This window comes from Ylistrum balloti, unplaced genomic scaffold (genome assembly GCF_031769215.1).
Source record: "Ylistrum balloti isolate Yb309-2 unplaced genomic scaffold, AGI_CSIRO_Ybal_v1 Utg370066, whole genome shotgun sequence".
Classification (NCBI taxonomy): Eukaryota; Metazoa; Mollusca; class Bivalvia; order Pectinida; family Pectinidae; genus Ylistrum; species Ylistrum balloti.
The window spans coordinates 363,460-435,548 of NW_026782111.1; the positions used below are offsets into that span (position 1 = coordinate 363,460).

Consider the following 72,089-nt stretch of genomic DNA (forward strand, 5'->3'; position numbering starts at 1 on the left):
TGAGCTAGATCTGAGTGTGTAAGATTACTATTGCAGTAAAAAGGAAATAGGCATAACATAGCCATAATGCTATTTTTAAAATTCTACATTATTGCAAGGTTTGGTCAAGGAGAAGCCATTTGATACAAAGTCGAAACCAAATATTCAAATAAAAAATCATATCACTAGTTTTATTTTTGAAAGAAACATATGAACACATTACTTCTTCTTTAAAAGAGAAATATAATTAATGCGTTATCAACGAGGGACTAATATACATGTAATTTTCATGCTACATACATTCTTTGCTTATACAAGATGTGCTGTTTCATAAATAGTGGTAGCGCGAGTATACAATAACAGTCACTTCCACCCATCTGATCAAGGTCACAGAAATGCTTAGCTGTGTTCCAAGCGAGGGTGATGAGCAGACGATAACTATACACTGAATGACAAATATGAAGGTGTATTATGTATATGCAAGGACTGCAAAGCATCAGACGCCGTAAATGATGATGACGTCATTTTTACATTTTTACGTCACAGTTTTCACTATGAAGGCGGGTTTTACCCTTTGTGTGTATCTCTTATAGAGAACGATATACTATATGCCCTTTGTCTCTTGCATGTTCGACATATCAATAATATATCAAATATGCAAGCGACTCGGACTAAATATGGGACGAACAATATCACATTAAATACACTTTCCATCCTAGCTATGACGTCACTGCGTCATGTTCTGTGTCTGAGTTGTTATTCTCCCTGTCCGACAAACAGGTGTTTTCCTTCTCGGAACTTTCCTGATCACTTTCTAAACAGCTCTTAGATAATTTGGCTGGAGATGGTTCAGACTCACTGTCCATATCGCTATCATGATGAGTTTCTTCATCTGTTTCAAGCTTTGAATGGACTACGTCATTTTTCAGCTCTTCGAGATCACGTTTAAGTTTTGCACGCCTGTTCTGAAACCATGTTATAACTTGTGCATTTGTCAAACCAAGCGTTTGAGCGATTTCGTCTCTATCAGCCGGTGTTAAATACTTCTGGTATAAAAATCTTTTTTCGAGTTCATATATTTGTTGGTTTGTAAATGCTGTTCTTGATTTTCTTCGCTTCTTTGGTGGTTGGTGTTTCCCAAACAATGCGGCTTGTTCACGTCTTTTGGCGTCTGAAATAGTAAATAAAACAAATGGGTTACACATAATTGATAGAAAAGTATGACATGCATATTTGCGTGTTGCAATATCATATATCATCTTAATAACATCAATTAATTTCAAATAAATGACTGTATAGAATGCCACAAATCAATGCCGAAATGCCTCATTAATCACGAAATCATATATGAATATTTCCAACTTAAAGCCAATACAATAATAGTCGAGAGCACTTTTAAGGTTCGGCAAAACAAGTAAGAAATACCATTCTGATTGCCAGCAGTATTATTTTTATATCAGTTATTTGAACATAAAAAAGACATATATGGATGCAGTTTTAATGCGTTGATGAATATTAATGTATGTATTATACCAAGCGTAAAGGTGGATTTTTGTGGTCTCTGTTGTTTGATGGTAAATGTTTTATGAAAGCAAAAATGCACAAAGAGATAAATTGATCGATATATTTTAATACATTTGACTTTAAGAGTACACATGTATACTAGCCTTGCTGCCAGTTATCTTAGTGAAAATGACATTCAATACTGCCATGTACCCTATACTGTATATCTTTACTTGTATGGCTTCCCATCATCATTGCTAGTCATCAAAAACAGTTTCATGATAGAACTAAAAATTGACACGAAAAAAGGAAATTGTTATATTTACTGGTATCAAGAACGTATTAAACTATTAAAATGTATTACCAAGTTCCAGGTTACTGTATCGTTGGGTATTTTAGTGGGGTAATATTTCCGCTTTTTCGCGGTACATTAACGTGATCGCGAAAATTTAATTCATTGTGAATGAAAATCACAAAAATTACTAGCTATACGGTATCATGTAAGTATTCAACTGATTCGTCTTAAATGTTAAACACAATCGGCAGTATAGGGAATACCAGTACAACTCTTGCCATGTCTTTTTTAACATAAGAAGTGCAGTGGTTGTATTTGTAAGCTATGTTGACTTTGCAATCTATGACACTGTTGTTTGGATTTTTCCTAAAATAATATTTACTTCAGCGTAATTAAATGAGAAATTTTCGTTCATCGTTCACCTACGTTATCCATCAGTTAACTTGATATAATATATATATGTATATCTAAGATGAATCTCATTTACAGAGAAGTCACGTGCCAGAGTAACATACACCCTTAAAACAACATTAAAGGTTGTAACCATGGCCTTATATCAAGTTTTCTTTGTATAATCTATCTTATTTTCTGATTAAAGAAGAAAAACATTTCCTGAATAACTAAATGTCTTTAATCTTTAAGGGGAAAAAATGACCTTTTTAGGTTTTTTTGTCTGTTCCTTTTGTTAAAGAAAGATCTCATTCTAATTGTGTTAGTCTGATATAAGATCGATTTTGTCAATTACCACAGTAACGAAAATGATTGTGTGTTCGAGCAAATACCATCGATGTGTCTAGAAAACCTAAGTGGCGCTATAGGATTACGTTAGAAAGACTATTGTAGACAATGGAAGATATATATATTGGGTTTAGTTAAGCATTAGGTATTAAATACCTAAGCGCTGTCGTCTTGCGATCGTGTTTTGAAGCCAAAACGATATATTTACACTGACAGTGGTAAGATAAGCTTTCAACGAAGCCCTTGAAGATGTATACATGTTTTTGTCGTGTTTGTTGCCGACTATACCGACCAACCCAATTACAGAAGCATATCATTTGTATTGAAAACGGTTAATAGAGAATTACTGTTGCTTCAAATTTGTGGTTGAACATTGCAATGTCCCAATTGGCGGCATCTTCGGGGATTTTTTTAGTATTTTAATAATGTTAGAGTTAGCTTGTTACGGTCTTGACGACAGCTAACAGTCAAGCTGCCAAAGAAAATTAGATGTTTAAATTCGCAAATGAAAGAGTACATAGGGCTTGTAGCCATTTCAACAATCCATTTGTTCTCCGAATAAATCAAGTGCGCGAGATGGTTTAATATGCACATAAAATACGACTTATTGAATATCGGCTATCAAGGAATGCCAGCACTAGGATGGCGTGCTTTATTGCTACTGTTACTAACACCACAGATGTATGAGGAAACATTGTTTTCAATGTTTAATGTCTGAACCTCTAATAGGAGGTGAAGAGGTCCCGTGCTTGTGTGAGGTCCACGTGTGTCGTTGCTGGCCTGTCAGCATTATACTGAGCCTAGTGTGTTTTTAACAGAGTATCAAGCCTGTCGCCTAGACGTATACAGTGTACCATATGGCTCTTAATTTTCACTTACATTTTCCATTAAACTATCATCATTACCATTTTTATTAGTTTAAGGTACATTGCTTCGGTCAGACATCAGATAAAAAAAATGTTCTTTTTCTTAAAGGGGTGGGGGGGATGGGGTTTGGTGGTGGTTTGGGGGTATGGTTATGGAAATGTAATTTTCATGACTTTATTACATCAGTTGTTAAAATTTAAGTTTAAAGGAACCTTATATTCAATATACGAAGATAAATATTTCTATTTAATCTGAATATATGGACACTGAGAGAAAAAGCATCCTCAAAAACAGTGTAAATGGTTAAAGTATGAAGCTTAAAACGTTGTGAAAAGAAGAACTCTTTCAAATACAGCATGTACCTGTTCTTTATCGGTTCTCTGTATGTGTTTTTTTCGTTTGTTCATATGTTGTCCTACTTTTTTAAAATTTGACGTTGGATAATGATTATGTTGACATGTTAATATTTTCTTGTTGTATCTTTATTCCCATGCTCTTTACACATAACCAGCAAATATACGATTGTGATATAAATTGAGTTATTGAAAGTATTGTCACTTTTGCATCTCATCGACGTTTACCGTACATTTAACGTGTCTTATAAAAACATTTTCAGAAACACCTAACCTGAAGGCCGAGGTACACTTAGTAAACTTTCCAGTTATTGCCCCAAAAAAGTCGGCAGGTGTTAACATACGTTCATGTTAATTAAAGTCATCAATTTAATTAAAATTGGAAGTTTTTGTTTAAAGATATGTTAATAAAAGTTTTAAAAATGCGTATTTCACGTGAATAAAGACATATTTTCATATGTCGGTATGCAGTTTTTTTCATTTTGTAACTAATTAAATTACGGGCTCCCTTGAGAGTGTTCAAAATGCACACATGTATATTATTTGTAAATGAAATCAGTTAATGTAGAGGAAAAGCCGAGACTTTTAGTTGGCCTTAGCTGGGGTTAAATATGATGGTAAATTATAACAATGTTTATGATAAATACGTTAGATGCTAATTTTGTCATTTGTTTGTTTCATTTTCCTTCATCTGACAGTTTCATGAAGAAGAAGACATATGTACGAATATTTCATTAAATTATTCTAAGGTCGGCTTCGTCAACGTAAGACTTAAACAAACAGCATGTACTTTTCTAGTTTAAATCAATTTTGAGAATTAATGTACAGAAAATGCAAAGTGTGTCTTTGTTTATACTGACAGAAGGTAGATTTAGGAAAAATTAATGAATGCTATTTAACATAAAAGACTTTTTATTTTGTTAAACAACTACAGCGTGGAAAAAGAGAATGTATCACAGTGGAATATAGACATGACAACTGCGCTATGAACTTGTCATCCATGCCCGCTTCTGCTCAGCTGACAGAAACAAAATGGCGATAGCTGGACACCTTGAGAGTTCATGGTAGTGCAACTAGATTATACTTGCCGTTGCTGTCACGGATAATACTTTATATTTTCATTAGCTTCATTCAGGGCATTAGCATTAAAATATCTTTAGGAAACAGCTTCACAACTCTAACATCCTAACAACTTATGACAGCTGCGGTGCCATCAGTATCCAATATGGATGTTAAATGACTAAAGAGCAAAAGTCTTACATACTAATATCGTTATCTCGAAGTCGTGCAACTCAGGAGACCCCTTTTAATTCGAAGTAATTAGTCGTTACCAGCAAAACTTCTCGAAATCTCTCAAAATACTCTGATAACTCGAAGTTTCCTCATAGTTCCGTCGACCTCGAGGCAATACGGTTCGACTTTACTTGCTTAAAAAGGCAGGAAAGTGAATATCGCATATCTCTGGGTTTTTTTAATTTCAGAATTTGACACAAATACTGAAAGTGAAAAATACAGTCGTTTGGTGATAGGTTGATGCCTGGGTTCTGGGTGTAAGATCGTTTTATAAACGTTATTGCAAGGATTTGAAATTTCAAAAGTTTAAATCATCGCAATAACAGATGTTATCTAAAAAAGGAAAGTCCTAAATATTTTAATAATAATAGCAATAAGGTTATTTAATATATATCTAAATATGACATTTCTTCACACTATTCATATGAGCTTGTCCTGTGTTTGCTAATTTCATGTCATGTTTTTTGATGTTGTATTCACATTTTAGAAACATATATGTGTTTCCTCTTTCTAATTAGAAAAATTTAACTCCTTGTCCTTAACAACAGAAACCCAGGTGACAAGTCACAGGTGTTGATTATAAGTTGATGAACTTGTGTATTTATTAAACAACCTTGTGACCTTTTATGATAAATGGGAGTCCAATTTGACAGGTATGGTCAGGTATATTTGAAACTGATCCAGAGTTTACGAATATAATTGTATTTAGTTGTTTGTCGTGGATCACGTTAACGAGATCTACCTTTCTAAATGTGACAAGTTATTTATGCATAGGGATATCTAGCTTAACAATTCATATCTTGTAGAACACCACGCCTATCATGGAACGAGATATTGCATACCATTAAAACTAATTTAATCTGAAACAGATCTATTTCAACCTCCTCCAACATATTTATGACCAAAGCTAACTATTAACAATGTAATTTGACTTTAATTGCGTTACCAAATATTATATAAGCCTCAGAAGGCCAAACAGAAAAGGTAACTGACACTTACTCGCTCTATCTCTGACCCGCGTGCATTCAATTTACAATGATTTAACTAATATGATTATTTCTAAAGATATTTCAAGTGATCTTTTGTATATCTGACACGAAATAGAATTTATGCAACTTGCATAGAAACTTATTTACGACTAATCCCTATAACGTTGTATTTTTCTGCTTTGTCACAGTGACCATGTGTGTGCCGTATGTTCGTTGCAGAGGTTTTTTCTGTTTTGAGATTGCAGAACAACCTATAATGGATGGCGTTATAATGAACGATGAAAACACTACAAAGTAGTCTAGGGTAAACTGTATGGATGTAAAATGCACACTTTGTAACACAGAAACATATGTCAGTTGACTTAAAGGGAATCTCTTTCATTGATCTTCAACGCAATGAGTTTCTTTTTGTTCTTCTCCCAGTTTTAGATTTTGAATAATTTCTTAATCTGGTCACTTCCTGTTTTGCATTCGGATGTCATTCTATATGACCTTATCTGAGTCCTTTCGTCCTTGTCTTTGTCCTTCCCTCTTTAAACTTATCTAGTTCCATTTTTTGTCCACCGCTTTATCGGCATATTGTATGTGTAACTGTTTGGATGTCACGTTATTTTTTAAACGTCCATCTCATAGTCTATGTTAGTCTTTCTATCACTCTTGGTCTCTAGTTTTAAGTTGACCTTTCTGTCTACATAACCTGACAATGTATGTTATATCCTTTCAACGATCCATCCATCTTTTATTCATTCTGGCTATCTACATTTTCCATTAACTTCCTCTGTCTTTCAATTATCCCAAATATCACCCTCTGTTACTATCAACTTCCTCTGTCCATCTATCTGTCTGTCGTTCGGTCCAATTATCACCGTCTATTGCTATGAACTTACTTTGTCTATTTCAGCTTCCTCTGTCCTGCTATCTCTCTATCCCTTTACCCAATTATCACCCTCTATTGCTATCAAATTTCTTTGTCTATTTCAGCTTTCTCCGTCCTTATATCTGTCTATCCCTTAGCCCGATTATCACCCGCGGTTTTAAGAGTCGTAGATACATCAGCTATAGGTATTTGACAGCCTGACAGGTACTAATCATCAGATTAATGGAAAATTCTACGATCAGAGATACACTGATCTATCACTTTGTGTCACCTCTACCTAACTAGTATGGATCACCTTGGTGACCCGTATGTACATCATTCCATGCTTACCTAGTCAGTCTATATGATAGCAACATCCATCAGGTGATATCATGTTTACCTACATGTAACGCTTACATGCATCAGCTGTATGCTTGCGATTCAGAAATATACGTGTTTCCAACGTTACCCTTCCTTTATCATACATAACATTACAGACTGCTAGTTCGATATCTTGCCAATTTGACTGAATAACTTTAGATGATTTAAAATTGTAAGCATTCCTACCAAGTTAGCAACTTTTCTGAGCTATTTATGAGTAACTTTGAAATATCATGGAATTTTACAGCGGCCCAGTTTACACTTTTTTTTCATTATTATTGTTTGTTTGTTTGTTTTTAACCTTATAGTTAATTAATCTATCCTTATTATGTTGAGAAGTGTTCTATCAATACATGTTACAGTATATTTGGCTATTTGTGTAAACAAAAACACAATCTTTTTTATGTATGTATAACACTCCGTTATCGAAGTCTCTTTACACACCGTGAATGTGTTTGGGAAAGTTTGCATGAAACGTTTATTCTAAAATAATCACACTACTTGTAAATGCATTTCTTTCATACAAAAGGATTTCAAATCTTTATAATAGTAATAAATACATTATATTTATATTGCTGTTGTATTCCTTCATATAAATAAGATATTTAAAGATATATCCAAAATCCAAAGCGATCGAAAAGAAAGTCACAATTTAGACGGGGAGGCGCAGCAGCCATTATTGAAACAGCGAAAATATCATATCTCGTAAATAAGAGTATTTACAGTTGAAGACCTGTATACAAGCTGGTATTGACTTACTGATATCCTTAGTAGGTGATATACGTGTCATCATTTAATGTAAGTACAGATTTACATCACCTGAGTACTACCTATATGGGTGAGGATGGTTGTTAGTCAGTAGATAGAACGAGCCTTAAGTGACAACCCTCTGCCGATATCTCTGATTGATAGGTCAAGTGATGGACACTAAACGTCTACGATGAGTTTGCACCTTTAGTGACGACTTAAGGAACGAGAATAATACGTCTTCATCTCAATAATGATGACCGCCATGTGGGGCGTAGGGGTTAATGTGTCCAGTCAAACATATACCGTATAGGTCATATATGCAATGGAGCGAAGCAACGGAACGATTGGAAACGATTTATAGGCCTTCTCTATTGAGGCTTGAAGTATATTTATCGTCTGAGTACATATATTTCATGGTACATAGTAGAATGAAAACGAATTCCAATAATCATCATTTGCATTAAAAACAGATGATTTTCCTGTTAAGAATTTGCGTATTTTTTACCACGATATGCATAGTTTAAAGAAAATTTACAACAAAACAACGAACTAATAACGACATTTTGCCGTTTCTAAGAACTTACTTTGTGTCTTTTTTGTAATATCTTTAACCAAGAACTGGCAGCATATTTTACTTCAATGCAATATTCATCGCATTTAATTCATAATTCATTTCTTAAATTGGAAATTGATTTCTTGAGTAATGTGTGTTACCATTTGCATGACAGCAGACGTGCTTGATTTCATTTAAAAATAATACGGAACTATTATACCATAATTAATTTCAAAACGCTCCCATATTCTATCGCTTTCAGATTCTTTAAGAATAATTATCTCAATAGTTCAAATTATGATTAATGTCCAAAATATAATGAGTGGTAAATGCGAACTGTTCGATCTTGAAATTACGACAATTCGGCCTTGCCTCGTAATCATCCCTTTGTCATACTCAATTATCACGTGACCACATCTCGCAATCGTTAATTAACCCGGGACCTCAGAGTTTTCCACAAAACCTCAATTTCTGACCACACGAGATTTCCTGTAGTGTAGTACTAGACCACGGGATGGCCAATTATTAAACTTCATTATGAACGGGTTGGGAACGAAAATATGGACATATTTAAATCAAATTCCTTATTGAAAATCAATCGATAAATCTATCAAGGAGAATGGAATTGATATGAGCCAACACAACATTTCTACAACTCATCACAACTAACAGATCTCTGTTGCTTCATCATTTCTCCTTCATCCAAAATCCCTCCAGGATTTGATAAATCCCTAACTACTTATTTGTAACTCATCTCGCGTTTCCTTGCTGAAAATAGCTCACTTTATGCTTCCTTATTTTCCTGTCTAACTATCCCGTCCTAGTTACAATATCCTGTCCGATCCCCTGACTAAGGCTCACGCTCTGTACTATTCTGTCTCCAAACCGCAATAAAGTTAGTGGTTCTTTGTTGTGACTACTAAAGAAATATCTCTATTTTCGTCACACAGTTTCGGTTCCAAACATTTTTATTCTAACTCTAAGCATTTTTACCAACAAACCTTTTCTCTCCCCCTCCTCCCCCTTCCTACCCCCTCTCACATCATTACGACCACACGTACTACTTCGAATCATCTCCTAAAATGTATATATAGAATGTGTGTATTGTCAATCATTAATTTGTCATGAAACAGTCAACAGTTAGTATAAATATCGATATCTTGTTTACAGCTGATATTCGCGACATAAATCCATCACGTACCTGTCAGCTCGACATCTCAATGACGACCCGCCAGTTTTTGAATACTAAGTGGACAGATCGGTTAATCATAAGAAATTCCAAACGTCATTGGTACAATGAAAGATTAGATGCGATCGAAGGTCAGTTTGTGAACTCGGCTACTTAACTCCCTGTGCGTATGTTCGGGGCAACAGGTGATGGGCTGTTTTAATCGGATCCGTTTTAATACCAACTTAACAATTCGACTAATTAGGATGATGGTACCTTCGACACGTCCTGAGAGAATAAATTTTGTCAGTGAAATTTCACTAAACATTTCATTTAAAATGTCATGATCTTTGAACATTTACAATTCGGTCGGTTCAAAGTTTTTCTTAAATGTTAAGAGTAGGTATTTAACCTATAAATATATATTAAAAGTACAGTTATGATATACTTATCATGATGAATTTATTTTCTATGTTTCCAGGTGTTAAGGACAAAAACTAATTATCATAATACGAAGTTTCCTAATACAATAAACCATCGAAGAGAGACTTTGAGAGGAGAGAATTTGAGAGGAGAGAATTTGAAATTTGATGAGTTGACAGTCATAATTCATTTGGGAAATAATTAAACAATATGAAGTTCATTTATAATGAAAATACCGTTATACAAATAGTGTTAAAACATCTAAAGTACATTTTCGATTGGTAGCAAAAATATCTATCAGGTTTGTTTTAACTTTGAATAAAACAAATTTAAACACAATATTGATTAAAACTGCATTCAAAAGAGATACAAACTTTTCTGTTTCATTTAAGTCCCTAATAGTTTAATGTTTGATCGTCGGACTCTCTGTATTGCACATGGACCACTCTTTAAGCAACTGAGCTGAGACAATGATAAATACACAAGATCATTTCACAAAATATTTGTATTCTACAGTTCTGAGAACACATTTCAGTCAATATTGTATTTCTATACTTCAATGTTCAATGCGCTCTTCACAATTATTTGATTCACAAATACTACAAAAATTATATTGTTTTGAAAAATAAATCATTTAAAGTTGTGCTTTCAGACATTTTAAAGCCGTTTTCTTTCATAAAACATTTCAACAAATAGCCAATCCTCAACTGTATAAAAAGAATCGACGGAGCAAGTCAATAGAACCGTGTATCCAATGTAACAGAAAATTAGCAATCGCAATGATTTTGTTCTCAAGAGCCTATATGGGCTACCGGGTACAAAATAGTTTTCACGTAGGAGAAAAAATAAAACTTAAAAACGATTCACAGGTGTTGCAGAGTGATCTCTGTGTGACGTAAATATATGAACTACATAACCCGTGAAACAAAGAATGAAATGTAGACTAACCCGCTCGATAAATGATTCAAGCTGAAAGCTATGTGACGCGGATGACGGGATGCGCCACCTTAAAGATTAATACTAATTACCGGTTAGGTTTTCGGACATGATTCATTCCGGAATCCGTATCTTATAACTTAGATCGCTATCGACGAATGCACTATGTATATATACTAGTCTTGTTCTAAGTCATTCGCTGTTGGTTTGATCATCCCTCTGGGCAAATGTTTACGGCCTGACACCAACCGTGCGGTTTTTGATACCAAGGAAAATAATTAATCTATAAAAAATAAAAAAGTGATTGCTCCACCAGTGGAAAAAAATACAGCCATTTGTAAACGATCATAGCAAACCTTCTTATTCATCGCTTCTCGTACCATCAAAATAGAAGGCTTATTTTGAGTCCGAATTTATCAGTCAAGGAAAAGAGTATTATACATATTCATAATATATATACATGTGTGTAGTAAATAAGTAAAAAAAATAGTTATTTCTTCTCCTGTCAGTTATTTTCCTAAGCTATACAACTTTATCACAATTAAACATTTCAGAAATAAAACTAGGAATTTTTACCGAAAAATATGTACATAAATGTGCTATGTCTAGAAAACACAAGTACAAACAGTTTAGAGATATTGATGAGACAATATGTCGACTTCAATTCAAATATGGCAATTTTCGTTTACACACGATAACTGCCGTTATACATGACAACTACAGTTCATAAATGATAACTACAGTTCAAATATGACAACTAAGACAACTATAGTTTTTAAATGACAAATATTTTTAAGAGAAGGTTTAACATTTATAGCACTTGGTTCTTACAAGCTTATCAGCTGATCTGTTATTTAATTATTTGATTATTTGTCTATGTGTTTATTTTCATTTCATTTAAAATGCATGTTTATTTATTTGTATCAGCACTAGACACGTTTCATCGAAAAAAAATAGTATTTTTGTTGTTTGTATTCTCATGGTATTGTTGTATTGTAAATATCTTATATCTAAATGTAGAAAAAAATAAATAGTTTTTTCTTTCACGGATGAATATGACGTTAATTGATAAATAAACAATGACAGTATCATGATAAACCAGGAAATAGCTGTGTGTGGTTTACGATCTGATCCTAACACTATGCAGTCATACCTAAAATATATCATATCATGTAAATCCTGAAGCCTTGCATATCAACATCAGTGAAAAAAATCTGTCAGTATAGTTATTTATCAAATGACCTGACTACAGTTTATTGCCAAAACAAAAACAATAGGATGAAACGTGATTCACGAAAGAATAAAAAACATATTTCAGCCATCATTGATGTGTTATTATAATGTAACACTATTATAAAAATCACCAGAGATGTCTCATATTAAAAAATGAGATATTTTTTTTTATTTTCTTCGTCAGGGTGTTATTACAAGCATTAATGGACTTGTAACAATCGATCAGCCCTGTCGCATGCCTTGACTGTGGTGTTAAGCCACCATCACTGTTCGTATATAGAATGACACGAACTCGTCAATCAGCTGAAGACCTTACCACATGACCAATAGATCGACGGATGATTGATAGATTTGATGTCCATATCAATCCATAGTGAAGGTATTGACTTTAAGTCAACCATCACTCACAACATGGTACAGGTAGTATGACTGTACAACACAGCAACTACATCGAGCATTTCAAAAACCCAGGAAGTCAGTGTTTATTTATTTCATTGCAATTGTTTCTAATGTTATTTTCTCAGTGTTATCATTGTTCATTTCTGATCAATTGTCCCTTATTGAATAATGTTTGCTAGTTTGAAATCAAAGTATCATATTGTTACTTTGAGGGGGCGTGGTTGAGAGGGGGATTGGGTTGTGTTCTTGTCCTTATGTGTTTTAGGCTATTAAATCCTTGAGCGATAAGAAAAATAACAAATATTCCCTCCCGAAAAGCAAGCAAACAAACAAACAAAACAAGCAACCAGATATGTTAAAAAAATATTCAAAGTTCATATTTCTTAATAGTATGCATACTTATGAAATCAACAAAGCTCGTATAAAAATTGAAATCTTACAATATTTACAAACGCCAGTTGATCTATTGATAACTGGTATTCCCGATCTCGCCCTCAAACCCATTATACAGCGATACAATACCTCGACTACTTTCACTCCAAGCGGAGAGATAGGGTAATATATATTGTACCTTTAATGAAGCTATATCTTTCTCTCTGAATACCGTAAATATTTGCCAAATTTGAAAATCCAGTGTAAATTCATACGTGTCATTTTACACGTGTTTCTGACACGCGTGTTTTCGTTTACACAGAGCGTATCAGGCGTATGTTTGATTACAGAGCTGTTGTGACTTGTCTTATTAAGTGACATACAGTATAACAACTATATTAGGGTTGTCACTCCCACAAGCCTACCATCACCTGCCACGTTATCGTACGATTTAATAGGGAAAAAATGAAATACGGTTAAATTGATTAATCCGCGAGGAATTGAAGTCAATTTCATCAACGTGTTATGTAATCAAGAGATCGATACATTCTATTCATCAAGCACTATTTAAATACAGAAAAATATTGATTTATATGATAAAAATATTATATCACATCCTTGATATAAAATCTTTATTTGACAGGCCACGTATTCCATTTAATCTCGATATACATTCTCAGCTCTCTCGTGCGCCTACGTTCATCTAACACCGATCCCATATTAGTTGTGTTGATAGCAACCAATTTATTGACAAATGACATTGCTACAGATTCGAAAGAATAAATGTCAATTAAATATTTTATCAAGACAACCTACTTTGCCCTGATTGATGATGATATATTGATCAATCTTTATTTATTATTATTTATCTTTCTTTTATTTTCTTTTTTGCTTTTTGGGTTTTTTATTTATAGTTATTATTGTAACAGATTGTAGTTTAATTTTAACAGTAAAAGCAAAAACAAAAAGCATTTTAAATTAATTGTTGTAAAAGAGAATCACTTTAAACCCAGAGGGAACTGTTAAGCAATGTTTTATATCTTTTGTTATAATACCCGTACGTATCAATTCCTTGTTTTGAAAACGCCGATATCTAGACAAATATTTGATCTGACCTGATCATTTAGCAGATTATTTTTCTGTTTTGTTGTTTTCTTATTTCATAGAAAGTATGGTATTTACAATGCCACATCTAAGGAAGATGACAATTTAGCATGTTTTTATTAAAGTACAATAAAAGTCAAAATGTCATAAATTCGTTTTAAGAAAATGATTATTTATCAAAGATCAAACAAAATATTTGTATTTTCCTTAATCAATAAATACTAAAATTTGACATCATTTTCCCGCAGGTGAAGTCATATACACCTTTTAAACATAATATACCCTTTCAAAAGTGACGCCGAACGTGTGAACTCTAACGCGTGGTTAGACTTGCTGAGCCTAAGGCTTATCTGGACACTTCTACCGTAGGCTTGTACAATATACCACCGACCCCACAACAAGTTGTAAAAGCAATACGTTTTGACAATAAAGCCAAGATGACCGTTCGTCATGGTTGAACTGTCGTACTTTGATCAACGTCTTAAAGCGCCTCGTGTTAAACGTGATGCTACCCGCGGGCTGCCGTAGAGTATAATTAAATTGGTGACAAATGATATGTCCATTTACTATAGAGCCATTAGCAATTGTAATGTGATTGACGGAGAATATGTTTCAAACAAAAGATAAAAATCTTCTTTTGTATCGTATTTTGAAAAGAAACGTGTCAAATTGATTTATTATACGGAAAGATTGAAATTATATTATGAAAATGAAAATATCATTATATATGTATATCATAGAAAAGATTGTTATTTACGTCTTATAATTAAGATAAACATATTAACAGATAAGTAATTTTACACCTAGAAAAGATGAAATGTATCTTTAAAAATACATTTCAAATACGTATTTCCATAAAACACGTGGACGGAGATTTCTTACTACATTACCTCCCAATAACACTTTTTAAGTAATGCTCTATTTGCAGACAGATGTATTACAATGATATTAAAACTCTGTGTAATTGGCACTAAATGTATAAAACAGAGACATATTACACATTTAAACCCCTACGAGGTAAAATTTACAGAGAGCTGAGAATTTCACCAAGGGACATGTTCAATCTGTAATATCCCATATCACAGCTTAGGAACATCGTAGACCAACATTTAAAGCCAATTAAATAGAGACGATATTTATCAACCGGAATGGTTCATAAAGATCTGATTCCTCCCTGTACATCCATAGCATTAACTCATTGACATTTGAATGGAAATGGCTCCCCCAAGAATCGCCATTTAATGCCGCTTTGATCGTAATGCAAGTTATAAGGACGTTGCTGGCTCCAAATATTTCCCGCAGTCTCTGCGCCTCGAACTATTATTTCTCATTTAAGTAGTTTTACAATAGCAATCACTATATATCTAGAGTAAGGACGATGAAGTACGAGTAATTAGGATTAATTAAAAGAAAGTTTGAATCATTATCTTTGCACGAGTCTTGAGAAGAAGCTATATTTCATTTTCAATTTTTTTTTGTAAAGTGCTAAAGAGTTAAAATATCAATAGCCTTTCCCTACATGAACTTACAACATTATCATGAACAGATATTATAAAAAAAGATATTAAATATATATAGACACAGTTTGTTCCGGATCTGCACAACACAAATAGTTTATGAGGTAACAGATGCGAAGGATTGATTTAATAATAAACACTAGACGCTTTTCCGCACAACATGTAAATTGTTGCATATTTTGTGCATTGTCATGTAGTTTCCACCCCTCCCGAACATGCTTCTTAAATCCCTTCATATCGGCCCTCCTCCCCTCCATACACACCCTCTCAACTCACAAACTTTATTAACATGTCAAAATCTATTGCTGCGCTGAATATCGATATTATGAATAAAGAACAGTGTTAAAACTCCATAAAACAATCAAGCTTGTAATAAAACCCAGAAGTGATATCAAAATTAGAACGAAATGAACACGCATGCCAGTCACAAAAGCCAAATCTTTGATTTATTTTCAACGAGTCTCCTTCCCTTACCGTCTGTCTTCATATTAAATTAATTGAGCTCGTTCCCCTTTCATCACAAAACTGCACATGGTGCTGTTGCATTTTATTGTAAGGATGAAATATTAAATGCTTGAAAGAGTGCAAAAGTTGAAATACTTAATCATGAATTTTATTTTGATGCAATAATATATTTATTCTTAATTGAACGCTTTCCTTTTTACAGTTGACATGTTTTACCAAAGGAATATATTCAAAGAGGTGCGAATTTGGTGAGTAAGCCTTTTATAGAGTTCATGTCAAGTAAACTCTCTATGCCCCCCTTTATTCTTGTAATCAAAAAGGAATTCCATCTTGCATAATTAAAACATCATCGTATGGTTAACGATGTAGACGAAGTGTAATCACATTTCAATCTTAATAACAACACCAGGCAACAGAGATTTGACTCGAGTTTGAAATTGCGACCCAGTAAATTATGTAAGAACATGTGAAGGATATAGACACCCAGTTCTCTGAAACGTCAATCATCTTGGTAATCAATGAAGCTCCCGCTCAGCAGTATGCAAATCATCTCGTGGATTCAGGAAAATTAAGACTCCTTTCTATTCCTCAGAGAACAATTACAAGAGTTTACTAATGAGCTCTTCACAATCAAGCCTAACATGTCAAATTTTGAAACAAATGCCTATTAGTTTGAAATATATTACACGCAAGTGGGTTTCAATCTTGTAATGATATTTCCAGTTGCAGCAACAAACAGCTACACGAGCGATGATCATAACAGGTTCTCGCCTCCCGGGTTTTTATCTTTGGCCATCTTGCCTGTCTCGGACTGGCAAAGAGGTCGACCGCTAATTGCTTGGGATGAATGGTCGTACTAACTAGAGCTAGGGCGAAAATTGGCTGTCTAGTTTCGTGTTGGATCACATGTTCGACACGGGCCGAAGCAGTGTGCGACATTCGTCACTATTTTGCAGACAGAATACATTTGCCTCTACAAGTCTCTTGCTGGGCCGGAAGAGCTCGCCTTTCACACAGTATAGTTTTGCGGTCATTCCTAATTATTCCTCAACTAAGATTTATAACACAAAAAAAGAACTAGAAGAAAGTTGATGGGCAAAATCTTGTTGTCTCCACGGGGGACGAGGCAGTTGTTTTTTAACTCGCTTTCGTGAGAAAATCGTTCTCGTCTTTTATTGGTCTTACTGAGGTTATAATGAAAAAAGCCGAGAGACATTCTGTGCTTTAAAAACAAAAGGGTAAAGCTCGTAAATTGTTTTTATCGTGCTTACGATCGTATATCAGAGAGATTTTATTCCACCATAGTCAACAGATCTGATACAGACACTGATACTGAAGAAGAGGAGATATTTTCATTTTTTGCCTTAAATTATTGAAATAGATTTTATACAGTGTTAAAATGCAATAAAGATTCGTAAATGTCTATCTCTATATGTAAGGAATATGTCACTTCAATTAAGGTGTTAACCCACATATTCAGACTTATAAAGAAATACACAGGAAAAACCTGATAACACAGGGAAAGAACAAAATTACATTCTCCATACTTCTTATTATTTTCTATGATTTATATTTTCATCGAAATTTGCAATTCTTCGTGTAATGAAAATCAATGAAAGGATCCATGCATATGATTCGTGTATAAAAATCACCAAGAGTTTTATCCATGGTAAATTTAGAAACAACATAACTTCATGTAAATCCTTCCCCATGTTTTCATTTAACATTCTTTCCAATTGATGTTTTTCCATTTAAACGTCTTTTGTAAATGTGTGCCCAATTATATTTATATGACAACAGAAATTGTTGAGATTCGTCATTTATTATTTACGGTTTCAGTTAGTTGTTATCAAACAGTTTGGAAACTATAAAGTTCCAGATCTTATATATATATATATATATAAGAAAAAGAATCAATTCACGTCCGTATCAAGTTTCTGTGCAAGTCTCTTTAAGATCTGCGAGGAAGGACATCGGTACTAAATTTAATTTAAATTTCGAATTCTTTGTCACTTTTATCATTGATGACTAAGATAGCAGACGTGTCGTGTATGTAATTACATAACATGGATACTAAATGCTAATTAGCAATCGAGATGCAATAAAAACCTTGATGGTATACATCCATTAGTATGTGCCATTCGCTCATTAGGAGAACTTTAAAGTGTTTTATACGAACGCGCCTCAATACCACTCAGTGTTGCCATACGAACGCGACCTATAACGATTGGCATCACTCTGAACATCATTCATTATTTACAAACATTCGATACACACCCTGCCAGTGATGTTAAGATCAGTGCTTGTGAAAACGAGAGAAGCGATGCATAAGATGATTTGCTTGCCTTGTCGCATCGAATAGACCAAGTCAATAGTCATCTCTTCCAGTCTAATGTACAAATGTCTTTCTGGGACAGACAGCAGAGATGATTTTGAAATAAAAGAACAATTCTCTAGTGCTTCGTAGAACTTTTTTTCGGGACATCTATTTTGATTTTTAAGTGCCTTACTGGAAAGAAATTCTATCGCAATTGTTGGATTATATAATAAACAATTTAATGTTCTGGTATTGCCTATAGTCAATAGAATACAATAATATGGATAGTTGATGTGTGCATGTTCTATTTGTTAAACAGTTACCAAAATTATGCATTATTATACAGAAACAACCGTTTCTTAAAGTAATAACACCAATAAAATCTAGCCTAGTTAACTAGTATGGTTTATATGGATTTGATACTCAATGAGAAAAACTCATATAGGCAATCCGATTCGATCAGTAACCCTTAAAACAGATCTGAGATTTTTGAACATATTGAGTAATGGGCAGTTCAGGTTACTTACTGATGTCCTAGTGAAATCTAATTTCATCTTTTTTATGATGTTAACAAAACATTACGTTCGAATCTGTCAGGATTTCCGATCAAATGGTTCTTCCATTAACTAACCTCACGTGTTATACGAAACTACAATTTTGCTAGCTTTATATATATTATTTTGAAGGATATAGTTATCTTCCAAATCATAAATATTGTTTACACATAATATACACTATAGTCTTTGTCTGTTGGTACGTTGAGTGCTGAACAACGCTCAGGACGCTGTTCCTATAATGTCAGAACCCAAACCTAATAACACACTAGAAATGAAAAACCAACACCATAATAACATGCATAGGTATCAACTTCAAACGATACTCAGGGACGCAATTTTCCGCCGCTCGATGATCACTTAAACACACCAACCGAGGGTAAGGCAACCCCAATAACAGTAACATTGAAAATCCCATAGGTTTTAAAGCAAGAACTTTCCCGTGGGTCCATAAAGAGAGTCTTAAAACGTTCTTCCATGTAAATTTCTGGTAGGTCTAGAAATGTATTCTGTAATATATATATATATATATACTATATATTTAATGGATCTGTTATAGTACATATAAAGATAGGTCTTGTGGGTCTTCATCTTGAGCGTTTGTTTGAAAGTATTTTTTTTTTGCACTTTTTTAACGAGCGATGTATTTGATACCAATTCCCTAAAGTTGTTTTGTGCCACTTTCATGTAGGTAAAATGATATTTTTTCTGTAGATGTAATCATAAGCAAGATGTATTATCAAATTTTACTTATCCCAAAGGACTTTATTCACATATATACATTTGTAGTGTACTGGCATCTTTTCCCAGAAGATATTGAAGGGTACATATATATTTTGAATTTATACGAGCTATGTTATTGTTTTGTCCGTTACCTGGACTGTAAACTGATTCAGCACTATATAACCCTAGTCATGCAATATTTTGCAAACGACAAGAATCGTTAAGTCTAATATTTATATACACTTATTTGTATGCCGAAATTAAAAGAGAATCCAAGTTAAACAGTATCAAAAATCATTTTGTAAAGTTTACATATTCAATGAAAATGTTATATTACCAAGAAATCTTTTTTTCCCGAAGAGAAAATGTAAAATGTCACGTTTTTAACTTCAGCTTGATGTTTTCTATATTCAAAATTAATTCGAAACGGTTGTATGTCTCATTTTCAAAGAAAATAGATTTATTTCGCTCGTAACATGGTAAGCATTACATGACGTTTTAAATTAAGCTCAAAACCTCTCGTCTGACACCTACTAGATTTGGTTTCCTGCGTTCAACCAATGTTTAGAGGTTAAGGAATGTTTGCACAACGGATATTGTTAAGGAACTCAGAGCTTTAAATACACCTATTTCAGGTCATTCTGTGTATTTAGAGTGGCTGTATTATTGGTGTGATCTCAGTTGCAGATTATCTATATTATGTGTCCTTGCTATCCATTGTATATCTAAGTAGGATTATTTGTTTCTAATCTACCAATAGTAATCTGCTATCTGGTCAGAAATGATAAACGAGAATTTAATCAACACGTTTTTGTTATAAGTTACGACGTGAAAATGTTGGTGTTCATATCACTAATTTGATTCAATCAAAAAAATTACCGTTTTCTATGAGAAATTATATTTAGCCTTGCTTAAATTCAACAACCGGGGGAATAGATATTTGTGACGTCACGAATTCCACTCCCTTCAAGGCCCTAACGAGGCTTGAAAGAATGAAATCACGAGACACAGACAAATATTATACATAATTTCTGATTGGTTATGTTAACCTCGTCATTAAAATTGACAAGTTATATATTTTGTATGATAACAAACGTCACCGTTTATACACAGGTATTAAATAAACCAGGATCAATTATTATTAGAGACAATACATGAGGAACAAAATGAAAGTCTTTGTCAACCAATACAACAAACCGGAAGTGCAACCTGGATGTTGAGAAGAAATATAACTTCCGTTACAAAATCTGCGTCTAAAAAGGTTGAATCCAAGAGAGACAGTAACGTATCCAAATAGACACACAGAAATATCATAGTTTTGAATAAATTATAAGATAGAATTTAATATAGTTCACACGGTTTGAATACCTAAATGGTCAACTCATATATCGGAAATTTATAACATCAAACCATATTGACATAGATTTATTTAATAGCCTTAGATATAACTTTGTTTAGACTTTGTGTTTGAAATGTTTCGATAATCGTAATATGACATATTGGAAAAGTTCATCTTTTTATGCACTTAAGAGATTTTTACTGACCGATATGAAGAAGAATAGATAACATGTTTAGGCTTTACTGATCTAACTAATACGGCGATGTGTGGTAGTTTTGACCGCGTGATTGAAGGGCACATATCAAAGTTAATAAATACACTCTATTTGTCGGTTTATGGTCTTGGTAATTGATCATAAAATATATTTCATATGCCGGTGGTCCATATCGGGACAAAACAAGAGAAACTGTATAGTCCTACACCAACGAGTAGCCGCCATTGTTGTCTGTGACGTCACTACTCAATATCAAAGAACTTGAAGATCACAATCACATCCGGGTGACATTTACGAGCTACAAGTATGAGTTTATGATGTCTGTCCTTTCAAAAAATGAATAAAGAATATATCGTACATCTACAAAAATTTATGCTTTTGAGATATGATATTTACTCTCTCGTTTTGAAGGTTTATGTGTGACTTCGGGTTAGTACGAAAATTGACGACAGAGGTGATTGGGTTTCGGTACGTCTAATGCTTTTTGGACTGTAAAACAATTTCTGATTTTTCAGGTTTTATGAGTATATATAAATAAAAGAAACATAAATAGCACAATAAAATTAGGAATGTTGACATCCGCATTTTCGTTTTATTTCTTCAAGTGTGGTTTTAACTGGAATATAAAGGAAGTAACAGGTGAGGTGAAAACTACTCTAATTTATGCAAACCTTGTAACTTTATACACGCAGGGTTGAGATTTCCATCTAGACATCCATAAAGTTTGTTTCAAGAAAATACAGTATTTGCTTGCCGATGAAACATAAAAGATACCCATTTCACATTTGGTGTCTCGAAGTACCATACTACAATTAATATATAATTATGACACATTTCAATGTGATATCCATCACTTTCAGAAATTTGTCTAAAATCTCCTAAGATTTTGTGTTTTTTGATAAACAAGATACATATGGAAACCTCCTGAATCTGGGTGCATCTATTTACATTAGTATACGAACATTTTTTCTGTTTATGTTATTTTGGTTACGTTTTAGATTAAGTTTAAATTAAAAATTATATTAATCCATCTTATCATCCCTACATTTCTAAAATCACTTCGCCCATTGTAAAGAATGACGAGCCGAAAATTTGACTGTAGGGGGTTCATGAACATCATATTTAATATAGTGCTAATAGTATTTGGAACGTTAATGGTATATCATATACTGGTTGGTAACAAGATAATGGTGATGTTGATGAGCATATAAATAGTAAACAATATACATAACTGTCATGTACAAAGTTAAAGTAAACATACACGCCTTTTACTTATAATGAAAGAAGACTGCAATGAGAAAACAAAGCTATCTTTTATTCACAAACATCATATCATATTTGACATGTCATATATTTATACATCTTTTATATTTAAACTTCTGTTGATACAAGGGAATTAGGATTCGAATCTCTGACCCTGAAAGGTCATATTTGTGCCATAAATTCTGTTTGTAATATACAGGTAGGTCGAAGATCACGAGACACTGAAGGAATTAAACATAGCCACGTATTATCCGGAATTCCTGTGGTCCTACTGATGTTTCTATATTTTATGATAGCCTCATAAAACAATGCTGTTCACGCCGGCATCATACCCCCAGTGTGCTAAAAATGGCGGTTGAACAGGGGAGCTTTAATTTGATTAGCATTATTTTTGAAGGAAATGTGTCCATTTCAAAACATATAGATGAATATTCTCTTTCATATTTCTGCGAGACACCATTGAGTGCGGTTTTCATTGTCGCATTTTCGGGATGACTTTTATCAGTAGAAGTCCCTGTTTGAACATTCTCTCAACAATATATTGTTTCGGTTCGGTTGTTAATCAACTTTTTCCCTTTACGATATGTGTAATGTTAGATATAACATTAATGATATTCTTTACTTTCATTTCGATAGAGGTATATTTCGTCCCTCTCTCGTATTACTTACTATAGTAACATGGAAGAGTTAAGATTTTATATATGTAAATTAAACCCAAAAAACTCACAATAAGTGTCGCTAGCGTTAAAACCATCCATCCAATTTTCGATGTAGCTATATAGTATTCACTGCCTCTACGAATTTCACCTTTTATTTCTTTTCTGTACCTGAGATTTTGAGTTTAGATATATAAGCTGTTCATGGGAATAGATTTCATTGACACATTGGAACTGAAATTGACGACCACTTCTAGATAACTTTTCATATTTCACTCCACATCTACGAATACCTTTTCAATAAAAAAACATTTTTGTTTCTACCAATATGATATCTGCTCGAGATGTGTTATTCTTATTAGTCATAAAGTTTCAACCCTTTAGGTATCATAACAAATCTTATTGAAGTTTATTGCACTAATGAAAATGCGAGTCTACTTGATTTATGAAGGAGACAGATCATTAAGCACAAGTTGTGTTACAACACAACATAACAGTTTCATTTGGTTTAATTTATGAACGAGTTGAGCTTATACTGGCCTATCATTTCCTATCGCGACCATATAAAACTCGACAAAAACGGCATAATAAACGCCAGCAGACCGATTATGTGTTTTATTCTAGATGGCTTCTTGGACAATTAATTCAGGATTTTAGATTCAAAGCGATTTACAAGCTGTACAGGTATTCATTGCATGTGCCTAATGTCTCTCTACGGAAAACGAGCTGTACTTCTAGTAACCTGACATATAAAACATATATGTTAAAGAATATTTCTGTTGGTGTTTGAAATTTTATTCCAGAAAATATATTTGCAAATGAGTATGCGTTGACATGTTTTTATTTACTAAAACATATTCTATATGTATCAATTTTATATGTGGAGAATGGGCACAAGTTCTCCAACATACATTAAGTACTTACCCAGTTTTATAATATACATTGAAAATTTTCGAGACATATTCTTAGAAAATAAATTCGGTTTACCCAACAATCTGTACTAAAAGGTGTATTCTGAACAGCTTAACACACCGACACAGAGCATTAGATATTTCAAACACCAGCAGACTAGGTTGTCGTTTTCCCAAAGGAAGCAAACTTAATAATTTATGAACGCAAGGAATATAATAGGTTTTAGAATATTTAAAATCAAACTGTTCAATTGTACAGGAATGTGAGATCGATTAATGATTTTGTAATTTTATGATAAAACTCCAGTCAATTTACGAAGTACTGACATAAATATGAAAACCAGATTCTATTTGCTGCAAAATTTTCAGCAGTACTTGTGTGAGGAAGTGTGGCGAATCGATCTGAGTATCTAATCTGTGAGAAACGAAGCGTTCCTTTAGTGATAATATCCCCTCCCTTTCTAACCATATATCATTGTATGTTTTCAGCTTGTTACCAGTAAGGAATGAACATGGATGTCTTTGAGGTTATGATATATGTTCGGAAAAAGCATTTCTTTCTCGAAGGGAATGCAATTGTAGACGGCGTGTGTATGTACAGTGCATCTTAATCGGATCTTCAAACACTTAAAGAGACAGCTTTACGTCATCGAGTACAAGAACACCATTTGTATCTATTGGGAAAACCGTAAATCGGATTCCAAGCTTCTTTATCCCTTATTTTTTCAGTCTTTGTATTGAGTTGAGGCTTCCCTCCCACTCTTCACCTTCCATTTCCGTCTGTCGATCCTTCAAGTCTAAAATATCCGTCCTGATTCAGAATTAGCAGCAATACAACAGGTCAGAAAAGCTTACTTTATGTATAATCCGCTTTTTTAGATCTAACTGTTCATATACACTTTAAAGTTTTATGACAAGTATTCATTTGCCCCAAAAGGAATGTTTGCTTCGATGTATTATTTAAAATATGTATTGTATTTTTTTTAAATCAAATTCGATATTTAAGTATTTAAATTGTTTTCCTCATATAAACATTTTGACGGTAACAGTGAGTAGTTTAAAGTATACAAGTAAGATGGATATTATGTAGTGAAAACCCAGCGTTGAACTAAACGAGCAAAAAAAGCTGTCGAACACTTGATGCTAGTACTGTGCATTTTCAGATCTATTGAATTAAACTCCTGTTACGTCACGACATTGTGTACCTATAATTCTAGGTCGATGTGATACGATGCTTGTGACACTTAGGTGAGACAGATTGGACAGTGTGATAACATTAACCAGGTCTGCTTCTGACATACTGATTTTTGTTCCATTCTTCTAAACAAGGTGTGTGTTTTACGAGTGTAAAGATTAAGAAGAAATTAATCTGAAAAAAAGTTGAATAACTGCATGATGAATTTTATAACTGACAAAGACACATTTGTCATATAGCACGTTCTTTTGTGCTTGTACCGACATGATGCATGTTTTTTTCCCGAAATATGAATATTATTTGTAAGAGAAAAAAATATTTCCAAATTGTCGATTCAGAGGTAAACAAAGACATTTTTGTCCTAATGCATTTTGCATTGTAATTGAAGTAAGTTTTTCAACTGTGTCTATATTTAATATACATTAAAAATAGAATGATGTGTTTACCTGCATACAAAGGTAGAGCTGTCATATTTAAATCTGTTTTTACATTTCATATATCAACTAGGTGCATGTTTTACGATTGTAAACCTGGGCGATGAAAGCTGTTGTAAACATGATTGATGTATTTAGCGAAAGACAAAAATTACCTGTCATGTTTCTCTGCCTTACCGTGATACCTCAGGTGTGGTTTAAGTAATTAGCATAAAGTAAACATCTAAACGAGAAATCAATAGATATAAACAAGAAAAAGTGGTCGATTACCTTTTTATGATTTGCTGGCATTTTATAGATATACCTTGTTATGCATAATAGTTTTGACATCATATACCTGTACATGTGCAATTGATTAGAAATTTCATGAAGGTAGTCAATTAATATGAATTGTTTAGTCACATTTTGCCTCATAAATCAAATAAGCACTATTCAATCTTTAATAAGTTCAAAAGTGCTTATACAATGCGCCTTAGTAAGGTAAAAGTGTTTCACCCGCATCCTGGTATAATGAAAACAATTAATAATTTAATACACTTGCTTGATTGAAGAATGAAAACCTTCAAAGCCTTATGAAATCAAGCTGTAAACCATCAACAGTACTTCCATTTAAAAACTTCATAACTGCAGCAATCAAAAGTTTCATTCAAGAATAACTACATAAGATATATCTGGAATACAAGTTTAATATATGAATATTTTCTCTTTATTTGTTATGAGATTCCAAGACAGATAAAGAAATAGACAGTCCTGTATTGCTGTTTGAATTTTTGTTCAATTTTGTCTTTTTTCCTATCCTCAATAAAGTCTAATATTGATTGTAAAATTGAAAAGCCAACTTGTTACGTACTTTAATTGACTGCAACAGAAGTGTTATACATTAGCTCCAATTGGTATGAATTTATAATTTGAATATTTCTTTTATCGGTGTTAAAACGCGTCATATTGTGGCGTTGTTGTTTCACGGGAGCTTTTCAGAATCTGGCTTGCAGCGTCCTCATTTATTGCCGTTCGACTGAAGTGTGTCTGACAGTTTATTGATTTTTGTCTTGATTTCAAAGTTTATAAAATAACACTTTAGCTATATACTTAAATCCATCTCGATTAAGAACGATTTCATTGAAGCACAAACTATATGATTACATTTCATAATCACATTAAACGGTAACTGATGAAACTCTCCTCTTACTTTTTTTTTCAAATTACAGAAAGTCTATCAAATATATTTAAAAATTTGACATCACAATACCTGTTTATGAAAGTGTACTGTTTTACCCTCATAGAAAAGAAATTTTTTGACAAGGTTATACATCGACTTAGGACAAAATTGTGATTATTTCTGTCTAATACGTTATACAAATAATAAAAAAAAATTCTATCTTATGACAAGGTACAAAAGCTGTGTGTGAAATATTATCTTATTTCCTATTGAATAAATGACATTGTCATTAGTTTGGATTATGATTATGTTCACATGTTGGTATTTTCTTGTGTTTTTGTTTGTTTTTTATCGAACAAAATACTTTTTAGGTATGTCAAACACTAGCCTCGTAATTATAACCGCTTAGCTAATTAATACTTAAGATATTGGTTAATATTGATTAATTACGAGTCCTCTGCTACTGGCATACGAGGTAATTAAACTTGTCCCAAGCGTCTCTGAATCAACTCTATGAACTTTCAGAAATTTACTCTTTCACAGAAATTCAACAGTGAATATTTTTTGTGGATTCTTGATAAATAGTACTTGAATATCACGATTATTTATCACATACAGTTTCAGTCACAATATTACGTTTTATAAGATCTCAAATTAATGTTGTTTTGAAATTATATTACAATTTGAAAAAGAAAATAAAAAAATATTCGATATATACGTATTCTCTTCAAATTAATGTAGACATAGAGAAACAGGGTAAAGTTTTTGTTCTGAAATATATGTGATGTCAGTATACATGATAACAACAATTGGATCTTGAAACAAAAAAAAAGCAAATTTTGTGCATGCAACGCTTATTCATACAGCATATTGTTCATTATATTATAAATGTTCTTTCGTTCTAATTTTATCAATTATTTCACCCGAGAATTTAAATATAACTTCGAAATAAACTAATACATGATGGGACTATTTATCGAACCAAATATTCTTAAATGATTTATCTCTCGTTTCATTAATATCTGATAATTTTGTATTGTTATGATGAAATTTTGTTTAACTGTGCAACATTTAAGAATATGCGGGTTAAGAAACGACATGTGCGTGATGAATGATACACTTTAAATTATTACAACCCTCCGAGGAGCATTGTGATTGAAATGGAGTTAGAGAACACATGGCTTTCTATCTAAGCTTTGTGACTGATAGTTGGTGGTGTCAGAACGTCAATGGAAGGTTATAGCTGGCGTATTATTGGATAAACGACCATTAAGACCATGAAAATGACCATCGTTACATTCAAGTCTTAAATTAACCATTTTTGTCATCTAGAAAAGCTGTAGGTGTATAGCAAAGTGCTAATAATGTACAGCCAAACTAGTAATTGTATCACCTTCTGTTCGTTTGAAAACATATCGCTTTGTGAATGTGCTAAAGGACAGCGACGTGAAAAAAACCGAACCTAGTTTATGGTAAAAGATGAGTTGAATTAGCAGATAAAAAGAAGAAAATTGTTTGTAAATTATAACGTTCGAAAGGGAGAATATGATTCCGGAAATAATAACAGGCTCACCCGCAAATCTATTTGTATAGAGAATAATAAACAGCACCACGGCTATATCTCAAACCCAAATGGTTGAGAACACTGTTGTCCTGTCAAAATCTTCTCCTTTTTTTATATAGTTTGTTTGTACTTAACTTTGATCTGACGTTTCGGATATAAATATCCATAAAGTTCTTTCAACTTTTAATTAAATTATTTCGGACGCAAAGAAACAAGTCCAAGCTATATACATTTTATCTATGTAAAATCTGTTAAAAGTATTAAGATGTGAGGATTTTCCGTATATGCCTTCAGCGGGATCAACTTGATCATAAATTACACACACCTTTCAGTGTAAAACTTTGCGTATGCCGAAAGAGACAACAAAATCATCATAAACTATAAATATAGACTATTAAATTATCCACTAGGATCTGCTATCTTTTCATCCACGTTTCCTGATTCTGGGATTTGATCCATGTTTTTTCCAATTTTATGGGATACTCAACTGATTACGTCCAAAATTATAAATCAAACTCTCAAAGTAAGGTAGTAATTATCAAAATAATTCCCGCTTAAAGATAAGTAAAAAACATATAATTATGTAAAACGGAACTGAGAGGTTTACCTTCAATGAATTTATGTTTGTAAATAGAGAGATGAATTGTATGATATAGTAAAACTGGAAAGACTCTGTTTGTGCAACAAGTAAAAATAATAATGTGATGTCATGGAAATATAGAAAGAAAGACCAAAATATACAATTCAATTCAAAATATTTAAAAGAAAGGAAGAAGAAAAAAGGAATAGTTTGGAAAAACTTGCAAAACTTATATCAGTATTTCACTACTAGTTTTCTTTTTGTTTTGTGGGTTTTTTTTTTTTTTTTGTGCGTGTGTTTTCATAGTATTTATAATCCTGAATGAGATATGCTATCGAACAGTTCAAATCTTTCAGTCATGTAATCAAAATGAACTAAATACTTATCTAAAACAAAGACAATAAATGATGTCATGTTAAGGTCTTTTTAAGAAATATACATAAATTTAAAGTGTTTTCGTAGTTTCAAAAACATTATTGTTTGAAACGTTCTTAGTTATGCATCAAAGCATTTTAAATTATTTTCTAATATGGAAATCGAGTGTTTCAGATAAGAAGCCATTCCGTATGGTAAGTGGCATGTTGTATGCATATACTAACGAGGTTTTGACCGCGAACATATTGCAGATAATTTGTCAGATTTACTGCCAAGGGGTAAAGATGTAACAAGGCCAAATTGACCATCCGATAGGTGTAAACTGACCGCTGTCCTGATAGATTTAACACATCTTGATCACTTCTACAGCACAAGTACACTAGAAATCAAAATCGCCAGTAGCTGTCGGAAAGTCTTTCAACTCTATGGATATTTTGTGGTCAGTTCTCTAAAGCCAGGTCGTAAATCAACCAGTCGATTAGGACCGAGATATATTTGTTAGTGAAAGTGTCTTTATTATGGTCAAGTGGTCAGCTAATAAATAGACTGCCCGTGGCGACAGAACTCCGTAACGTGCTACCTTTAATGTGCAGTTCTGTTGTAAAACTCTTTCATTTCAAGAGTTTCTACAAATCTTTAATACCCTTTTGTCGGCAAAGGTGTTTTATGTACAAAAATATGACGTAATTAATGGTTTACTGAAAATTTATTACAGGTCTTTATTTTGGGATGAACTTCAGAAGTTTTATGATCTTATTAATTGGTAGATTACCATGGTCAAAGATGAAAGCCTGAAAACATTATTTGAAATCTGGTCTATAAATTATGTTCAAAAACAAAAGATTTAACCACATCTAAAGTTTGTACATATATCGTCTGTTGCCGAAGGAAATTGTAACCTAGATATGTTGTAAATATGTAAATATATATTGTACATATATAATTTATTTAAATGTTAATAAATAGACGACACTACAATCATAATATTAAATTTTGTATTTTTGTTTTGTAATAATATTTTAATATTTTCATATGTGATTAATTTATATCTAATAAAATTTGTAAAATAGGTTTAAGAACATTTTTTATGTAATACATTTCAATTTATAACTAAATTTAACAAAAATAATTAAATCATTGCTTTTGAATATGGATGTATCAATAAATCGCAACATTTCTCAATAATTGTTCTGCTGTTAATTAATGGTACCTAATTGAATGAATATGACCAAATAACTTTAACGTAATTAAAGAATGTGTCATATTTAATATATTACCACACGATGATTCATACAGAGCGATCAAATTAGTTTAAATAGAGGCTTGTTTACGATGGCGAGCTACTGAAAATGATTCAAAATGATTTATATTTATTTCTGGAAATTATTTCATACATCATATTTAAATGCTACTTCTAAAACGAATTTCGCAGTTATTTCTACCATGTATTGTTGCTATGGCCTTGCGTCGTCTCAGCACGATGTGATCAACTCTAAGTTTTGTATAGTCAGCAATCTCGTGAAATTGATTACATAATTAATCAATTAACATTCTATTAACTGAATAAAACGCGATTCCTTAGAATTGGCTCTTTCTTCAAACGTTCTTAGACAATTCGATCCAATTGATGCAAAAATGAAATAATTTATTATGTGTTTAAAGCATTTGATAATAAATAATTACTTTGGAAATTTAGATTTATGATATTGATTTTCAGTTTCTAAAGAAAAAAATGTAACTGAAGAGGTACATGTTAATAAATAAATATTAATATTTATGTATATTTACATTCATTATTTTTACTTCTCTTCTTGGATACTTTGTCTAAGTATACGAATATCTTATTTGATTTATTGCAATAAATTGCAAACATTTAAGTCATATAACAACTATTATGAATGGGTTTGCTCTACATTTTGCATTTAGTTTAGAAATACATACATGCATTCCCATTTTAGTCGTAACCCTCATTCATGTAAATGTTAATGTAAAAATTTGATGATTTCTGTGAATATAATTATACTTTTTGAATAATATTAACAATTGTTATGAATTGATATTATAAATAGAGTATAAATAACCAATTAATGTTAATTTTAGTTTATAACTTGATTTAAAACGAGAAAAGTTGTAAAAGCAACAATCAGCTATCATTTTTTAATAAATTTCATGTATACTTTAATACAGAAAATTAAAAAATATCAAAAATACATACCTGCAGCATCTGCTGTTTCTAATCCTTCAAATGTCTTATTTGCCATCTCCATCAGAGCGTCAAGAGGAGAAACAGTTTTCAAACTTGGGATATGATCATCGTCATCAACGTTGATTTCCTCTTCTTCAGCATCTGACGACAGTTCGGAATCTCTCCCCGGACTAGATCTATTATCCCAAGGTCTCACAATCCTCGAATTTATTGCATTGTTAAAATGTAAATTTCTATGCTGCACATTACTATTAGTATTATTATTATTATTGTTACTAGACCCTAGAATATCTTTGATTGCAAAAGACGTGAAAGGTTTGTTTGGATTTCTAGGAGGTTGAAGTTGTACCATTGCGAGTTTTCGTATCGGTTCATATTGGTCCTTACAACTGTCCTCAGAATCACTGACCCCGCTGGATGTTGACATGATTTTCATTGGGTCTGATTTTGATGAAACTTTTCCACAAGTGAAATCAAAGTGAAAAAAATATAGATCAAATTTTCTTTCTTGGAAAACTATACATTTAGGACGAGTAAACAAACATTCCCGTAGGTCCACTGGTGCATTCGTCCACAGATATTACGTCTTCCAGAAAACAGATACTTTTTTTCTGTCCGACTTTCCTCTGGGTAGAAAGTACGAGTTGTATAGTATCCGTGGTCTGTCAATGTATCTAAGTACCCAGGAGTCAAACTCCACAAGAGTCTTTCCAGCACACCACAACAAAAACAAAACACCAAAACGAGGCCGGGCCACTTGATTGACTGACAGTTAAATAACTGTAAGGATATGTCGTCTGCGCGCTACTGAAAACACCCCTAAGGTACACAAGCGGCGTGAGGCGCGAATATTTCGTCTGATTACAAACTGTCGTCTGCCGAGCGTACAGCGAATGACCTGAGGCAAAAACAATGAGTAGCTTTTAAACAATGTTACGAGAATGTATATATAAAAGTATTGAATGAATGATTCTCGATGTATGATATGTTTGAATAAAAGTCCTTCAAATTTCCTTGAAACGTTGCGAATTTTAGTACCGAAAAATAATATATGTCTCCATCTTCTTGGCTTGAATATAAAAAAACTTGGGAAAATAAAACGGACAAAAAAGAAGTAGAATCCTTTCAAGATATGTACCTCTCGTTATCAATGTGTTGTCGAGGACACGAGACTTGTAAGAATCGGGATAACAATGTTTTAACACATGACCATGGTCTGCGTGAGGTGTTAGCCATTTACAACAGTGGGAGGGGAATGTAATTCGTTGATCAACCAATCTCGACCAGACTTTTTCCATCAACAAACTGTCCCGTCATGCATCAGCCACAGTTCACTAATTACTATACGCTGACTCTCCAGATGAGAGGCAATTGAATTAGCAAAATGTTCTGGACATCTAAACCAATCGCGGGTATCACTTTAAACGATGAAATTAATTATGCTTCGATACAAAGATATTTGGTGATACACAGACAGTTCTTCATGTTAAACCCATCCTAAGCGACCGAAATGCATCTCTGAGACAAAGATTTGTTAGCTTGCAGAACAAACTCTTACAAATTAAAATAAAAATAAAAAACAACAACAAAAAAGCAAAAATGCTAATGGCAAATTTCTTATCAAAATAACCTGAAACCTTATTGTAGCCGATTACTTTTCAGAATCTCAAAATGATCATATTTTACAGGGTGAAAATGTATTCTGATACTTTTTTATGTTCTTACAAAATAAAAGATAACCGGGCTTTCATGATCGCACTGAAAAAGAATTAGCACCAGTCTTTCAAGAAGCAAACGGAGGCTCTTTTCTTGACGCTGTTAACAAACCCAGGCCTCGTCTGGTAAACGATGTTTTTATTGTGCTGGCCAACTTCTGTTTCCGAGCGCGGTAACAGTGTAAACCGAACAGGTTAATACATTTTAATAATACAAGTGGTGTAAGGTATCATCAATGGATGGCAGACATCAGAACAGAAAAACCGGCTTTTCACCCAGTTTGTGTTATTTACTGTTTTTTTGTTTACTTTTGATTTACGAATCTTAATATTTGTATCAACTATGTATGGGTTTGCTGTATAAATGTTGTTTATTTATTTTGGAAACTACATCGAGTACAATAATCATTTATGTTTTATATATATATATATATAAATAACGATATCTTTTGCGAGGGGTGTATTTTAACTTGATTACAAAATGTATATCAACATCTTCATTCTGAAAGGCATATTATTTAAATAATAAAAAAAAACAATTAAAAAAAATCACAAAGTGTGCTCATTATTCTATTTACATGTAATTTCATAATCTGTCGAGGCTGTTTTATTAGGATACATCAAGTTTACACTGCCTCCTTATTAACCTTATGGCATCAGATAAGTTTTCCAATTCGACAACATAATTCTAAAGTTGTGTCTTGGATATATATCTTACCAACTTTATTTTAAAAATGCATTTCACATCCGGCTCACTTTTACAGCAACCACAAACCGCAGACTGTATACACCCAAAAATATATTTTATATCTTAGGAAAGTGATAAAATCTTAGTAAAATTCAAATAATATTTTTTGTGTATGGGCGTCAATTTTAGCTTAACTATATTAGGAATTGAGATAAGTAGATGTAACTTATTCTGTGAAATTTTTCCCTTTCTTTTCATTTAAAGTACACAGAAAAAAATCTATAAATTTCAAATTAATCATTGAATTAATCTTCATTAGATTGATTAATTACTCATTAACATAGTCCATACCTTTGATTTGGTATATGAACAATTCAAGAGATGAAATGAACTGAGATACTGACGAATAGCTTAATTTATGTATTTTTTTCCTCTCAAATTACAATCCTTTTTCCAGGAATAAGTTTCATTTTTATATTCTAAAGTATGCATGAGGTAGGAATAGTTTGAGTCGAAATTTCAGTTTTATACATTGTTTTTTTATTGTAAAATATCACAAAAGAAATTTCGAATATTTTCAAAGCATAGATTACCATACAGAAGTTCTTCAATTGAAATATAGGTGTAATTAATCTAATCTCATAACGATAATCAATATTTCTTCTAAAAAGTATTCTTTACTGCATTGTATGCTACTTTGGCGTCAGGACGAGTCAAATAAAACAGAACTTCTAAAATGATCTTCAACATCATTGATCATTATATATATGTATGTATCTATGTAAAAAAGTAAAAACTGAAAAATAGTTAAAATCTTAAAATCAATATTAAAAAAATATCTTATTATGTTTGAATGTAGGGAAATAGGTAGAATGAGGAATAATGATAGTGAATCAACTTCATACTAATTTCTTTAGTCCGGCAAAGAAAAATCATTAATCCGAATATTTTATAATCCGTGTTGGAGTACGGAATGGCAATTCACAAAGATTATTTTAACATTTATTTTTTCTGGTAAATATTTTGAGAGTGAGATTTGAAATTTACGGATATTCGAGATCCGTACAGAGGACGTCCTGCTGCACATTTGAGATTCTGTAGTGTAGCTAACGCCTAGTTAAAGTTTAGGAGTGTGATATAAAACGAATATAAAAAACTTGTATACAGTTTCACACAACGGGAGTCAAATAAATTGACAACATTTCTGATAGACAGTTTTGAAAATGATTTTTGGGCTGTTATTTCCAACATTCCAGTCGACGCTAATTAGAGGGCGGTTAAAAGTGATATTTTGAAAGTGACAATATCCTACTTTAAAAACCATAAGATATCTTAACAAAAAAGACAAGGAAGTTACTGTCATAAAAATCGACACTTTTTCTTATCAATTTTGCTGAGACGATTAAAGAACACCTTTTCTGTTCTGAACAGGTTTCATCTATCGTAGATCGATATCAACAGCCACGCCCCCTTCCGAGTGTACTTATATCTATCACGGAAGTCTTGTGTGCACATTTAAAACGTTTACAATTTCAACAATATAAATATTATTGATATATGTATATATCAGTTATATATATGTACACACACCATAGATATTTAAGATTTATATATATTTTTAAAGAAAACTCAGCGAAAAAACCAACAAAAAGCCATTAAGATACACACGTTTTTGTGTATAAGTATTATGTTAAACTAACCGATCTTTCTACCTGTGTGAAGTTCTACACATCAACTTCAGAGCTATAGATAGACCATGTATTATATTCAAACACTTTCAAATTACTTTAAAAAAAAAAAAAACACACACACAAGAAAGAGAAACTATGATACATGGTCAGCTCAGATGATACACTTTGTAGATCAACAAAACTCATATGTTGATCTATAAATCAAATATCAAATTATCCAAAAATAACAAAAAAATATTAACCGAACAAAACCGAAATTTAAATCATGTAGCACGAATTGTATAAAGATATGTTTAAAAGTATGCTTAAACTTTTAAAGAAATATCAATAATAATATAAAAAAAAAATCAAATGCACATAATTACTTAAAACTTATGTCAATATCAAATAAATAAGTTTGAATTTATAGCCCAACATAAATTTGCGATATACATTTTGTATGATAATATCTTTTATTTTAATCTAGGACAGCTTGTCAGACTAATTTTAACTTATTTATGGGGGAAAATTTCATTCCGTAACCTATAAGATTCAATCAAATAACACATGATGTTCACATATTCATTAACAAGCACAGCAGATAAACTTAAGGTATATAGCTAATGACTTCTCAGCAATTCTTCTCGCAAAGTAAATGTCGATTCATACACACAGATATATCGAAGACATGGACGATAAATCAGTGAAATGGGCAACGGAAGAAAGCACGGGAGAATTAATGTGCAAACTAGACCATTTGGACGATTATAACAATTTAAGTCATCTTATTCCCGAAATGAAATGTAAATCATGCAAAGTACAAGCATTTGGTAAATGACTGCAAGATGTATAATGTTCAATTTATGTTTTTTTCTCTCTAATTTGAATGATTTAATGTCTTTTTTACTTTATGCGTATATGTTTGTAACAGCACTTGTACCAAAAGAACATTCAGGGAACAACTCTCCCATAAGTGTCTTTATACTATGTCAATCCTCCCTTTTCGCAAAACATTCTTATTTCGTATATGATATAACGAAGTTTTAGCTCAAAGTCATGATCGTCTTATGGACGTTTACTTTGGTACATTGTGTCTATTTTTTATTTTTGGACATTATTCAGGATGATAAAGTAAAGCCATATTTGTATTTCAAATTTTAGTCCATGTATGTCGAAATCAGTGCGTATTATAATAAAGTTTTTTTCAACTTCGATATAACGGGAATTGACTATACATTAATTATTTCTTTAACTTCGACATAAAAATGACTTCATGAATTGTTTTCTCAATTTCGACACAAAGGGCATTGTCTGTATCATTTATTTTCCCACCATCGACATTTGAGTATTTAGCTGTATGATTTTTTTTCGACTTTGACATAAAGGGAAATGACATCACTATTTGCTTTCTCAGATCAACACCTAGGTGTTTGGCAGTGTATCAAATTTCGATGTATTCAATGCTTTCTCAGATTCGACACTTAGGTGTTTGGCAGTGCATCAAATTTCGATGTATTCAACCTCGTGATGTTGTATTGTCACATGTCATGAACGAGATCAACTGCATTGATTAGAACGTGTGATTTTTTCTTATCCCTTAGATTAAGTATTTTCTATATCATCCAAATTAGTATTAACGTATGCATTTGTAGAGAGAGTAATGTAAATTATTGAAATAGATCTACATATACATAACGCCTCGATGAAATGGATACCACGTGCGCCATATACAAATATATTGATATATTGATCACGTGTTCTCGTTGGCAGTAATCTACAGCTCATATACCTTCCGAACTTATTGAAAGTAACATATCATTTATTTCACTAAAGATCGTCAAGAGTAAATCGTGAAAAAAGGAATAGGAATCCAATAGAATAATTTTATGAGTGCATCTTTCGTAGGGAGAAACAGGCTATCAGACTGGTAATGATATCATAGGGACTTGGTACATGTGCGAATCCCCAAACCCGAAGTCCGTATATATGTATTGCTAAACATTTCACACTCTGTATAATTATGGAAGGTAATTCTGAAACCTTCGGATACATGTGTAGGATACACGATGTTTTATTCATTGCTATTTTGTCATTGTAATACAACAGGCATAATAGACAACTTTTGACTCGTGCCCTGTCCGGGCCTCGAACTCACGATCTACGTCACCACTACAGTGTATATTACAATTGTATGAATGGTGGAGTTGGAAATTCACGTCAAGTCTATCAGATAAATCTTGATTTGTCTACTTCGTTTGGTATTGACATTAGTATGCCATTTCAATATCAAATCATAGCATGCGGATTCCACGAGATAAAGTTCATAAGACCGATGAATGTAATGTTTGACAAATAAATTAATACATATCAAATTCAATTTCATTCCTAAAATTTCGATTAAAAACTGGAAAAAATCAACTATATATTCTTGTATAGGGAGTATACGGTGTAGAAAATACACGTGGATATTCGAAATTGTATTGAATAGGTAGATGCATATACATGTACATGTAGCACGTGGTATTGCTTTCAAGAAAATAACACCGTTTTAATACACGAGGTCTACATCGTAAAAAGCAATTTTGTTGAATTAATAATTAAAGATGTACAGCACTGAAACTAGGCTATAAGTATTATGTGTATTTATATATATACTGTGAAATAAAGTCGTTTAAAACCGGCGTATACAAATATAAAAAAATATGTTTATATCATTGTAAATAGTTTCAATGTATAATTTACCATGTACCTGTAGTATTAACTAAATAGATATAGACATATATGTATGTGTATATGCTAATTGAAACAGACAGGTGTTTGTGTGTAAACGTCGTCTGGCTCTCACGCCTGTTACGGTGCATAAATTCCCGAAGCTTTGCTGCAGATTTACGATTCATAAGCACGTGTGGCAAAACTAGAGAGAAACTCCTTAAAAAATCTTGTCTCGTCTAAAGTTTCGTGATGTCATTGATATGTCGAATAATTGCCCTCTAACATCACTTATCTCGAGCAGTAAGACAAGAAACAATTTACTCAATTTTTGACAAATTCATATAAGGATGAAGACGTGATACAGAGGAGCTCCGTTTTCATGAGAATAAGATTATATGATTACTCCATACTTGTTGACTGATCTCTTAATCTCAACTGCGACTTTTCATATTTTTATACATCGTCTTTATTGATAAGCTTCATTTACTCGATTTGCTAATCGTCGCAAGTCTGTCATACTATTCGAAATGTTGATGATGCGAAAGACACACACAACAAAAACCAAGTAACCCGAAGTTGTATGTAGGTCAGTAAGGTTTTCAGATATATGTTATCAGACATGTTCTTATCTCGAGGTCTGAATTTTAAATTGTACATATTGTTTGAACTATAATAGGATTTATATCATCCCAGGTTTGTTCAAAGGCGTTAAGATATACGTAAATATGTTAAAAAAAATACATAACGATACGAAAAGTATTCATTTTTAAAACATCTTCATCTTTAGTAGTACAACTGAACTCGATCATAACGCAGTCCCTTTAGCATGAAACGTTATACAGAGATTGATATCTCGAATTCATCGAGATTGAATTACAATTTTTAAAGTGGAATCAGTCTTATTATTTTACTAACTCGAAGCTGGTTACTTATCTCGAATGAGTTATCTCGACTAACTTCTGTTTAAGGCGGTTGTCTGGGGTTGTAATAAATTCGAGATAAAAAATGCATCCATAGCAATCATACTAAACATTTTTAAGTAAACGAGTTCATTATAGTTCTGACACAAGCAGAAACACATAACTTATAGATTTCAGTACCACAACGCGCAGGCATACATATATAAAACTTCCAAACATCTTTTTTTGGGAAAGCGTGGCGGTGTAATGGTTAGGAGTTATAGAATTTCTTGGCTAGGTTATTTGGCGACGTAGATCGTGCGTTCGAATCCCGTATAGGACACGAGTCAAAAATTGTCTTCCTTCATCACTTATGTTATAATGTCTGAATATATAATATATATTTATATAATACAGTGTACATACTGTACAGTGTATCATTTACAGAAAGGAATATAGAGTATTTCATTTTCTTTGTAACTGACTGCTGATTACTCTTCCCATACAAGTTTTCCGATGTAAATGATAACATTAAAGTTTGAAACGAAGAAAATACGTCATTTTTTCCGGAATGTGTAGTCCCGGTGTACCACATTGTTTTACACAGCCATGACACACTTCCGTTTGTTAGGACACGTTCGTTTCGCACGTCTAACCGTCAGAAATAATAGAGAATTTATGACAGGGCTCATTTGGATTTGCAAATTATCAGAGGATAACATGATCGAGTAATTACATTAGAAGCCTATTATCCCTCCCGTCATCCTGCGAATCTTGTCGGCTTGTGACGAATTCATCCCCACACTCGATCTCCATTAGCGGGCACCGAATCGGCACCAAATTACATAGAGGAAAATTAGTGGAACCATTGAGAGGAACAAAAGCGACTGGTATCATATTGGCCGGCTTTAGTTACACTCATGTGGGGCTTGAACATGGCGTCAATTCGTTTTGACTCTTTTAAAGTCTTGTCCAGTGATGATTGATAGCGGAGAAAAATTGCTTGTGAATGGCGTTCTGGCACAATCAGACCATTTTGCGCTACCAGGCGCCAGCATAACGGTTTTTGATAGAGATACCAAATGTCGAGTGCCAAACCTCTGAACGTCCACTTATGAAGAATGCAAATATTATTGTTTTAAACAGTTAAGCATAGCATCAACTCGAATCTTTGAAATAAGATATATATACATGTAGAGGTATCTTGGTACCAAACGTATTTTCTTACCACAATGCAAATTAAATGCAAAAAAAGCCTTGTCAACTTTTTACTTTTACGTTCATTAAGTGGTTCTTTGATTTGGTTTTTTTTTTATAAAAGCTGTCAATTAGGAGAGTCGGATATGTGCAAGCGTGTACGTATATGTTAAACCAAGCAGCACTGTGCATCAGTCCAGATAAGGCAGTTTTTTGATATACTTCCTATTGAAGGAAACAAACACAAACAAAACGTAGAAATGTTTCATTACGAAAAAATATATACATGTAAAAAATATTTTAACAAAAGGGAGCAAGAATATAGATACAGTCGTTGATGCAATGTCTTTAGAAATATTCTAATTTAGAAATGGTGTACTTTTATTGCCCATGTTTGTGAGAATTTTTCAAAATATTCAAGTATATTAAAAAATTAGTCGCACGGAACAACAATGCATATACCTTAACTATCAAATTTAATTTAATTTCTCAAATCTTCACATTTTGTAGTTATGTATCCGGCACTATATTATTATAGAGTAAGTAAAGAAAAGAAACATACAGAACGTGCACACGTGCGAGTAAAACATGCATGCTTGACTAGACTGAAATTTTGAACATAATCCTATTGTATGTAAATTAGAATCGATAGTCCGAGTATCATCACAGCCTACTGCCACATAAGCCGTTTGGTTGTTGACGTGGCGATTAAACCGGCATGATCGGCCAGCGTACCGAGATTTACATAAAATATTTCATATTTGAATCACCATCTTTCATACAACAACTTAACATTTTTTTGCCTCTTCGGCGTCCATCGGTCGAAAGGGGTATCGAGACTCCTACATTTACACTATCGATCTCGATTTTTGTTTATAACTTTGCATTTTTATGTTCTATGTACATGATGTAATTTATGTAATATTTGTGTCTTTATAAAGGGACAGGTTGCCTCGAAAATTTTACAAGTCATTTGTCTGTACTATCTTTATCACTTCATTGCTCACATGTATATAAATAAAGAGAGAGAGAGAGAAAATTAATTACTTAACATGACAAACAAATATATCACTAACGTTTTCGGGCCTCGCAAAAGTTTTTATCTTTTTAAATTCTATATATATATTGTTCTGGAAAGTAAAGAGATTGCTATATTGACTTCAACAACTGATACATCAAGAGAAATAATGTAAATTTAATGTGATTTTCAGGGAAGGATGTTCTTACAAGTATAATGCATCATTTCCCTACTTTTCCTATTGTTTCACCCATAGGAGTTGTGATAGCTCAGTCAGTTGCTCGTTGCCTTAGTAACCTCAGATGAAAATCCGAGGTGCATGGTTCGACGCTCCTTTACAATGGCGGATTCAGTTCCTATGGAAACTGAGGACTCGACGCGGTTACGACCATGCGCAATACGCTTTAATCTAATTGTTCTGGATGAAATGAGGCGGACCTCTCGTATGTTGTTCAGTGTAGTAATCACTAGATGCTATAACAAGACTCCGTTTCAAAATGATCCTACTTCTGTCCACGTTCTATAAACCCAGCAAACAATATTTGAATTGTGGAAAATAAATCTGAGAAATCAAGTGTAGGTCTCCTAGATGATGCCTACTAATCATCAGAGTCATGAACGAGTAGATGAATAGAGTTTGGATCCCTGACAATGTGTACTTCCTAAAGGTGGGTTTGGTTTATTGTTGCTAAACGTCCTATTAACAGCCAGTATCATTTAAGGAACGTGCCAGAATTGGATTGTGGGGGAAGCCGGAGTTCCCGGAGAAAAAAAACCCCACTGATATGCGGCCTGTACCTGGCGACTGTACCATGTAAGCTTCGAACCCGTGACCCAGAGGTGGCGGGCTAGTGACATAAACAGACACCCGAACCACTCGAATAGGTGTCAGTGGCGTGGGACTTTTTGAAATCAATCCATGGTTATTTCATAGTTTTTATCCAACCCTTTCTGAATTTTGTGGTGGAGTTGGGGGATGGTGAGGCAGGCATGTTCTATCACTTTCGAATATAAAAGGTAATTTATTTTTGCAATCATTTAGCGCGATGTGCACTTCCTTATCACCATCATGTTATTGTCATATCGATATCAGACATTTAGATGTGTATAGTATTTACCAGGGATTATCATCTCCCAGCCTACATCTTCCTGACATTATCCGTATTCACACAACATACACCCTATATACAGTTTACATTACTGCTGGAACATTAACAATAAACGACAGGTATTTGATGTATGACACTCAGTGGGTAACGTGACAATTCGCCGATCCTTATTAGCATGCCTGATGTGGACTTGTCACTATTATCAGTTTACTACTAATAAAAGCACACTTATATGCAGGTATATGATTACATTGTAACGGGGCATGCATATCGTGCATATATGCAATCTTCACAGAGACATATAGAAACATATTTCAACAAAATTGTATACATTACCGAACAAAAGATATTTAATTATAGCGTGCACTTAGTAACACATGCCTCGTGCTTTATTTATAAAGCAACACTATTCAAGTGTAAAAGGCAGCTTTCTATTTTGTTTATAAGTCCGCACAGAGACAATTCAAAAGGCGTTTCAATTTGAATAATTAACATATGTCATAAAATATATGATTTTGTCATAACAGTTATGTAAACAAAGCTTACAAAGAATGCAATATTTTGTACTTATCCCCTAATAATTTTGTTTTCTATATTAATCTGTACTCTTAGCGTTAATCCTTATACGGTTGTGTCTTTGTCTTTCTCCTGAGTGCTTTGTATGACATTTGACAGGATTCCTGTATGTGCCTCAGTGAGGTAGGTATCACTTGCTACATTTAAAATTTGTCTAAAAATTAGCCTGGCTGTACACGGGGCGATGAACGCACTAAATAAACGAAACATCTCTGTGCGTTTTGATTAGATATCAATTTCCTTTAAACAAACCTGTTACCAAAGGACGCCACCGAGATAGACAAGCTTAAGTAGAGATGTAAATACATAATTTATTAAATATATCAAATGCGTTTTCAAATAAATGAAAACAATCGTTTCCATCATACTTACCAAACATACAATATGGATACAAGTACAGATATTAATATCTAGCTTCTTTTTAATCTCCTTTAAGGTAAACCTTCAAACAATATCATTTGCCAATTGCTGTAAGATCAAAGCACTACAAATTTACCGAGTTTTCATCCGTAATACATTTTATAACATCAAATTATCACAAAAACACATGAACCAGTGGTCTTTGAGTTCACAGCTTGCTTGAGCTCGGCACACTTTTCAAGTTCTTGAATCGCACGTGGATATTTGGAAAATACATTTACGAGATCAATTACTACTACCAGTGCATATCACTTAGCATTGATATAAATTTACCTGACGGCTTGTGCAGTCTTTGTGCAATAAACGTGAAAAGACAACGGCGCCCTGTCGAACACCAATTACATTTTTTGTGATTTATGATAAGATCAGGTTGCTCTGAAGAATTTAATCAATTGCAGGTCCTATTTATTTTTAACAAAAGGTTATTTTTGTATTGATAAATTTCCGCGATTAGATCCTATTGTAAGCAAACACTGTAGAAAATATGTAATATAATATATATGTTTGTCATGATTGCTCTAGTTTTATTAATAACATGCATATTTACAACACAATAGTGCTATCCATTCAGAAGAGTTGTTGCTAGTCCAGGCTGTAATGATACATATACCATCCCTTTAAACTAATATAGGTCTGGTTTTTGTTTACATGAAATAGTTTAAGACATAAACAAAAGCTTATATAAAATCATCACCTTCAACTATATTGTTAAAATGACTGATGTTGTAATTTTTCAGAAACAAACAAACGAACAAGCAAGCAAGCAAATAAATAAATAAATAATGACATATCATGAATATATTTCTTTTTATTATTCATTTCCTTTTTGGAAACCCGGTTTCATCTAAGAACGTGTCATTACTTTCTAAAATTGGCTAAATTTCCATTTGTGACGTCACCCAAGCGGTAGACGCATACCATTTCGAAACGCCAGGTCTTATTCTGTCTTATGTTTTCTCCGTCTAAATTTCTTTCTTTTTCATATTTTGTCTTCAATTCATCGATGTTGAATTTTAAAGTTTTATGAACCTTATTTGCCCGGACTTTAAATTTCGCATATGTTTTTTTTCTCACAATATGACAAATACTTTTTCTTTATTTTTAAGTACACGTGGCAATGATAATTTGAATTTATTTTTTGTGTATGTTTGTCTTATGCTAACAACAGTGTAAATGTTAGTTAGCCAAAAAATGCGGATATCATTGTGATTATGAGAGTGAATGAATGAATTAACTATTATATACTGTAAAATGATGTATTTTCTTGATGCTTTGATTTTGTGTTTTTTCCAAAAATAATCATTTTAGCTGGCACTTGATTTTGTGGTTTGCGCATTAAGTCTCTTAGTACTGCAAAACGTGTCAACATTTATCCGGTTATGATTTTGTGGATTTGGAGTACCTACAACATCAACGAAAATAAATTTTCCACCAAAATTAATTATCATATCTTGAAATATTGTGAAATATAAGTTGTAATCAAATGTAACGAAATGTATTAATAAAGAATATTTATACATTTCTCGAGTGTGACACAAAATAGAAATAGTTTTCCTTGGATGCGAAGCACGTGGAAAATAATCAATATACTCCAATAGTAATAATTTTCGTGTGGTTTAATTTCATTGTTTTCTTATTGTAACCGTCGGTGGGTATACACATTCGTTGATTAATTGTATCCAGGAAATCAGTGAAAATAAATTTCCCACGAAAACTGATGATTTAACAGTATTCAGTCATACGAGATACATACAATCATTACATTCAACAGGTAGCTATAAGATTCTCCTTTTTATAGCAATTTTAATGGGGAATCTATAAATAGAGCATATTCCAATACAAAATAAATCTGTGTCTGAAAAAAGGATAGGAATCATTACCATTTCATTTGAAATCGAATGGATATGATGTTATATGTGACAAGAGGACACCGCCATGCTTTACTGATCACTATTCACATCATCATTCTGTCCTATAATTTTCTCTTAGAAAAGCATTCCCTAATCGTAAAAAAGATATATCTCAAGAAGAAATACGCTTTAAACACAGGAAACGTTTGGTGGAAATTTATTCAAAATTTCCAAACCACCAGAAAAATTGTAAAATTTCATTTAATATACAATTCATCCAGTAATTTTGTTGCTTTTTATTACCACTGGCGTTATTGGCTAGTTATTCCAGTACGATAAAGTAAAACATACATATACAGTACTTTTTTCGTTAATATTTTCCTGGTTTCTAATACATCCAGTCTTTACCATAATCATGCCTTCACCTTTCCTTATCATCTTTCCAAGTTCTTGTACGTTGACAAGAGACTCGGGGACCGTTCGCGAATTTTGCGACATGCACTTCTAAAACATCTCTCTTGGTTTTCATCGATGTTCGGATTTTCTTTTGAGTTTCAATAGCGAATCCTGAAATAATGCTGTTACCTTTTCATCTTGGCGTTGTCGTGGCAATGACCTCACCCATTACTTAAATCTAGATATTTTGTTTTATTTTGCATCATACGTGGGTGCATCTCCATGTGAAAGGGGCACTTAAATTGCTCGGCGCGCATGTTTTTGTGGTAGCAAGAAACTAAAGTCATGCCTAATAAATCAAACATATAATATCATTGTGCGATTTGAACTTAAATCTCTTATTCCTGACAATGTAATCCAAAAAATTAATTATATTCCAATTAGCCACGCATTCTAGAAGATCGGGTTTGTGTTGTTGCTGGCTGACAAATATGTTGACTTACTGTACTGAAATACGATACTCAGATCTTGTAAGATGGTGTAACACGAAAATTTGACAAGTCACGCCAGGGCGTATTTAGTGTTCTCTAGTAGTTTGAGGTTAAACAGTGTCTCAGCAAGTTATGTCCCAAGTATACATTCTAATATTCTTGACATATATCTAAGTTGACACTTCAAAGTGAGCCTTTGTTAACATTCGTACATCTACATGGCTAATTCATAATAGGATGATCCTGCAAATAATATCTACAGTATTGTTTGTCTCCTTATTGGGTGTCTTCTTCTGTCACATTCACAACGCCTCCATGACATGCAGATGGTATATTCAACACTTCATCAATTCTTCAATGTTATCTTGAAACACCTGTATTTTAAACACGATATGTGTGTTTAGATAAAGCACGTTTTATTAAAGAAAAGGATTTAGATGACGCACTGATGTCATTATCATTTATTTAAGAAAATACAACAGCCGCAAAATTATGAATAATGCTAATTGGACCATGTGGATTTCATCTCATTTTTTTCACCTATTTCACCAGATTTGCTCCATTGTTGAGTAGATTTCATATCAATTGCAGGTAGCATAAAATGCCAGGTTTTTGACGATGGTGGTCGTAGTTGGTGGTCTGTATTATCATGTCAATTTACGTTCGAATGCATTTAGTAAGATATGTCACACGTGTCGTTTCATCCTTTCGCTTTGGCGCCTTCTATACACGTCATTTGGCAGAACAAATCAACAAGAAGACGAAGAAACAAACTTATGAATTTTATGTATTTTTCTTATATGTGTTGCGCTTAACTTTACTGGGGCATTTGAATTTTCATATACAGTCGTTATGAGATTCAGCTTGATCGGATTTCTTACCTCAGCAGACGTTGTCCGACATCTTTGGTCTCTCTCCGCCTGCCTGTGGAGTCCACATAGCTGAGACGATAACTATAGCAGTTGATCTTCTTCTTCTTCTTCTTCTTCTTCTTCTTCTTCTTCTTCTTCTTCTTCTTCTTCTTCTTCTTCTTCTTCTTCTTCGTCGTCGTCGTCGTCGTCGTCGTCGTCGTCGTTTTGTTCTTCTTTTTTCTTCGTCTTCTTCTTCTTCTTTTCTTTATGTTCTCTACTTATTCCTCTCTATATTAATAAATGGCCATGCTTGTCACCAACAGAGAGGTTCTTATAGTAACTAATTGAAGACCTATGCCTTATATAGGTCACTGGTGTCGGTTTTTTCAATTCCCTTTTCAGCTATGCCTCCGAACTTCGAATATAGTAATCTGGTCTTCATACCACCTTTAGATCTAACTGTTAGGCCCTTAGTACCACCGACCAGTCCTAGAAGGACGAAACAACTGTACGAGAAAAATTGATTTCATTTTTGGCACTACTCTATCCAATTCATAAAATTTGTATTGACAGGTGTTATTCCTTTGTGTGTCTTTTGTACAATCTTCGTATTCAACCAACGAGTATTTACAGGGCATACCGCAAATGATTAAATGTGATGAATTCTAGTGTTATTTCACATCACTATCCGATTTTAACATCTGTTGTGACCACTTTGGATTTATTTCAATATCCTCTTGAAGGTCGACACTTTTGGGAACTGTAGCTACTACAATACCAAATAATATCAACCTTACATTCCCCATAATGGTATCCATCAGCAACTCTGTAAAAACATAATAGTTTCAAAATTGTCTTCTGTGCTATGGAAATCTCAATCCAATCATCGTCATCATTTAGAACATTCGATCTCTTCATCTGAGGCGAGTACTAGAAAGCCCAAACAGCCATGTGATATAGGTTAATTCATCATTTGGCTATACTGTATCTATTTCGAAATTTGTATTGAAAGAAGTTGGTCACTTTTGTGCCATTTCTTCTGTCATTGACGTTCCAATGTACTATAGCAAGTTGTGATTTGGTGCCATTGTTGGTAACGGTTATTGACTACGTTGCTTCAACCTGAGACATTTTCAATGTTTGAAATAAATAAAAGATTTGCTTTCTTAACATGAGACAGTTGTAATGTGTGATATCAAGCAGAGTTTGGTTATTTCAACCAGAGACGTTAAGAAGCTGGGAAATCGTTTAGAGATTGGGTACTTCAACCAAAGACATTTAGAAACTTGGAAATCATTTAGAGATTGGTTACTTTAACCCGAGAAAGTTGTAATGTTGAAAATACACTAGAGATTTGGTTATTTCAAACAGAGACGTATGGAATGGGAGAAAATAGTTAGATGTCTGGATACTTCAACACATGAGGCGATTGCAATGTGGAAATAATTCAGTAATTTTATCACATTCCAGTGTGGAAAAATCAATTACCATTTGGTTACCTCAAATCGTGGGTGTGAGTGATATTGTTCTCGAGATGTAGGTCAAATGATGATGTCAGCACTATTTTTTACTCGGTTAAATATTAAGAAATCAGCTTGTGTGGTTGAAGATGGAAATAGTTTTTACATAAGTATTACCTATGCTGTGTATAATTACATATGAATTATTTACTACTTTGTGATTATTGATGGACGGTATAGATATGTATCAGATGTATTTTGAATAACTGATCGATATATTCATTGGGGTATAATCCTTAAGGATGCATACTTTACCTGTCCAGCAAAATATCATATACATAAATAAACATAATATATACATAGAAATACGATATAATGTGTTACAAACGAAACATTATCCCACTTTATATCTCAAATGAATTGTACAGATGTATGCTATACTAAGAATATATTTTAGAAGTTAAACATGAAATATGTTTCTTTAACCTACTATTTTAGAAATGAACACTCACTGCTGATTATCATTTTTTTAATACTTTATTTTTTTTATTTATTCGATGGTTCAAACTTTTGCGTTTCCATTAAATCTTCACGGCAGAAATAAAATAGAATATTCTTTTCTCTATTCATGTAATTTTTGTTTCATTCCATCCTCCGAAAATTACTAAAAGAACAATGCTCACATAGCAGTAGTAGAAACATGTTAAGCTATCGACGTTTGTCATAAACCTCATTTGTTTTCGAATGTCTGATAAGGGCAGTTTCAGTTTTTCTAAAAAATAAGATTTATGTCGAAAAAATAAAAAAAGTCTGAGATACAAGTATGAAAGTGAGGGTGTAAAAACCGTGGAGAATAACGATATCGTCTTCAGATATATGGTCTGTTGGAGGCCGTTAATAAACGCACGCACTTCCATATTCTTTATCGTATCACCGCCACAGCCGAGCCAAGTGAGCGCCATGTCAAAGGTAGTTTAACTCAAAAAGTCCCTAAGTTGTGAAATAACATACAAAAATCAATATTACTGGACAGGTTAATGCTTCGTAGTCGATATAAACACGTATATATCATGTTTTATTAGCCGATTTTAAATATTCCCCGTGGCGTTTGATGGTTACATTACTGTCAAACCGAGCTCTATGTTAACATGCCTTCAATACCTATCGGCGCGACGGAATATATACAAACAGAGAGCTACAAATACATGCAAAGAAGGTTTAAAATTCAATAACTGGTCAATTATTCATGGGAGACGATGACGTGTTTTTAACTTATTTGTCAGGTTTATGTCTCAAGGGCTCGTTTCGAGGCATGATGCAGAGCAATTCGCTAAAGTTATGAATGTTCGGGTATCCCAGAAAAAAACTTTATTTATCTCTAAATAATTGTTTTAAGTATTTTATTGCCATATGTATAAGTCCAAAATACTATTTCGCTGTAATTTCACAATAAGTGTACATAACATGTTTAAGCGTATTTGAAAAGCTGTTGCGGAAAGTATCTAGTATTATTTTTGTTGAAATATGCAATAGTAGGAAATTATAAAATTCGTAGTTTCTTTAGGAAAACAAATAAAGAAAACACCAACAAGTCAACGTAATGATAATCCAAACTCAAATTCAATAAAACGAGGGCAAAATATGAACACAAGAAAATGTACAAAGAGAACATAACAGGTATTTCAGAGGAGTAGGCGTCTTCTGCTTCATCGGCGACACACGCCATGTAAACATTGGTCAATCAAACTTATCTCATACGAACAAAAAAATTTAACATTAAATTATGATTCGTGAAATAAGATACGTGAAATAAGATAAGTAAAATAAGATACGTGAAATAAGATACGTGAAATAAGATACGTGAAATAAGATGCGTGAAATAAGATACGTGAAATAAGATACATGAATTAAGATACGTGAAATAAGATACGTGAAATAAGATGCGTGAAATAAGATACGTGAATTAAGATACGTGAAATAAGATACGTGAATTAAGATACGTGAAATAAGATACATGAAATATGAAACGTGAAATAAGATACATGAAATAAGATACATGAATTAAGATACGTGAAATAAGATGCGTGAAATACGATACATGAAATATGAAACGTGAAATAAGATACGTGAATTAAGATACGTGAATTAAGATACGTGAAATAAGATACATGAAATAAGATGCGTGAAATAAGATGCGTGAAATAAGATACGTGAAATAAGATACGTGAAATAAGATGCGTGAAATAAGATACGATTTTTGTATGAACCGGTAATTTATAATGAATACCTTTACCATTATATTGCATGCAAAAAGACTCAAACAATGTACTTGTTTTAATATTTCTACAAACTTCATACTAGCAAATAGCTCCTCTTAACCCAAACAAGAAATGCAGCATACAACTACTTCGTCCTTTATGAACTCGTGAAGCGATGGGCCTAAATTCCGATGCTAGAAGACGGCTGGAAAAATGTTATAGTCTAGATGGGGGATGCACTAGACATGTATTGTGTTATTCGTATATGTCTGATAATTTTAAAAGAGCTTTAAGAATTTGTGTATGTTTTAAATCGTGTCACAATCAGAATAAGTTGAATTATAGCATACAAACCTATGCGATAATTGTAAAACTTAGTCAATATGGCATCTTCACAAACGTCTTACAGCAATGTTACAATGATGATTAATGACGTTAATTCTTTACAGGAATTATCTAAACGTGACATACGATGCGTGTTTTTGTTTCGGTATCTTTTCCTAGATGGAAAATAACAGAAAATCATATTCTTCATTGGGATGCTGCTTAAAGCAATACGGCCTTCACATCTGATATTGCTCACCTGTACAAAGGCTCTATTTTATCTGTTCATCATATTTTCGCGGTGCTTTAAAAACAAACTCGAAGCAGAAACACCAATTCACGAAGTACCTGAAATAGATTATGATTCCCTCTATCCAAGTTTTTTTTCAAATGTATCTATATTTTCCGATTTTGTTTCATTCTCGAAAAAAGAACTCCTCGAAAATACTACAATTTACTGCTTATCGGAAATGAATATTATATCTACTGGTGTATTCTTGTATATTTCAATTATGAAAACTCTATTTACTTTGTTATATTGTTTGTTTTCTTCTCGGAACGACGTTTATTTGGATGTCATGATAGCCTACTTCCGATGAATAGTTTTGAGACAATGAGAAGTACTATGCCTAGACTATGCAATGTTACCATTATGTTGGCCTATTTCAGTTTGTAGAGTACAGTACACATCCTTTCTGTCTTACAGAGGTAATCATACTAATAACAATTTCTTTTCAATTTGTCATTATCTTGTTAAGTAATATAACTGATTTACAAAGTGTCACCAGAGCCAATCAGATACGTCTATACATATCAGGTGTATTACGTCAGAGACAATTACATTACAGCTATTGGTACACCATTCATTTGCTTCCAACTTCAATTTTAAATACACTCATATAGCAGTGACATGGGACTTTTAACACCTTGTAAACTCATTTCGGCACATTGCCTAATGAATATTCATCACTTAATTTTCCTTGATTTTTATTCTAATTTGTCGGGCCGTTTCACTTATGTAGGCTTTCACACTAACAATGTCTTCATATATTATTAAAAGCAAACCCTTCGCACTTCTGAGGCAATCGTCCTCAGTTTACACTCGTAAGATTTGTCAAACATCAACTCGCCCAGAAATCAATCACCTTTCAGGCCACTAGTACTTTTGCGCGTGAGCGATCACGTGTTGTTGCTATAAATAGTGTAATCTCTATCTGATTGGTCCTTTTTATTCTGCAAATACGGCCACTTAAGATGGCATCTCGATAGGTAGTTGTTTTAAATTGCCTCACTCGGATTTTATTTTACATTTTGATTACTGCATGCGATGTTAACGTGCTTCAGTCAAATGCGTGATTCAATGCATGTGCATTGTAATTCAAACGTTTGTCTAACCTGAGAGAGAATTGTGATACAATCTAAACCGTCAATCAAGCGCTTGATCGTTTGTTATACTCATACTGCTAATGAAGATGGCATTTTTGTAATAGCAATGACATAAAACGATTGAAAACGCAGTGCATCACAAGTTAACAAAGCGACACAGCTTAATTTTTTTAATGTCTACAGTGTACACAGGTTCAAAGTTTTTGTTTATCATGAAATATTCAAATCAAATATGCCTTACATCCATTGATTGTAAAAAACAACCAATCACAATTTGCTTTTATGTATAAACATTCACGAACAACATTCAGGCGATGGTTTGCTTTTCTGCATTTTAGACTGTACATGTATGTAGATAGTTTTGCAGTGATATATTTTGACTATCATGTAGATAACAGTTCTTTAATCTAAAAAAAGTCCGTATTTTTCATACATATATTGGTACTGTATACGATTATATTGGTTTGTTTCTATGGTTTCCTTTTATTTTGTTTTTTTGTGGAAGTCAGTAAATGGACCATGGTTTTCTCTATCAATTTACATAATACTTTTAGCTATTTCATTTCGGCCCCGAAAAAAGCGAAAAATTTATCCCACAAAAATAACAATATTTACAATATCAGGTATATATCTTTTAGATTAAATGGTAAAGATAAGACTTCTTCTTCCACTCTCGGATCATTTTTTTAAAAACTTTTTTTACTTATTTTTTGTTAACCTTCACTCAAAGAAACAGTATGAACAATTTTACATGGATCATGCATAACGCAACAATATCCGGATTTGTGAAAATTTTATGCTATTCATAATGCTGTAATATAACATATTCAGTTGTGCAGTTTGAATTTTGACGTCATTAAAGCTCGTTAGTTGTGATTCCGTTATTATTAACCCTGTTCTTATTTGGGAACATGACATAACTATCATGGATTGACAAAGATTAACATTCTCAGAATTCTCCGTTTGAATCTTTGTTCATATTTGCCCCAGTTTCATCACATTTTATTTTGGTTTTAGTTGACATGTCGGTATTTTATTTGCCATAGTTTGACGTATACTATCCATCATTTTAATGTATTTGTTGTGTAGATATGATTTTTTCCTCAGAATAAAATTCTTGCGTATGTAATTCGACGTTGTTTAGCAATGGCGAAAAAAAGAAAATAAAAACAAATAAAAAAACCCAAACAAACTTCAATCAAATTTTCATTTTTGAGAGCTCGGCAGTGGTTGGAATCTCAGACCGTGATTATATACAAGCATTGCATGTATTTAAATTGGGAAATTTTGTTTTTGCTATATATAACCATATCAGGGCATTATGTTGGTAGCAAATATTTGTATTAACACTGCTAAGGTATGTAATTATGTTCGAACATACCTTTAAGATATGAAATCAACCTGGTCATAATGAAAACATGTTTAACTCCTAAGAGAAAGCTTTTGACATGTACTTACGTATAACGTCACATTATGTGATTTTCATTATACAGAAATAACTGTTACACGCTAAGTATCTTACTTTCGACATTAGAAGATATAAGTTCACTGTCAACTGTGACAAGCTATATATCTTGAAAATGAAATATAAAAATAATAATTAAAAAAATTAATGATTGAAAAACTGTAAAGCAAGAAATAAATATAACATAAGTTGCGTGCGAGGACGTCAACACTTTTTGCCTCCCAACTGATGTTAATGTTTGTGTAAATAATTGCGTTTATTGGTAGCTTAGTCATTTGGGGTTAATATACGTCAGCAAAACTCATTATCTGTAAGGACTCGAGATCACAAGTAAAATAAACAACAGCTTTACAACATTGTATCACCAAATTTACTGTTTTCGAGACTTTAACAAACACAGTTTTTACCATCCAAAACTGATAAAATCGACATAAACAGTACAAAACTAATGGTCACCAAATGTACAATAAAAAATGTTTGCTATCAATCTTGTTTTTCTGAATAATGTGATCGAAGCTGTTGTTGTAGTTCGTGTTCTCCTGTCCTGAAGCAGCAGCCATCGGTTTACATATACGCTTCCTCTTACTAAGCAGGGCATGCTTTTTCAATACCAAATGATGCTATAAACTTCATTTCGCCCTTTGTGCAAGTCAACATGCGCACAAGTATTGATAGGAACTGTCCATTACTACAACAAACACAAATTGTTCTATCAGTTCGAATTATTTGAAGATAAATCAAATTTAAGACTTGAACTTTACATTTTTTCATTCTAGTTGGTGTCGGCTTTGACGCTTACCTCATGAATGAAAATATCGTTGATCGCTTTTAAACATTGACCAAAATTACTTTTGTATTACTCATGTATTTACAGTTGTAACAAATATTTCAACATAATACAAACATAATCATGCCTGATTTCATCATAACATTTTTCAACTTTCATCACCACTCTCCTTCCTTTCAGAATGAACAATGTAGTTTGAATCCCTAAAAGATAACGAAAAACGAACTTGTAATACGTAAAACAATCAACATTAAAACTTGCCTAAGATAAGATCAAGTAATCGTGAGTTATCTTCAGAGTGGTGACGAGAAGATAAAAATGTACTTCAGCGAACAAATGCAGTTGCTGCGTTTTTGTATCAATGAGTGCAACATGTGGAATATAAACTACTTGATCATCAGGTGCGCCTTCTGAATGGGTTCTCAAGTAGGCTTACCTGAGGTTTTCAGTGTATTCGCATCTTGGAGATTTCAATTTTACCTATGTTTCTATGCGTTACTTTGGATTTAACTTTACCTTGAATTATGTTTTTCCCGAAAAACAAAACCCAAAGATGATTATATGTAATTGCAAAGTATGTGATGTTCATAGTTTATTTATTACTTTTCAACTACCTCCACCACTGCATACGTAATTAAAAGCAAAAGATACATATTGTATGCATATGTGAAAACACAGGGAAAATGAATATTCCTGTCGAGTGCCCCAACATGGCATTGAACTTTGGTCTTCGGTTTGATACAGGAAGACGTTTGCTGTAAAATAGCAAGAAATTAGTTAGACCAGTTGTTCCAGAACGATAAGCATCTTCTGTTTTTTCGACGACAACCGCCATTTATTTATATTCCAAATGATGTCAATCTTTAAATTAGACGCAGGTTTTTAACAACTTAAAGACAAATACGACAAAAAGACTGGTATAGATTAGATCAATGTACGCATAAGGTATCATAGCGATAGTAATATGCATGTGGATCCGTAGATGTTATATTTGTTCTCATTTGGGAACTTGACATTGAACAAGATTTATATTGTATGTGTCACCAATGATGCTGAAGACGATTACCCATCGGTGCCATCAGGTCTTATTCTCCTTGTCCCTTTTCGTGAGTCTCCGTGTGAGTCTTTCTTTTGCTTTGGCGCTGTCATAGTTTACTTGATTTTCTTCTTGAATTTAGATTCTGTTCACGTTCTGGCATCTGTTGTTGTTGTTTATGAACAAAACGGTATGATTTGTTTATCATTTATAACCCAGATAAATATTTTTATTTGTACTTCAAATCTTAATTGAACATAAACAAACGCCTTGATCCATCACCAGATTTCTATAACTGTATAAAACAGATGTGCTGCATTATATAATTTATTGTTCAAATCAAAATGTCGATTTGATGCTGAAACGTTTGCACTTTACTACAAGTCAAAATATCCATTCGTTATTGTGTAAAATATATTTACAGATTTTATCATAAATGCTTTTGCAGCGGTAAAACTTTTGTTTTGCCTTTTATCATAAACTGCTTGTTTTATGTTTAAGGAAGGTTTTTGACGAGACGTTGTCCGATAAATACAATATATTATAATTTTCATCCCGATAATTGAGTCACGACTTGAGCTATGTTTTGTAGTATTTTATGTATCGATAACAACAATGTAGAAACATATCCAGTAATGTCATTTTATTACATGACGAATAACATGGCAGACATGTTAACAACAATGTCAACCATATTGTACAAACATATTTACAACACAAACAATACCATAATTTTAGTATAGCCAAAACTATGGAGCGTAAAATACGCCACAGAACTGCCATGCTGTCAAGCAATGAAATATAAACGTATATGTTATTATACCATATGATGAAAACTGAATTTGTGAAGAAACATATATATATAGAGAATGATTGCAAAAGATTGCCATTTTGTCTTACCACACGGAAATATTTTTACATCTTCGTGGTTTTATAGCAGAGAAAGAACTCTTTTGGAAAAGCAATATGTCACAATAAGGAAACACGCAACTGATGTATCATGCCACAAGCGGATATAAAACAGTGACTATCATGCAAATATGATTTTAGTGCCAGGAATGTTGCACATTTTGTCTTCATCCGAAGACTATTTTGAAAGTATGCCTCAGTCATATACTTAGCTCTGTAATAAATGTAAACATAACTTGATAAGCTGAATGCGAGAAATGAATTCTAAAGATCAGGTTGATCATGTTTATTGGATGAAGGAGGAGGAGGAGAAGGAGGAGGAGAAGGAGGAGGAGGAATATGTTTATCTTATTTGCAAACAGGTGCTAGTATTAAGTCGTTATTTTCCTAAATACATCGGAAGCAGTCATGGATCAACTTTCAGAAAGTATCAATACCAAAATCGTTAATTGGATTGATTTTTAACCATTTGTAAGATCACAAGAAAAATGAAACCGTTAGGAACATATACTACGGGATTAGAAAAAATGTTGTCCTATTTTTATACACATTCAGAAAGCTATCCAGGGCCATTACGAATGTCGTATCATGAAAGTTGCATGAATTGTGCAATTGAATTAGCAACTAGAGAGTATAATGTTAGTCGAAAATTACCCTGATTACATTTAATTTAACACATTTAAACGACCCAATTATGCGACCTGTCAAAGAGTGAGATTTTTTTCACCGCCAGCGTAACCCGGCTGTGTCATAACACCAAGGAGTACATATGTGATACCATTGTCGTGCAGCACACCTATACTTATCTCAATTATTCGAATTACTGTTGAAGTGATAATAGCCAAATTGATTTGAAACTTTACCTGTGGAAATCGGTATGTACAGGTGACAAAGGAACACTGATTTTTCACCTGTATGCCAATAGGTCCCCGCTATAAGGTGAATGAAAACTATGAAATATTCTTGCGTGTTTTTCTTTTTATATAGGGTATCCTTATCAATATGGCGACATAAAGTTAAATGATATTCTTCATGTTTGCTAAATGTTGTGTTACATTTTGCAAAGATTTTAAATACTTTGAAATGTGATTAAACAAATGATAAAAAACTATAAACAAACATGCTGTCATTTGAGTGATGCATGGGAATATTGATTACGTATGTGGTGAGCTAAGGTGAAAAATATTTTCTATAATTTAATTCACCTGTTATGCAGCGAAGTATCTCACTAGTGTAATATACCACTTTTCATCGGCTTTGCCAGTCAGAAGTCGATCTGAACGCGGTCAATGTTTAACTTTTGTGAATTATTTGATAAACAGTGTCTTAAATTTGTTTTCAATTCATGTAACCTCAAAGGTTTTATTTTTGCTCTCCATGGCTTAGAAAAATAGATCTAAGATCCATTTCATAAATTTTATATGAAATGAAAACACGTTTAAGATCCTATTCATGTATTTAGTCAGTTTTAATTTGTCCATTAAATATTTCTTAAGTGCATATCTAAACATCAAATGATTTAATATCAGCATGACTATAAACCACTGATGAATTTAATTAATTGCAGTTGCCACAAGGAAGCTTCCAGCCCAAAAATGTATTTTACAACTTGAGTATTGTATAGACCCATAAACATCAATACAACAGACACACAATCAATTAACACATTTCCATTGAAATTTAGAATAGGATACAGTAGAACCAATTAATAAATTGATTAGCCTGCATCATACAGCTGTTTCGTCCTTCTAGGACCCATCAGTGATGTCAAGGGCCTGAGTGGTCAAGCCTAGAAAGCGACTTATGTAAAAGAATATTTAGACAAATCATTATAATATTTTTATATGGTTTTTATTCGCTGTGATTTCAGAATACGTATTGCATGTTCTTGCTCTCTTCCCATCACGGATGACTGATTTTAATGATTAATATGTGTTTGGACAAATGAGGCAAAAGACCATATCGAACAAAGCAATGGTGTGCAAGGTGTATAAACCTATTAACATGAAGTGGATAAATACAATACGACATCTTAAATAACAAGATCTGTATATAATGCTATCTATTTGATCTCTTTATTGACAAGATCACTCCGAAATGATATCCTTAAAAAACTACGTAATTGGGGTTAGAATAATTGTTTGACGATTTAGGTTCCTGACAGTTAGCCTCTCTCGTTATCTCACTTTGGAAGCACTAAATTGTTATGTGGTTTTGGACATTGGAGTATTGTTTGATATCGCCAATTCACTCTATCGTATACCTATGTACTTACATGTCAATACAAAACAACAGCATTGGACATCAAAGCGGGATTTACGAAATTTAAATATACGATTCATACACTAGTAAGGCTTACTATGACGGAGCAACAAACACATTAACGAAGAAAGGGATGAGAAATCGTTCGAACGAACGAACAAATTAATTATTTTAAACTGTTTCATAACTTTGGTACACAATTGTAGATCCTTGCAAAGTTTCGGGTAAAAACTGAAAATAAAATCATGTTTCATCCCACATTTGAAATACTGTAAATGTACCTAATTTCGCGCAGGCGAATCTAAGCGACAAAAATACTCCATGATATATGAAATAACTGTGCAGATATAGAAGACAAACATTTACAAAAACTCAAATTGTGACGGAGAGAGATTTATTTTGCCACCTCCACCGAATTTATGTTGTTATAGCTCGCTATGTCATGAGACCATTAACCTACAACATCTCTGTCAAGTCATAGCAGAATACTGTCACCTATTATAAATACGTCTCGTTAACGGTGATCCTGCCCTTAATATCTACACAAGTCGGCATAACAAGGCCAACATATCACAGTCTGCTGCCAAAAGTGCAAGCTATTAATCTAATCTGGAAAGGTGCCACTTTATAATGATGAAAGGTAATCGTAGCTGTTAATTAGGTTTTAACACCACACAACACGCAAGTTCTGTCATCTCCGGTAAAAATTCTTCAGAAAATATGAAGATAAAGTTAAAAGTGCATACAACGCTTGTAAAGGTCAGTATTAATGAAAACAAAGGTGTTCCCTTTTCATTGTATGTCTGTCCTCACACTGAATGGAGGCCGGGGTGAGAAGGATATTTATGGAACACTAAATCAGATGTTAATTGTGGAATGGTGAAAGGAGCTATATTCCTGTTTTTCCCTTGTACATGATTGCTTGTTATAAAGTTATTTGTCTCTGACCAAACGGAGGTTTTATAAAGTCGTATATTGCATGCCTAGAAATGACAGTGAAATTGTTTCTCGAATTCCATCGAAATAGTCCATAATCAACTGAAAGCACACGAACAATATGTAAAACAGCGTTCGCCGATGATGAGAAAAGGGTCCTAGATCCAAGGAGGAACTATACAATATACGCTGTCAACTTTCCAAACAACATTCGAGTGTTAAATTAAAATAAGTCACTCAAAATTAATAACCTGATCAGATATTTTAAAGGTTGTCATTTTCGGGAGTCCAATATTTATGCCAAAAAAATAACCAAAAAAGACATATACTGCTCAAAAACCGACCAACATTCCTCTATCAAATTTCGATTTTCGAAGTTTCTATTTCATTTTTTATTCTATCTTATTTTTCGTCCAACCTCGAAAATAGTGAAGACATAAAACCCTCAAATATAACTTTCACAGGAAGTGATACAATAATTCCGCTTCAGTTATATAGGTTGTTAATAAGCATTTAAAGCATTTCGCAGGCGCAGTATCACAATACTATAGATTATAGTCAGCTAGTTCTTTTCAAAAAAATATACCGTTATCACAGTATCTTTTTGACCGCGAAATAGTTAATTTATTTATTACTCGAACTGAATACAAGAATTAACACTAGTTATCAGAAGAAATCGAGTAAAAACAAATCGGTCCCTCATTTGGCTATTATTCTTTGTCTTTTCCCGCAAAACATGTCCACCCATTTCCTTAGAAATTTCCCAAGGTATAATCATGAAGATTCAAGTGCATATTTGAGACGAACCCTAGTTCCTTTCACGTATATATTTTTCGTGACGTAATCCAAAATGGCTGGAATTTTTCAAATTGGTTAATATAAATTTAAACATGCCAGTCTAGCAATAATTATGCACCCGAAACGGAAAAGGGGCTCAGATGAAAGGAATGCTTAAAAAGACCAGGAACAGATAAATACATGTTCATCTGCTACTTTTGTTGTGCTTAGCACATCGAGATAATAAGTGGAATAGATAACTATACCACATTCTCTAAGATGGTATCATAAAAACTGATGTTGCTAACAAAATGACTGCCAAATGGAAAATACTGATTGGCTGAAATTCACATTTTGTCTAATTTTAATAAAATCGGATATCTAGGTGCTGTTTGACATCAGCAACACAATTTCTGAGGTTCGTTTCCTGATTTATTAAGTTGGGTGTCAAGGGGAGGCTTCTGATAGGTCGAAATTTGAATATTGTCCGATTTTCATAAAAACAGGTATATAAGTGTGTTCCGACATGAAAACAATCATTCCAAGCAGTATCCTTATTGGATAGAACTGCTACCTTGATGAGGCGACTAATGGAGAACTTTAATATTTCTGAATTGAATCATATCTCACTAGACTGTGGCGTTTTTTGTTTTTTTGGGTTTTTTTTTTTTTTTTTTTTTTTTTTTTTTTTTTTTTTTTTTTAAAATTTTTTTTTTTTAAAAAAAAAAAAAAAAAAAAAACTTGTTATATATGCATATCGCTCAAGATTAATTTCACACTCACATCAAAATACTTGTTTTGTCGCCCTGTGTTAAATTCGTTCTCAAAGTATTACAACATATATTTTAGCCAAAACATTAAACTTTAGCCGCTGTTTTAATTTTTACTTATTCACAAAAAAAGAGTGAACTGGACAGAAGTTAAACTGATGCGAAAATTTCGCCTAAAAATGTCCAAAGACTGTATGAAAGACACCCCGATTAAAAATATCTATCACTAATAAATTAGAACTGCAACATACAGCTGTTTTTCCTTCTAGGACTTGTCAGTGACACTAAGAGTCAAAATGACGAAACACAGGAGGTGACTGAGGAAAATCCAAAGTGATTAGAAGAAATGTTAGTGTCCTTTATGATGACAGAAATACTGTTACTATTCATGCGGATTAAAATCATTACACCGTGACGACATAGCTGTAGGTACGCTGTATATGTACTTCCCTGATGAAAAGTGTCTTCATATTGTTATCCTATCCCGCCCTTTATTCAATTAACGACAGGACAGGACTGTTTACAGTTGCCAGCAATTAGCAATATAGATAATGAAATGAAATATGCATGACTAACGTTAGCAAGTGCATCCTGAATAAATTGCTTGCAGCACAGCTGTCACTCACAAAATAGGTCATAACTTACATTTACATATTTCGCATTCTTAGAATACCATAAATATTATTGGATGTGAAATATTGACATTTTATATATGTACACCACAATGTCGCTACGAGAAAATCGGCATCGTAAAAAAGCCACAAAAATTAACATCTCTCGATACCAATTTAGATAGATACAAATGAGGCAAATAACGAAATAAATTTCCCCAGTCAGCTGTTTCGTTCTCGTAGGACTCGTCAGCAACGGGTTGTAAAGAAAGCTACAAAAGAAAAATCCAGATTAGTAGAAACAAATGTCAAAACCCTTGTAAAAAGAGTTCATTTTTTAATAAATGACATTTTATACGAACGTCAAGTACATGTATATATTCGGAATTGTCTATTGGTTGATTTAAGGAAAGTATGGCATACAGGTATCGACAAAACATTAAGGACCACCAGAAGTGACTGGCATCACCTATACGAGAATAACAAAAAAAAATAAACATAAACAACACATTTCATAACAAATTTAGAAATCCAACACAGTTTAGCAAAAGTGCAGCATACAGCTCTTTCTTCCTTTTAGGACTCGTCAGTGATGCTACAAAGTACATCATACAGCCCTTCTTCCTTTTAGGACTCATCAGTGATACTAAATTAACTGTTTGTATGCATTTAAATCATTTTCATTATGATGGCATCCTATGAAGTGATTTTTTTTTCATTTTTTCTTTCAAGGATAAAATCCCTTTGAGAACTAGCAAGTTGAAGATACTTGTTATCAAATAACACAGAAAGAACATTTCATCAAGTTTTAACATCAAAATGTAGAGGCATAAATTAAATGGACGTAGACATTTTGCTGTGTTATCTTTCTTTAATTATTCATTAACATCATTGTTCATTATATGGGAAAATAAAATCCACCCAAAATAATTTGAATACAGTAACATTGAGGCTATTTGAAAACTGGTGTACGTTATATGGTGGGCAGACAACCGCTGTTAAAGTACATCGTAGCACGCACTACACATCAAAATAGACACTCAGGTGGCAGAGGGAAGCAAGTGACACGATCACGCGTTAGAATAACAAATTAATAAACCACTAGTAATATCGGGATATCAGTTGCAAATAACTTAGAAATATTTCATCAGTCTGAACAAAGTTCTGAATTATCAAATCAAATAATAATTTGTTATCTTTGTTCGAACAACGTCTAATATTTCATCTCAATAAGCAGGACTGGCAAAATATAACATTGTTTATTGGCACATTGGTATTATTTGTTTTGGTAAAAGATATGTTCCCTCATCCCTAAAAGAAATATTTCCTCTACCATAAAAGACATGATTCCTCTACCATAAAAGACATGTTTCCTCTACCATAAAAGGAATGTTTCCTCTACCCTAAAAGAAATGTTCCATCTACCATAAAAGACATGTTTCCTCTACCATAAAAGAAATGTTTCCTCTACCCTAAAAGAAATGTTCCCTCTACCTTAAAAAGACATGTTTCCTCTTCCCTAAAAGATGTTTCCTCTACCCTAAAATACATGTTTCCTCTACCCTAAAATACATGTTTCCTCTACCCTAAAAGACATGTTTCCTCTACCATAAAAGGAATGTTTCCTCTACCATAAAAGGAATGTTTCCTCTACCCTAAAAGTAATGTTTCCTCTACCCTAAAAGACATGTTTCCTCTACCATAAAAGACATGTTTCCTCTACCATAAAAGGAATGTTTCCTCTACCCTAAAAGAAATGTTTCCTCTACCCTAAAAGACATGTTTCCTCTACCATAAAAGACATGTTTCCTCTACCCTAAAAGACATGTTTCCTCTACCCTAAAAGACATGTTTCCTCTACCCTAAAAGACATGTTTCCTCTACCCTAAAAGACATGTTTCCTCTACCATAAAAGGAATGTTTCCTCTACCCTAAAAGAAATGTTTCCTCTACCCTAAAAGACATGTTTCCTCTACCCTAAAAGACATGTTTCCTCTACCCTAAACTCCGTACCGACGTAACACAATACGATAAAGTGATAAACACAAAGAACCTTCTCCCCCAACCACCAAAGAAAAAGAAAAATGTAATAAAGAAAACGTCCCAAAACCATAAACCTATAACACGTGTTTTTCATCTGATGGAATGTATATGATCCACTCCTTTCACACTTATTCGGATACATCAAAAACATCAACACAGTGCACAACAGTATTGCGGTTAAATAACCTGAGCGAGATAAGCAGATATGGAGTACTCACCAGTCAAGACAGGAAATGATATAATTGTGACTCAATCAGTTCAGACCTAAATGTAGTGGTATAGCTTGTAACAAAACATAATAAGTACATTAAATAACAGTGGATAAAAATTTTTATATCCAGCATTTGTAGTATATAGAGTAATAGTGGTAAAACACGATATACAAGTTTGATGCCACTACATTTGTAGTATATAGAGTAATAGTGGTTAAAACGATATACAAGTTTGATACTACATTTGTAGTATATAGAGTAATAGTGGTAAAACCGATATACAAGTTTGTTTCACAACATTTGTAGTATATAGATAAACAAGTTTGACAAGTATATAGAGTAAAACACGATATACAAGTTTGATGCCACTACATTTGATATACAAGTTTGTATACATTTGTAGTATATAGAAATAGTGGTTAAAACACGATATACAAGTTTGATGCCACTACATTTGTAGTATATAGAGAAATAGTGGTAAAACACGATATACAAGTTTGATGCCACTACATTTGTAGTATATAGAGTAATAGTGGTAAAACACGATATACAAGTTTGATGCCACTACATTTGTAGTATATAGAGAAATAGTGGTAAAACACGATATACAAGTTTGATGCCACTACATTTGTAGTATATAGAGTAATAGTGGTTAAAACACGATAAACAAGTTTGTTTCACAACATTTGTAGTATATAGAGTTATAGTGGTAAAACACGATAAACAAGTTTGGTACCCAACATTTGTAGTATATAGAGTAATAGTGGTAAAACACGATAAACAAGTTTGGTACCCAACATTTGTAGTATATAGAGTTATAGTTGTTTTTTTCACGATGTGCCATTTTTATTTATCAGTTTAAGAAATAACAACTGCATATAGTCTAAAATAAACAATGAAACAAATAGAAAACACAGAAACAATTATTGATCTATTCGGGCTCCGCCAATATTCTAAAAACGATATTAAGGCAGAAACGGGGAGATAAAACCCCATGATTTGCGGTAAAAATGGTTTCCGAACAAAACACGGCCACATAATTGTCTTTAACCAGCCATCTCAAAGAAGTAATTCTGCCAGTGAAGTGACCGTCTGTCACCATTTGCCGTTTCATGGCCTGTTATAAGCTACACGGAACAAGCATGTACGGTAATCGTGTATTTTATAGCGTTGATATTGACACGTATACGCTTATCTGATTCCACAGGGGCCAAACGGACCTTAAATGTCAAATCACACGTTTGTGTTGTAGCATTCTAACATCTGATACAGACTTTAATGGTCCGGTTTTGTTCCTATTGTTTCGTTCCTAGTTCTGTTTATGAACCACCCCGGCAACAGTGGCAGAATAAACAAACTGATGGGTATACACCTTTGGAACGTTAGTTACAATCACAAAAGGACCACATCTATCTTTTAAGTGACAGTTTTATGTTTGCTACCGACGTTTTCAAATGTAGGTACCTGCACTGCATTCTTAGCAAAGTGCTCGACACACCTCCATTGCCATACACATCACAGCTTCATCGGAGCATCTTGTCCCTTCAGGAATGTGATGTTGCTGTGACTCACTGGTACTCAAGACAGATTGCAAATGGTTCAAGTATGTCTATAAAAGAACAGAATTAAATACATACATACTGTACATTACCTATATGTTGAATAAAAGAGTTGTTCAGTATTCAATCCTTTTTTCCTTACATCTAAACTGATGGCGCTTTTTGAGCATTAAAGTTATGCATAGTTTGATTAGTAATTAAGACATCGTCGTGTTCAAAACCTGGTTATGTTGATACAATCAATATAACTTGGTTGTTTAAAGAATCCGTAAACAAATGGGGTTTCAGTCTGATTAGAATTGACATATATTATACATATACATAAGTTATATACTTTCTCAACAAGAAAGTTTTGTTTTTTTTTTACTTTTCTTTCGATCACTTTGGATTTTCCTAAGTCGAGATCTAGGCCAACTTTTAAGTCTTAAGAAAGGCTGACAATGATATTTAGGATCAAAACGCTCTGATTTTGATATTCTAGAAGTTGTGGTAACACACAAAACAACAAAACTTCGTGCATACATCGTGCGCACATTGTCCGCACACATACACTTCACAGTATCTAGTGCACATCAGTGCGATAGGATAGCACTTTTTGTTCGGTTTGAGAAAAACTAAAGTTGGCGAACATTACGGATTGAAAATTAAACGGAAAATTCGTTATTATATTCATCTTATACTTTCTATACAAAGTATTTAACTCTTTAAAAGTTATGTGGTCATCCGTTAGATTAAACAAGATCGTATGGCCTTAAAGGATAAGGGTATTCTAATGAGTTGGTGACTTCTTTCACTTAATATCAAGAAATGGAACGTTCTAAAAGTAAGAACAATGGTAACGACATTGAAAACCACATTGCTCTCAAACGGATAAAAGTTGTAATCAGATAATGACAGCGCCTTCCGAGCAGTGAACATTTCAAGACAAGTGAATTCAAATGCGGAAAAATAAAAAATATTCTTAGTTTTTTTTATATATACTAAAATTTACATAAAAAATAACTTTTCCTCAAATTTTCAGATATATTTGAAGCGATAGTGATTTACATAAGACATTTTGTCTTATCATCTTTACATTTATTTTTGGCCTCACTGTAATGGCATTATTTTGCCAATCGTATAAATGAATTCTTGATAGCAACGTTAACCTAGTTCTTAAAGTGAGTGATACATACCGTTTTTATGTGTGTCGTTTATGTTTGGTCATGCAAGTCTTGCATGGATAAGTATTAGATTTATATCAAAATAAATCATATTTCAGATTTAATCATGGTAAGCACCTGTAACATATTACACAGCGTAATTACATAACTGGACTGAACCATTAGGCGGTCGTACCATGGTGGTCGTTACAGCGAAACAGCAAAAAAAAAAAAAACCAAAAAGGGCGATGGGATTATTTTCGCTACGAGATTAGATATTTGGGAGGTCGTATAAATGTGTTCAAAAAACAAATGAAATTTCAACAAGATTCTGGTTGTGTTTTATACGATCGTTATCATTATGTATGTTTCTTACATTTTTTCCACATTTTTAGTGATGAAAGAAAAAATGGCAGCTGTTATATTTTAATAGATTTTTTGATAGTCTCCGAAAACATTTCTCCTGCTAAGTAGAAACTATATTACAAACCATGAGCTTAACACAGTTTCTGATAATAAAAAAATAATGGAATATTACTCCGTGGTAGTTTTCTCAGACGAAAGAAACAGAACAGAACAAAACAATTGTCAAAAGTAGTATTGTGTTCTCTGTGAGTAAATTCGGGGTAGTGTTTGGGATTAAGGATGTTAGTGTCTGTACTAGCTAAAAATGTATTAACAATCATTGTAAATGATTTAATTTCCCTTGATATGAAAAGCCAGTATCATATATATTTGAGAAACTATAAATTTTCTGGCATTTGATAACGCTTTCGTTTTCTGCTTGTTTGTCTTTCGAGGATACTACACCAATTTGATGTTTTTTGTATTTTGTTGTTTTTTGCTCTGTTTCACTTCTTTCCGTCTCTTCAGCAAAATAATTGTTTCAATTTTACAATGAATCTAAAAAGTTTACCTTCAGCTTCAAAAGTAAAATTTAGATATCACTTAATTGATGCAGTGTAATACAAAACCATTTGGGTCTTATTAGAATCCGTTGACCAATAAAATAATACCATATATAATTAGGCCATATGGTTTTGTCACCTTGAGTCAGCAAATATATTTTAAGATTTCATTATATCCTAGATAACACCGCCCCTTCCCGGAACATAAAACTCTTAACAAAATGTGGATTTATTTTATTTTCATGACAAAAATGCCAACGAAAGCCATATCTCTGCTCTGTCAAACTGTTTATAATAAATTTTCATCATGAAAATCTATTTGTCCTGTTTTACAAGATGTCGGTTTAAGTGCAGTGTAATACAGGACGAGCATGGATGTTACTGATGAAAAATACACAGCCTCACAAAAATTAAATTTTCAGATTGTAGATAACATCCACAATGGTATTTGATGAAATAATTACAAGGATGTTGTAAAGAAAGTGTATTTCGTCTATATTTTACCAAAGCAGACCTGTTTTAACTGTAAATCAAAATATTCAAACAATATTAAGAAATCTGAAAAAATAAATATAATGATCTAAATATGTTAATTATCTTGTTGGTTTCATCACTGATTTATCTTTCAGCGTAATCAAACATTCATTAATGAATATGAAAACGGAACTAATTGCTTTGCATTGCTATACTACGAATTTTTAATTTGTCAATTATGAGTGTTTTTAATCTAAACACGAGGCAAAAAAGGAAAGAAAAATGTTATTTAAAGAAACAAAACCAGTGGTCTACAGAAACATACAATGGTAATTTCTATCAAGTATTGCATATCGAAAATTATTAACAATTGGAAATGAAACTCATTGTTCTGATTTTTTTTTGCAACTACAATGTTAAGAAATCCAAATAATATCCAATGGAAATCAGGATGTAGACACTAGTGATGGCCCCTAGTCCTAGATATATGCATTATCCTACACACCACGTTTTAGTTTACTGAAATACTTCACGTTCTTCAGTAATCATTCTTAATTGAAATCTAGGAATTTTATTTTCTACAGTCGCCTTCTAGATTGAAACGATTTAGGCTTTCAGTATCACTGACAATTCCTATGAGAACGAAACAGCTGTATGATGTGGTTTAGTACAATGTTTTGCAATAGAATGTATCATTCTATCTATGCTTTGTTGAATATTTTGTCAACCTGTGGTCACTTTGGAAATGTTCTATTTCCATGTACGATATAATGTTAACTGGGTCTGATACTTGTAAGCTTGTGTTGGAGTTTCGTTTGTATTGATCTGTTTCTCATTTCAGATCCAGTCATGAAGAAGAAGACACTTTCGGAACACCCAATCCTCGTCTCTTCATATTTGTGAAATGGTTTTCGGGTAACTATTTCTGTTATCCATTTTCTTATCATTGATTGATTTATTTATTTATTGTCCTCGCGTTTTATTTATGTTGAGGTCGTGTTTCATAATGGTATTTTCTTGTTATTTTGAAGATAATAACTTTGAAAGTATTTAGTAGATAAAATGTCGTTATTTTTCAATTATGATTTGCCTTTTTATCTCACTTGTTTTAATTTTGTTAGGAATTTCACGACGAATTTGTTTCAATGTAGGATACCTATTCACTGCAACTACGGACAACAAACGATAATGTTGAAAAAATGGGAAATCCATGCAATACAGTGATGACTTCCAGAACGAGGCTGTGACGTAATCCGTCTGACCCTCCCCGTTCTCCTGGGGTGATTATCGCCTCGCGGAGCCTGATTCAACGAAGATACACCGTAAACAGGCTGAAAAGTCGGGATAATCACCAGAGATCACCATCGGCGTGGAGACGGGTGCGCCATGATACTACCAGTAAAACGATTTCCTTGTAACTACTTGACATTTCTGAAGAAACATATTGCGAGTTATGTATCATAACGATTATGAGTCCAGTCTCATAGACTACGAGGCTTGAATACGAGATTTACACACCGAAGATTTATTATGTATCTTTTTTTATTAATAACCAACCTTATGAGTAACTTCAGCTTGAAACAATGGTATCGCATGTTTGTGCATAAACACATAAACAACATGATTGTCTTTAATGTAATATCATACTGTGAAAGCAATTGAAAACGCCCGAAATGTTTCAGATTTCTGTGATATAGAATTTTCCACAGATACCATGTAACCGCACCTTAATTATAGAAACAGAAACGTAATTATTCAGCCTAGGAATAGAAACTGTAGATATGGTTAATTTAATCAAATTTTCTTATTGAAGTATTCGTTTTAAAATAGTGTTGCATTCTAAATTCTTTTTGAAGATATGATATCGCTTTAATTTATTGGCTTTCAAAAATTGAGCATATTTCATCCAGATTTGTTCAACTTTTGTAATTTACGGTTAATATCAGTTGTATGTTATATATTATTAATTTAATTTCCTACAAGATCATAGGATCATAGACTATTTATAGTCCGACATGTTATCACTTGTTTCCGGATTCAATTTTTCATGTGCTGCACTCAAAATTTGCGCAAAAGGTGAAAGACACCCCCTCGAAAAGTAAAAATTAGACACAGAACTCCCAAAAAACTAATAAGACTGCTATTATTTCGTCTTCTAGAAATCGTGGATGATACCAAGGACATCAATTGCTGAAACCTTGGAAACGATTGTTGAAAACCGACAATGGTAGAAATATTTGTCATAGGGTAGTTGGATTACATGTAGCCCCAAGTGTCATAAATTCTTAGATGTCCAACCTTGTTGTCTAGCACACACTGTACTTCAAATTTTGCCGGCCTTGGTCCTTAAAATGTCCATAGCTCGCTGTCTACGTCTGGACATTTAAAAAAAAAACAAATTTATAGAATAAAATGCACGCGAATGCCATTCTATCATAAACTACAGGATTTCAGGGTATGGATATATATAAGAAAACGTTTTAATGCTCTCTCTCTCTCTCTCTCTCTCTCTCTCTCTCTCTCTCTCTCTCTCTCTCTCTCTCTCTCTCTCTCTCTCTCTCTCTCTCTCTCTCTCTCTCTCTCTCTCTCTCTCTCTCTCTCTCTCTCTCTCTCTCTCTCTCTCTCTCTCTCTCTCTCTGTCATATCCATATTAAATTTCATTTTTTTCCTTGCTTATTAACGCTGTCGATTTCCCCCGCATCCACCATTTTATCATAAGCGACATGCGTTGTTCTATTTTTATACTAGAGGCAGACATTACATGGAAATAAATGACTACGTGCTGTAATAAATATTGGACTGAGTACCCTTAATCGACGCAATCATCCACATTACATGGATGCACATGTTTGATTTCACAAAATAATTTGACTCAGGGGAATATCTTTGGTACGAAAGCAATGGAAGACTAGTTTAAATGTAATTGCACCACATTGATGCTTTAATCAGGAAATCGGATATGCGTGTTAGACATGCAGGGTTAGCATATATACTGACACATCATGATGACCCATTTCCTCAGGTCATGTTTCATAGTTCAAATTAGAAAACATAACAAACCTTATTTACATCCATAATCAATAGATAAGCAGTTATCCCAGACCGGAAGTCGGCTTTGCAACCGGAAGTTGCCGCGAGATGTGCCTAAGTTGGGGAACAATTAATGAATAAATAATAAAAGATAGTCGTATTTGTTGTTGGAATGCAAATAAATATGCAAGACGAATTAGCTCTACAACACTACACCCGCATGTATTTTCTCTTTTTTATGGATCGGGTCTGTTATTGGTCTAATGTTCTCCATCTCGTATCTTTTCAGTGTAGTTTTATTCTCCTTTATTTAAGCCTATTATTAGTTTCCATCTGTATCAAATAAGTTCAATGTGTATTGATTTTATATCGAACTCTTTAGTGCTGAAATAAAATGTGTTGTTAAAACCTAGGTTTGGTTTGTATTTTGAATTTTATAGCCATTTCATGTTGATTAAAAGGAACCTGTGTGAGCAGATGTTTT

At 33.0% G+C, this 72,089-nt stretch overlaps 1 protein-coding gene across 1 annotated transcript; it reads right to left on the bottom strand.

Moving 5' to 3' along the window:
* Positions 1 to 698: 698 nt before the first annotated feature.
* Positions 699 to 32,106, bottom strand: LOC132549611 (transcription factor LBX1-like). Its single transcript, XM_060213556.1, has 2 exons — positions 31,674 to 32,106; positions 699 to 1,150 (listed from the first exon to the last, which is right to left on the bottom strand). Exons 1-2 carry the CDS (start codon positions 32,098 to 32,100, stop codon positions 699 to 701), a joined length of 879 nt encoding a protein of 292 aa, XP_060069539.1. The 5' UTR covers positions 32,101 to 32,106.
* Between the last annotated feature and the right edge of the window lie 39,983 nt (positions 32,107 to 72,089).

Bases quoted from the DNA above. Each gene is read 5' to 3' on its own strand.
- LOC132549611 (XM_060213556.1), bottom strand. From the start codon at position 32,100: ATGAAAATCATGTCAACATCCAGCGGGGTCAGTGATTCTGAGGACAGT. The intron at 1,151-31,673 runs GTATGTATTTTT...TTACTATTTCAG, and splicing joins AGAAACAGCAGATGCTGCAG to ACGCCAAAAGACGTGAACAA.